The sequence below is a fragment of the Amblyomma americanum genome, chromosome 1 (assembly GCF_052857255.1).
Source record: "Amblyomma americanum isolate KBUSLIRL-KWMA chromosome 1, ASM5285725v1, whole genome shotgun sequence".
In the NCBI taxonomy this organism is placed as follows: Eukaryota; Metazoa; Arthropoda; class Arachnida; order Ixodida; family Ixodidae; genus Amblyomma; species Amblyomma americanum.
Window position 1 is genome coordinate 181,571,707 of NC_135497.1, and position 55,965 is coordinate 181,627,671.

The 55,965-nt window shown below is 45.6% G+C and overlaps 3 protein-coding genes and 2 long non-coding RNA genes across 9 annotated transcripts in view; 3 read left to right on the forward strand and 2 right to left on the reverse strand.

Annotated features, from left to right (window-relative positions):
• Nucleotides 1-17,982, reverse strand: part of LOC144114295 (pyruvate dehydrogenase phosphatase regulatory subunit, mitochondrial) — a 95,655-nt gene extending 77,673 nt beyond the window's left edge. For 2 of the 4 annotated variants that reach the window (XM_077647926.1, XM_077647925.1), the window contains exons 1-4: nt 17,774-17,977; nt 10,784-11,028; nt 2,542-2,672; nt 436-517 (exon numbers count right to left, since the gene is read on the reverse strand). In XM_077647926.1, the coding sequence (XP_077504052.1) occupies nt 436-517; nt 2,542-2,672; nt 10,784-11,028; nt 17,774-17,782 (467 nt within the window). In that variant the 5' untranslated portion in view covers nt 17,783-17,977. Of the gene's footprint in view, nt 1-435; nt 518-2,541; nt 2,673-10,783; nt 11,029-17,773 lie in introns of all 4 variants that reach the window. The other 2 variants (XM_077647927.1, XM_077647928.1) reach the window with 2 other exon arrangements.
• Nucleotides 17,983-18,213: 231 nt separating this feature from the next.
• On the forward strand, nt 18,214-19,635 carry eEF1gamma (elongation factor 1-gamma). The gene has a single exon (XM_077647933.1). It carries the CDS (start codon nt 18,245-18,247, stop codon nt 19,535-19,537), a length of 1,293 nt encoding a protein of 430 aa, XP_077504059.1. The 5' UTR covers nt 18,214-18,244; the 3' UTR covers nt 19,538-19,635.
• A 5,055-nt stretch (nt 19,636-24,690) lies between these two features.
• Nucleotides 24,691-26,463, forward strand: LOC144114299 (uncharacterized). Its single transcript, XR_013310998.1, has 2 exons — nt 24,691-24,979; nt 25,677-26,463. It is a non-coding gene; the product is annotated as an uncharacterized LOC144114299 (long non-coding RNA).
• LOC144114296 (uncharacterized) lies at nt 25,119-34,520 on the reverse strand. 2 transcript variants are annotated; one of them, XM_077647931.1, is made up of 8 exons: nt 34,124-34,502; nt 32,145-32,344; nt 32,042-32,068; nt 31,030-31,092; nt 30,856-30,927; nt 30,585-30,659; nt 30,008-30,070; nt 25,119-29,497 (listed from the first exon to the last, which is right to left on the reverse strand). In XM_077647931.1, the coding sequence occupies exons 1-8, from the start codon at nt 34,363-34,365 to the stop codon at nt 27,234-27,236; spliced, it is 3,006 nt and encodes a 1,001-aa protein (XP_077504057.1). In that variant the 5' UTR covers nt 34,366-34,502; the 3' UTR covers nt 25,119-27,233. The 2 variants fall into 2 exon arrangements, with proteins under 2 accessions (XP_077504057.1, XP_077504058.1); XM_077647932.1 differs by having other exon boundaries at nt 29,412-29,497; nt 30,008-30,090; nt 34,124-34,520.
• Nucleotides 34,521-34,823: 303 nt separating this feature from the next.
• On the forward strand, nt 34,824-52,894 carry LOC144114298 (uncharacterized). Its single transcript, XR_013310997.1, has 2 exons — nt 34,824-35,649; nt 52,637-52,894. It is a non-coding gene; the product is annotated as an uncharacterized LOC144114298 (long non-coding RNA).
• Nucleotides 52,895-55,965: the final 3,071 nt, after the last annotated feature.

Below are 55,965 nucleotides of genomic sequence, written 5' to 3' on the forward strand. Positions count from 1 at the left end.
ACACCAGTACTAAAAAGAGAGCACATGAGGCACGAGGCTGCAACCTGAAACTATAGGGCCTGTTCACCAACGTTACAGCAGCTGCCATTTGGTAGTCTGCAGAGCACTGTGAAAGGCCACCAGAGTGACTAACGGGATCATCGCCTCCTGCTCCAGTGCTGAAGCTACGTGCTGGACAAGAAAATGGCGCCAATGACATCACACAGATATCCTCTATAAAGTGACTACAGATTGATAGATTACCTTTTAATGATGTTAAATGCATAGATTTTACTAAAACCAAGGCCTCACTGAGATAGCTAAAGCAAAAACATTAAAAACCTGCAGCACTTCACCATATGCACTTCACCAATGCATTCCACTGTGAAGTGATAGCTATAACAAGACATAAGTGTACCTTTTGCACTGAAACTGCCAAATCAGGTTTCAACTTACGTTGCCATTGCTGCCAGCCTCTTGAAGTAAAAGAGGCGGTCTTTTGTTCGAGCAAGGAGAAGACTCCCACACTGGTTCCATCCTGAAGAAGATATCATGGCTTTCAGAGAGTCACATAAGCAATTGCTCCTGCACAATTGAACACATTTTTGATCATACATTATTAATGAAGGAAACTAAGTGCTTGAATCCTTGCGCATAATGAAAGCTAGAGAAAAATTTATTACTTGTTGATTGTTTCATCATAGTTTTGCCCTTATAGCCCTGCCTTCCTCACTCAATAGAATTTGTGCACTGCTCCAGCCTGCAAAAGTGCCGCATTAATATTCGTGTCCTCTGATGTTAAATCTACTTTTATTGCAAGCAGTGAAAAAAAGCATCTTTGTGAGTAGCTTCACTTCTCACAACATGCACAGATATGAAGCTAATAAAGAGTAAGCTATCCATAATTAAGAAAAAATTTTGTTCCATAAAAGCTCACAATAAGAGCAACTATACTCCATAGTCGCAGACAGGGACATGGCTAAGCGGGCGTCTCCAGAAACTTTTTATGGTAGTACCCTCTCTTCCCATTCCTTCTTTCTTTGTGGTACTTAACAGTTATCCCACAGGTTCTGCTTTAATAGGTATCATAATCAGAGTACCAAAATGAATGTCATCACATTTTACATCTTTACATTAACTACAAATTCATTAGTGAAATACACCTGATTTGTTTGTTCCACCAGTAAAACACAAGTTTCATTCTGGCTGAAGTTTATTTGTGGTGAAACTAGGTTTATTGGCCCCACACATTCACTGACAGCAGTCATTTCAAAGCCAGCGAGCAGTGCGTGCTCAGCGTTAGCACTGCCTCTGCCATGTAGATACACAAATCGGCCCCTCAGGACAAAGCAGCCATCCTGGCAAATCAAGGTGTGGTGCACATCACGGGGTCACGATAGGGCTTGAAGCGGCCGATGTGAACAGCTTAAAAGCCACAACGGCGGAGGTTGGAAGAGGGTGTTGTGCGGACTGTGGCCCCTGAATGACCTGAGCGCTCTGTTCCACAATCCCCGAGTGCTTCTGGTTTGCATAGCGGCACTCTTCAGCATACTTAGCAATTTTAGAGCCAGGTGCACAGTCTGAGGCATCACGATGGTAGGGAAGAAAGCAGGCTAGTAGGTTCGCTGCCATAAAGGAGAAAGAATGAAGAAAATCCAGTAGGTGACTGGATGGTGGTACTGCAGGCATATGTGATGAATGGAAGTACTAGGCAACAAATTAAAATGGTCGGGACTGATGTAAATGGCACAACGCCAAGCATCGCTCAGCATGCGCTCGGTGATTGCACTGCCGCTGTTGTGTAGACTAATCTTCGTCGTTGCAGTGGAAGTGCTCAAGTAAATTTCCTGCTTTAGGTGAGCACAGCTATTTGCAGAAGGTGCTTCTTCAGAAACTGCACTTGCTTCACAAACACAAGTGCAGTGGGACAGCTAGCAAAAGCTAACCACTTGCATGATTACGTTTGTTTTCTGTAGCTGGCAGAACCCTCCATTCTTTATACTATAGTCAACAGTTTGTTATAACTTTCTATGACGATTAGTCATGCACTATGCAAATGTCTTTTATATGGCAGTTAAATTTAAAAACACCCCGCATATTTTTCAGTGCCAGGAAAACAAGAAAATACATAGTTTGTGTTCCTCTCCATAGCAACACAAAAATAAAAATATATGCACACCAAATCTGTCTCCACCTCCAACCACACCAATAAAGGGAAACACTCTCTGAAAAGAAAACCTGCTTATACGACTAGTTCCTTTATGCTCGCACCAGAACAACTTAAACTCTAAAGCTTAGGTTCATTGCCCAATTTTCACTTCATCGACCTAGAACCTCTGAAGAGGTTCACAGTGGCAAAAAGGCAGACATGCTCATAGTGTTAAACTGGATGCTTACTGCATATTTGCAATAAATTTTTTGACCATACAGAGGCTTTTTCAGAGATGTTAGCATGAAATGCCACATTCCTATGTGTTGAAGCACATATGTGTTTACTATCTGTTGAAATGTTGTTAAAACACCATTTGTATTCATGGAAGAAAACCTGTTCAGAGTATATACCTGTATCAAAGCCTCTGCTTTCAAAGTCTTTGTAGAGTTGGATGCTGTACTTTGAAACTCTGCATTCTATTGTAGTAGCTTTCAGCTGTCCCAAGAGCCCAGCACCATGCTTTGTTGAGCCACCTCCAATCCTGAAACAAGCAAAAACAAGAATAGACACTATTATGATGGTGATGCTGTTCACCTCAGAGAAAGTCCCCAACACAGCTGTTGCTGTAAAATTTGTTTTAAATTATGCAATAAGTTTTTGCTAGAAAAACCTTTACCATTACAGACATGTAAAACGAAGGATATAAAGACAGGGGAAGGTGATCTAAGATGGGGAGAAGGGCCATAACCGCTGAGGTGATTCTTCCCTCCCCAGTCCAGCAAGGTTACATGAGAAAACTCCTTGACTTTTCACCCTCTCAGGCAAAGAAGTGACAAATATCGATTTACTGCACTCCCTACCCTCTCCCATGGCAGCAATGGCTCCAAGACTCACTTGGTTCATGCATACAGACGTGACCATACTGGGCACATTCTCAAGAGTGCTCACTCCCCAGCCGCCCGCTTGAAAACATCCTTATTGATCCGCAGCTGAATGTGGGAGTTTTTGATTATGAAACACTAGAACAGTGGCAATGCCTTAGAGACAGTTGCCTCTGTTAAATGTCACCTTGTATATGCACAAGTGCGTTGTTAAATATAGAAAAATAGTAAAACCAGGCTTCTCAATAGATATTTAAAATGCAAGGCACATTTTCAACATAACTTCAGACCTATGACAACTACAGTGCTATTTTTTGGCTCCTCCTTCACAATGTCAGAAAAGGCAATGTAGTAAGCTTCACTCCTGCAGTAACTTTGGCTTCCCTGTCGATCTCCTATCAAGTAAAACTTATAAGCAATTCTCAGAAGAGCACAGTTGCATTAATCGCCAGTAATGAAGGAAGTGAAGTGCTTTCCTTCTTCTTGTAATGCATTACTGACACAAAAAAACACATGTTCTAAGGTATAAAATTACATGGCATGCCAACCAATCAGACTAAAAGAAATTAACCCTCAACAGTACAATTAAAAATTATTTGCACCACAGCATATGGCACAGCATAAAAACCAACTAACGCATATGAAAATTCCTTACAATATATTGGTGCATTACAAGTTTCCAAGTGTTTTCATTTTGTTCCGCTGACATGCTGGTGTCCCCTCTGCAATTTTGACAGATCAGTGATTAAAGCTACTTCATTACAAAAGAAACAAACAATTATACCGACCATCAGTCATGAAGATATCAGAGAAAAATGATCAGAAAAAACTATCAAAGAAAAACTGCTAAACATCAACAATCCTTAAAATACTCATCAATAACTTGTGCAGTGTAATAGCAATTAGTAAAATGATACAAAACACTGATAAGTGGTGCGCAGAATTCATCCCCAGCCTGTGAAAAAAATTTTTAAAAAGTTTGTTTTGAGTAAGGAAAGGGTGTAAAAATGTCTTGTTTCTCAGTGGAACCTTCAAATGCACAGTGGGGGCAGGGGTGGAACTGACAACTGGCTTCTTGTAGCAGCTTTTGTAGCAGACGAAATTGCAGTTTGTAGCAGCAATTTCAAGTTTTGTAGCAGGAAAAATGGCATTTTGTAGCAGATATTTCAGCTTTTGTAGGAGGAAAAAACTTCCTCAGCAAAATTTCACATCTCGAAGCACTTAAATAAAGAAGGCTTGTTTTATTTCTGGAACAGTCAATTGCTCAGTTGTTTATGATGACCATAGCCATGCAAAAACAAGCTTCAAGCCCAAATTTAGTCTAAAGTCTTCTTTCCTTAAAAAGCTGCAAAAATGTGCGAACAGGAGATTTTGCTAAAAATAAAGCCGTTTTTATTCAGATGGCCGACATAACGAGATATGCAACAAAGCTATAAAAAATTATACCATTCTTAAAACTGCAAATTTAAGGTACTATTTCTTTTCTTTCCTTGATTACTCCAGCTCAGACAGCACTGCTGCGAGCCTTTCCTGTCCATTCTTCAGAAGGGCTTGCAACAACTGCAAAATTTTAAGACTTGACGCCTTTTGCGAAAAGCAGCTCAGCATTGGTGATCATATTCCTGCCTGATCTTTTCCAGTACCTGCTCTTCATTCTGACCTCTTTTCTGGGTGTCCCTGTCTGGTACATCAGCCTTCTTTTGCTTGTTTTGCACGTGTCTCTTCTGTTGCATTAGTAGAACTTTCTGACAGGTTAGTTGGCACATTTCTATTAAATAGCGTGCGCTAACAGGACGAACACAGGAAACTTGGAGACAGAGGAAAGAAGCGCAACTTCCAACTTTAATAACAGGAAAGAAAGCCAGACGCGCTTTTATATCTGCTGGGGTGTGAGGGTCTGCGAATTGAATGACAAAGGCAAACAACTTCAAACAGCGGCAAACAAACAGTTATCACTCTTGGTCACCTGTTGTTTCATTCAGCTTTTCGGACTGCCTGGTGAGCTTTGATACGCAACGTGTTTTTGTTTTTTTGTTTTTTGTTTTCCGCTGTTTCCAGTTGTTTGCCTTTGTCATTCAATTCACACACCCTCACACCCCAGCAGATATAAAAGCGCGTCTGGCTTCCTTTCCTGTTATTAAAGTTGGAAGTTGCGCTTCTTTCCTCTGTCTCCAAGTTTCCTGTGTTCGTCCTGTTAGCGCACGCTATTTAATAGTTCTGCTGCATCTGCCTCCAACCACTGTAGCTTTCACTTCCGCGATACTTTCAGCACTCTGATTAATCGCTGTGTCATAGGAATGGCAGCTGGATTTCGGCCTAAACGCTGGGAATATGTCATTACAGACCTAAGCCCATTTGCAACTTGTATTGAAAAGGACGATCGCCCTCTCCACACTCACCAATTTTCACTGAAGCCCCTCTCCAAATGAGCATTGCTCTGCGAGAGGCACAGAAGTGCTTTTACGAGTGCCGCCAACAAGGGATATTTTCGAGCCCCATCCTCTTGCTTGAGTTCAAAAATTTTTTGCCAGAAGTCATCAAGTCGTTCTGATTGTCTGGCTAATATATTCTGAGACACAAAGACTAAACTCATCCATCAGGGCGGAGACCTCGTGAGCTGCGATGACCTCCAGCAGCGATAACCAGCATGAATGAAGATGGACACATTCTTCGCGCCATTTTCTTCCAATCAGCACAGGTTCTGAACAGTGTTGCCGACAGATGTCGGGTTCTGCGACAGTGAATTTCGGTTTTGCTCTCGGCAGAGTTATTCAGCGGCGTTTTGGCGCAGACGTGGCGCAAAAGTAGGCAAAAAATCGATTTTGTAGCAGCATGTAGCAGGATTTCTGATTTGGCACAGTTTGGCACAATTGGCGCAGCAGTTCCACCACTGTGGGGGGAGAGATGATAGAGGGAGTGAAAGAAGAAAGAGGTCCGTAGTGGAGGGCTCCAGAATGATTTCGACCACCTGGAGATCTTCTAACGTGCACTGACATCTCACAGCACACGGGTGCCTTCAGCATTTCTATTGAATCTTGGCCATGTTTCAATGGAGGCAAAACACAAAAAGCGCACATGTGCTGTGGTTTTGCATTTGTGTTTTTGAAGGTCGCAGTTCATGTGAGAATAATGAGAATGATATGAATCCACCAAACGCTAACATGCTATGAAATCTAAGTTAGGCTGTAACTAAGAGCATTTTATTCTCTGCTTCTATATGTTACATGATGATACGTCTGCTACCCAATCACTAAATGACAAAAAGAACATTGCTCTTTATACATATGAACAATGTTTGGATTGAGCAAAATTGGTTTATGATTTCGGGGGGTTTAACGTCCCAAAGCAACTCAGGCTATGAGAAACGCTGCTGTAGTGAAGGGCTCCGGAAATTTTGACCACCTGGGGTTCTTTAACGTGCACTGACATCACACAGTACATGAGCCTCTAGAATTTCGCCTCCATCGAAATTCGACCAGCATGGACCGGGGTCGAACTCGCGTCTTTCGGGTCTCTAGAATTTTGCCGCCATCGAAATTCGACCGGCAAAGACCGGGGACGAACTCGCGTCTTTCGGGTCAGCCGCCGAGCGCCATAACCACTGAGCCACTGCGGCGGCAAGAAATGGATTGAGCTAAATTGATGTGAAGGTTGCATACTACATAGATTTTATACTGGCTCTGGAGCAAGAAAAAGCAGCCACAATACTGTAGAACCCCGCTATAGTAAACTCGGCTACAGTAAAAACTCTGATATAAGAGAGTTATAGTATAGCGCGATCCACGATCCGCTACCGTGATCCGCTACTGCGGGGCACCGCTGGGTACACGCTGATTGGTCAAGACGCGGCTCGCGCGAACGCAGCTGATGGGCATGTGGCACCATCTGGCGTCCACAGGGCGATCTGCGCATGCGCAGTGACACCTTGCGGAAGCGGATTACGGTAGCGGATAGCGCTATGCTATAACTCTCTATAGTAAAGTGAAACTGCGGTACTATTTTGCCTCCCACAGACTACTGTATATTTTTTTTCTGGTTATAGCAGAATTTTTTTTAAAAGGCTATAGTAAAGAGCGTCTGGCCGTAGCGACGTACCTCCCGTGGAATAATGATAATGCGGCACGCGCGAGGCCGAAATTTGAAGGTAATCGATACCGAAGATGGTAAAACGATGCTCTTTGAGATAGCAGCTGCATTCGATTCAGTGCTGGTTCACGGCACCATTTCTGAGAAAGTGCCGCTGGTTGCAGTGCGGTGCAGAACCAGTTCCGTGGTGTAGGTGCAGCGCGTCAGCAGCGCCACACCTCATATGTGCGACAGTTTTCAATTGAGCTCGTGCAGGCAGGTTTTGTCGTCTGCTCGCCGTGGAGGTGTTGAGTTCTCGCGTGTATTTTTGGTGTGCAGTCGCTTCCATGCCTAACGAGGCTTGAGTCGGCCATGGAGTTGGCCATGGTCGACGACGACGACATCGCATAGTTCTTGTTACGGAGTAGCTCCACTCTTCCCACAGTGAATACGAGAAAACCGACTTCGTGGTGTCTTTTGCTGCAACTCACTTGCTTGGACCGACGCCAGTCAAATTCCGAAGTGCTATAAAAGCGTGGTCGCAAGCTATTTTAATCACAAATTCACAAGGCTCTTCAGACACTCAGAGAGACGCTCCAAGAGCTTTCGGCGCGCTTGAATTCAAGGCCCCAGCATATTTTCCGACGCCTACGGGAGGGCGCCCGGAAATCACCGCCGAGGACCCGCCTCGCTAATTTAGCTCTTTATAAGCAACGATAAAAAAAAAAAAGAACAGTCCTTCGGCAGCACCAGAGGGCTTCACCGCTGCTCAGCGCTAGCCCCAGCGTCCCTGTAGCCGCAGCAGAACGGCCACGCAGCGTCGAATCAGCAGCATCTGCCTGCAGGCACAGGTATCGGCGCCGGTTGTGGCAAAACACGCTCGGATTCGTCCTGCTCGCAGTTTGCTAACAGCCCACACACCGTCGTTGCGTCGTAAGTTTCGTGTGAACTCGCACGCACACGGACGTACGGCCTATCACAAGCTTTGTTTGATTCAGCCGTGGTTCTCTGCACCTGCCGGCACCGGTTCACGGTGCGCTGCACCAAAGTCCTCGATTCAAAGCGCCCCCTGCACCCCTGTCCGCGATTGATTTGGGTGCAGCCGTGGTGTCGCTGTGGTGCAAGAAACCTTGGCACCGTCCGCGAAGGAGGTGCAGGAAAGTTGTGCACATGCAGACAGCTTTGAGCAGACGACACGCAGATGACGCTAACATGCTCGTAAGCATTGAAGGTGAATTGAGGGAGGTCCTCGCTGTTGTCGACGGGTCCTATGTCATTTTGCGAGAAAATGACGCTGAAATATACACGACAGCAGGTAAGTTTCCGTGTTTTTTGTTGTACCTGCTACTTGTAACAGATAGCTAAGCCGTCCGTGTGCGTGCGAGTTCATACAAAACATTTTTTTTTTTTCAGACGGCGCAACAATGGTGTGTGGGCTGTTGGAAAAATACGCGCAGAGCGAATCACGGGTGTGTTTTGCCAGCGCCGGTACCTCTGCCTGCTGCGCTAGCCAGATGCTGCTAGTTCGCCGCTGCTTGGACATTAATTCTGCTGCGGCTACAGGGACGCCGGGGCTCACGCAAAGCAGCGAGGTAGCTATTAAACTGCTTATAAAGAGCTAAATGAGCGAAGCGGGCTCTCGACGGTAATTTGTGGGCGCCCCCTATAGGCGTCGGAAAATATGCAGGGCCTTGAAGCGCGCCAAAAGTTCTTCGAGCGACTCTCTAGATAGTCTGAAGAGCCTTCGAAATTGAAGTAGCAATTGCAACCACGCTTTTACAGTACTTCGGAATTCGGCTGCAATCAGTCCAAACAAGTGAGTTGCGGCAAAGGACAGCACGGAGTCGGTTTCCTGGTATTCACAGTCGCAAGAGTAGAACTACTCCATAACAAGGAACTAGGTGATGTCCCCGTCGTCGACCATGGCCAACTCCATGGACGACGCAAGTCTCGTTATGCACGAAAGCGACCGCACACAAAAAACACACGCGAGAACTGTACCACTGAACACCTCCACGGCGAGCAGACGACAAGAGCTGCCTGCACGCGCTCGATAGAAAATTGTCGCACATAAGGTGAGGCGCTGCTGATGCGCTGCACCTGCACCACAGAACTGGTCCTGCACTGCGCTGGCACCAGCGACACTTTTTCAAGACTGGTGCTGTGAAACAGCTCTGAATCGAATAAAGCTGCAACTAACATGGCAGCTACAGCACAAAACAGAGAAATTTGCCTACTGTGGCGTAGGTTTCACCGCCATTTTCTCGCAGAATGACATCGAACCCATCGACGACAGCGAAAACGTCCCTCAATTCACGTTCAATATTTACGAGCTAACATGCGTCGTCTGCGCATCGTCTGCTGAAAGCCGTCTGCACGTGCATTTCTTTTTTGCACGTGCTTGGAGGCTGGAGACGCGGTTCTTGCACCAAAGCGGCGCCAAGGCTGCACCGAAATCAATCGTGGACAGCGGTGCAGAGGGCGCTGGGAATCGAAGGCTTTAGTGCAGTGCACCATGAACCGGTGCAATCGGTGCAGTGAACCACAGCTGAATCGAATGCAGCTAGCTTCCCCACCAAGCTCAGAAGCTGAGAGGAGACTTCTTGAGGTCCTTGGGACTGTGGGGTGAAGCGCGCGGCACGCACGGAAAAAAAAAGGTAAAGCTGGCTATGAACGCAGAAAGAACGAGGCTCGAGTCTGAGAAAGGAAAGACAGTAAAAATGCACTGAAGAGTAGGGAAGGGAAGAAAAGGCCAAACACTCGCAGCACGGCAGCACGAAGCACAGGGAAGCGGTGGTAAGAAATGGATGCGCGGCGGCACTGCGTCGGTACCGCCGTGCTTCAGCTGAGTCGCACGTTTAACTACTGCCTCCTAAACAACGCTCAGGCTGTGGAAAGTGACGCCGTGTTCGGGCAAAACTTTTGTTTCTCACATGAAATCAAACTATCATTATGTTTGTAGCCACATCGTATTTGAGCAAATGCGATACTTCAAGGCGTAAACAAAGTCGAAAACGTGATAACATGATACATGAAATATGATACCTGAAAATAACTAATTATCACATAAAGGGACAATAAGAGCACGATGGAAGGTATTTGTGAGTGTTTATTCTGTATACCAACACTGTGTTTAGTAAGTAGCCAATTTATTACCAGAGAGCATCTTCAGAGCCATGCTATCAACAATTGATATCGTAAAGACCCTTATATAGTAGACTTTTGCTGGTCCGAGTCACTTTACTCCAGAGGGGTTCAACTACACAATGATGCACTGAGTGACTGATTATAAATCGCACTGCAATGTTGCTCACATCTCTAGCAGTGAAACACCTATACTACCAACATTTCATGCAACTATAGCAGGACACAACTTCAAAAAACAGCAGTTGGTAACACTGTATCACAGTCCGTGGCATTCTGTACTGCTCTCCTGGCCAATCACAACAGTAAACGAAATCAGCTTTTTTAATGTTTGACTACAATAAATAAGCCAGGCACCAAAATTCTAGAGCTTTTAATTTCGGCCAGCTTTTAATTTCGACCCCCTGAGGTTCTTTAACGCGCATGACATCGCACAGTACACGGGCCTCTAGAATTTCGTCTCCATCAAAATTCGACTGCCGCGGCCAGGAAGATAAGTATTGGTTTTCAAGTACAAAACTGTAAGAAATCTTAATTTCCAGTTGACGAAAGAAGTACTTACACTCCTTTTTCAAGGACAACGACATCAGTGAGGCCATGGTCTCGAGCCAAATGGTATGCTACCGAGCAACCTACAACACCACCACCACAGATGACAACACAAGCTTCACTGGGCAGGTCCAAGGGGCCAGGGGGTGTTTTCTCAACAGCTTGCCCGGCATTTGCAAGCCGCAAGTTACTGAGAGTACTATACTGGCCATACCGGTAGAGATCTATGAGCCGCAGGGGCAGCCTTGGTGACCTAACCTGCATAGCAATTAACAGGAGCAATATTCCAAGAGAAACATTAACAAAGACAGAATCATTGTGAAAAAATAGAATTAATATAAAGCAATGCCTTAAAAATTCCTACAGCAGTGCTCTTTCACACCAGCAGCGGCATACTAAAATGTTTTCTTTACGTAAGAACAGTATGCAGCCACAGAACTTGAAAGAAGTGCAGTTTTTTGGAGGGGGCTGTGATCAGCTATGGAAGAGCTTCAATGCTACCTTACAAGTGAATTACAGATAAGTCAGCACTTATACAACTGTCATCAACTTGCTTGTCATGAAACAGTGAATTTTTTTCATTATTTGAAGACAATTCTACCACAGAATAAAAGTGCAAAGACCTAAATACTGTACAACATTCGCCAATGAAAGCTATTTTAGTATTGTATTTCTAAGTAACAAGTACCCACAACTGCCTGCTAATGTCAGCTCTCAACAACAACAAAAAAAACTTTCCAGGCAACAACCTAAAGCACACAAGAAGAGCTTACTACTGAATTATTCTGTTCTTTGGCTTGCCAAACAGCTCCATATAATGAATATGCCTTTTCCCTAATGTTCAGCATGTTCTCTACACAAATGCTAATGATCAATAAACAAGACTACAAATGAAAACTTTCCACATAAAAAAGAGTAAAAATCCAACTCATAATTTACCAGATACCTGATCAGTGCTTAGGAAGGAAATACCAAAATGCAAAGGCATACACAAAACAGTCCTTGAAAGGCATAAAAAAAAACACTAAATTGTCTACAAGTCTAATAAAGTATAATTTCCAAGCTGATTCAACTCTAAAGAAAAAGCAGACATGTAAAAACAGCAGCATGAATGTTTAAAGCAATGCCAACAGAAATTCAAATTAATCATGGGACAAAAAAAAAATTCAGAAAACATCCAAGCTATGGCATTAAAATCGTTTCGCACATAATGGCTTCCAATTTATTGACTTCAAGCCTAGTGCTTGGTAATTAAATGTGTATGCAAAAGTTGGTGACATTTACGGTACATTAACTGCAGGATTAAGGGAGTGGAAACACCAAATTTTTTGGATTGATGCGTCTGCCATTAGCAAACATGAATCGCCATGTTGAATTTGTCAACGCTCAATAAATAATTTGTAACTGAATTTTTCTCTCCTCTGTAGTTTCAGTTTTGGTTTCAGTTGTCAGAAGATTGTTGTGACATCACAAGTGAGCATGTGATCACGTGAGGCACACAAAAACTGAAAATAACCGCTGCTTTGTCATTTTAATTCATTCAAGTTCTAACCCTAAACTGCTCCAGAAGCCGGAATGGCAGCAAGTGAATGAAGAGCTATCATATTGAAGATTTTGTGTGTCTTATGTAATATACACACTTGTGACGTCACAACCATTGCCTGGTAACTGAAACCAATACTCAAAATACAAAGGAAAAAAAAATTCCATTACAATTTATTTACTGAGCACTGACAAATTCCACATGGTGATCCATGTTCACTAAAGGCATATGAATGATTCGAAAACAAAAATAGACTACAAAAATTTTGGTATGTCTACCTCTTTAAAAGAAGCAGTGCCATGTCATTGCAGCTCTCCAAGCCACAGCATCCATGTTCACTAAAGGCATATGAATTATTCGAAAACAAAAATAGACTACAAAAATTTTGGTATGTCTACCTCTTTAAAAGAAGCAGTGCCATGTCATTGCAGCTCTTCAAGCCACAGCATGCACATTTTTTTTTTTTCAGTTGATGTAAAATACCTAGTGTTTTTTTCATAATGCTGAGGTAATAACCACCAAGTCTGACTCCCGTCTAAAGCGGCAGAAATCACAGGCACAGCAGGCAGCTACTGTAGGATGGCAATCTGAGGGATGGCTTTAAGTTGTGCAACTGCGCAAATATTATGCGTGTGCAGTTACTACTCCTTCAGACAACATAGAATTAAGCAATTGAACAATCTGAAACCTGATACCAGAACAAAAGTTTTTCAGAAAATTAATTATGAATCACTGGCACACACCATACTGTGACCTACAACTAGTGGGGGCACATACAGGAAAAAAATACTATCAAACTTAGTAAAAATGCCCAATTTATGGTAACTTTTTTTTTTAGAATAGTGCACAAGACATTAGTATACATCAATCCCCAAGAGGAATCCACCGGCAGTCCGGCACCCACTTAACTTATAATTCAATTTATTTTTGACGTTTTGTTTTGGTTGATTCAATATTAAGGTCATATGAGGCATACAGAAACTGGAATTTAATAGGTGCTTCATTGTTTTAATTCTCTGCTCCAAGAGCAGGCAGTACAACAAATGAACAAGCAGTTCTTAAATTGCTGCTTTTGCTTGTCTAATGTGACTTCAATGTAGCCTCAACTAGTTTGTGATGTCAAAGCACCATTCTTTGTTGAAACCAAAACCGAAACAAAGTGAAAGAAATGAACTGAATTATTAATAATTTACTGGGAATGTGTAAATTCCATGTAGCGATCCATTTTTACCTATGTCTTTGCATCATTTCAAAGAAAAAAAAAACACAACAAAAATGCCCAGATTCCCTAGTGAAGGCCAGAAAGAGAACTTAAGGAAGCATGATGGTCCTCTAGATTCTTTGGTGGCCATATCAATCCTCAATATCTTGACACCTCCACAATGCAGTGAGAGAGGGGGGGGGGGGGGGGGGGGTAAAGAGCATTTTGCAGGCCTACACAAGCTGTTCTGCCATCGACCGACTGAACAGGCTCCGTGTTGTGTTTTATGTGTGGGTTGTAGATTGCTCACAATTAGGGCAAATTTTATGTCAATATCTGGGACTTCATTATTACTTCAAGGTATTACTTCAAGGGTAACTGGACCACCTTCCCGGCACAGCCAGTGTTGAGGCAGCTCATACTATAGGTCAAGTACCAGGATGGACTGACAGTGCTAACATTCTGAAAAGTGCTAGCGATTTCATGCATCACTGGCTATCACAGTTTCGAGCAGAGTACAATACCCCAAGACACTGTTATCACTGTCACTACAAAACCCTCACCACCTTCATCATCAGCCTGACTACACCCACCGCAACACAAAGGCCTCTCCCATATCTCTCCATTAACCCTCTCCCTCCCCCCCTTACCAACACCATAACATGCCACAAATTATACATGCAAAACCATACATCCAAATAAAGTATCATATTATAACACAGAAAAACAAACTCCACAATGTAACTATTGGGACCTGCCTAAGTTCATTTTAATTTTCCAAGTAGCTCAAATAAGGAACACAGATTTACATTTCATCAAATAAACACAAGGTGATTCCACGAAAGATCAACTGCCTAAATATTTCAAAAATTTTAATTTTCTCGATCATTTTGCATATTATGAACACATTATTCAGTAGGCCAACAGTGAATTTCGTTTTGTGAAAACACTAATATTTGAGGAAAAAATATTATAAACGACGTCGTGGCAAAGGCAGAGTTAAGCACAGATGAATTTCGCAAATTTGCAATGACGTAGGAATCTAGATGTGAAAGCTATGATGGATATATTTTTCATGCTAAATGTACAGGTGAGCAGGGGGCGGCAGAAGGTTAGGTGGGCGGATGAGATTAAGAAGTTTGCAGGCAAAGGGTGGATGCAGCTGGCAAAGGATAGGGTTAATTGGAGAGACATGAGAGAGGCTTTTGCCCTGCAGTGGGTGTAGTAAGGCTGATGATGATGATGATAATGATGTACAGGTGAGAAGGAATATGGCACGCTTATTTCCACCATTTTGAGGAAGTTGTTGCTTGCTGGAAAAAATTTCGAAAGCGACACAAGTGTCAAACGAGGCTACCTTCAGGAATTTTTTTCTCCGCAAATATAAAGCATCCCTCGTTCAAATTTGCACAATAGACAAGCATCTAGGTGCTAAAAGAGTGTGCCGACTTTCATTGCTATATAGTATAGGAAAGTACAAGAAATATTGCCCTAAATCTGGTATTTCTGAATATAGTAGTTTTTTTCAAAAATCAAAGGATCAAAATCCAAGGAAAAAAAAGCCCATCTCCAATTTTTCTTATTGATCCCGCGGCCTCTACTGAACTCCGCACAGACGCCTGCGGCTTTGGATCGGAGCAGTGCTGGCACAACGCTCCCGGTTCAGACCGCGCCATTGCGCATGCTAGCCACCTGCTTTCACCTGCCGAGCGAAATTGCTCGATTACCAAACGTGAGTGCCTCGCCCTGGTTTGGGCTGTAGCTAAATTCCGGCCATAGTTGTTCGGGCGTGCTTTTCCTGTTGTCACGGACCACCATGCCCTTTGCTGGCTGTCCTCACCGAAAGATCCTTCTGGGCGTCTTGGCCGCTGGGCGCTACGCCTTCAGGAATATTCGTACTGTTGTGTACAAGTCTGGTCATCTTCATCAAGACGCTGATTGCCTGTCTCGGTACCCTGTCGAGACACCTGATCTCAGAGACACTGACGATATCCCTTCCCTGTTTAGCATTTCTGATCTACACAACACCGCCGAGGAGCAACGCAAGGACCCATATTTGCAAACTATCATCAAGGGCCTCAGCTCTGGAAGCTCGAAGTGCTCCCTGCAGCTCTTCGATACCAAAAATGGCATCCTCTATCACCACAACTTCCGTCTTGACAAGCCCTCCCTCCTTCTAGTCATTCCCCAGCAGGTACGCTCCTCTATAATCGCAGAACTCCATGACCTGCCTGCAGCTAGACACCTTGGTGTGGCAAGAACTTGCAACCGGATACGGCGCCGCTTCTTTTGGCCTGGATTATACCGTACAGTCCGGCGTTACGTCACCACTTGCGACCTCTGTCAATGCAGGAACAAGCCTTCGACACCACCTCCTGGTCTTCTGCACCCTATAAGACGTGCCCGTGGAGCCGTTCCACCGTGTAGGGCTCGACCTCCTTGGACCATTCCCGGCCTCGGAATCCAGAAATAAGTGGGTCGCAGTAGCCACCAGCTATGCCACTCAGTACGCGATCACCTGTGCATTGCCTACGAGCTGCGCGACCGATGTCGCCGACTTCCTTTTGCACAATCTTATTCTACAACATGGCGGCCCTCGTCAATTACTCACGGACCGCGGACGCTATTTCATGTCCCGAGTTGTTGACGACATCCTGCGCTCATGTTCTACCAAGCATAAGATTGCCACAGCATACCACCCGCAGACGAACGGGCTAACCGAGCATTTGAGCCGGACATTAACAGACATGTTATCTTGAGACATGCCGTCCTGCCTTTGGACACACTCGTCCCATCAGCTGACCGTCCCATCACCGCCTACGCCCGTGACGCCATTGCTCAAGGTGAAGACCTTCGCGAAATCGCCCATAGTCGGCTCCAAGCGTCCCAGCAAGCACAGAAGTCTATGTACGACAATCGCCATCGCCACACCACCGAAGAACCGGGGTCGCTCGTTCTTCTGTGGTCCCCTTCCCGCCACGTCGGTCTCTCTGAGAAACTTTTGTCCCCCTACCATGGCCCTTATCGTGTGGTGCGTCAGGCCACCGACGTCACGTATGAAGTTGCTCCTCATACACCTGCATCCTCATCATGTAGACCACCCACCGATATTGTTCACGTTATGTGCCTCAAGCCCTACCACGTTGCTGCTCTATCACCGGCCTAACGCCGGGACGGCGCTCGTGCCGCCGGGGGTCATGTTACGACGAAGTGGCCTCTCACATGAAAGGACGAACGAAGAAGAGGAAGTTAATGTGGCTCCCTGTTCGCGTCGGTGCTCCCTGCTAGGAACTCTTCATTCTAACCCCTAACGCTTTTAAATAAATGTAAATAGTATTTCCCCGTAACAATTTGTGCACTTTGAATGGATTTCTGCCGTGGCAAACCACTTAAACAGCCTGTCTTAGTCAACCTTTTCCAGACACAGAGGCTACTTTTGCAACATTTATTTATTTACAATACCCTTGAAGACCACTAGGGGTATTACATTAACGGCAGTAATATGCAATTACAACATAGTTGATGGATGAAACAGAGATGAAACCCTGCAATCTTCACTTCAAAGTTGCAGCAAATGGCAGCATGTCATTTCAAACAAGTGCAAATGTGCAGACACGGTTTGCAGCTCTCGTTGCACGTATTGGCACAGGCTTTATGCAGACAGCGCTTAACTTGTTCTGCATGAAAACAGCACTGGGCTCAGCTAGTGTCGAGATGAATTGTTGAGACCAGATTTTCACTGGAACAGCAGTAAATGCCATCAAAAGTATCTGGATGCAACAGAATTCCAACTATCTTCAGTACCTCCATGCAAGTGGCAATGTGAATTCCAGCCAATCGATTTCTTATTTTGTTTATTTCCGCCAGTTTTCCTTCGTGCCTGATACAATTTTTCACACAACCCAGTTTCTAAACGATGGCTAGAAAATACTGCGCCTTGGACATGAACCTATCCCAGGAATATAAGTTTGAAGGTTTCAGGTACAAAATTCCATGCATCTCTTGTACGAGTGCAATCTTTAGGACAAATTCTCACCTCCGTTTATGCAGAAAATAATACCTTGATATCGTTCAGAGGGAAAACAGGGATGAGAAGGCAAATAATGCAAAAAAGTTGTGCGAATAATACTTGGTGCCAAATAAAACAGTCGCCACGTTTTCAAACATGTGCAAAACGCAGTACGCCACAAAACTACGAACAGAAAACTGAAACCAAGGAAGGTCAAACGGCATCACCAGATGTAATCGTGATCACTTACTGGTGCCATGTTTGTCAGCCACAGATAGGACACTTCTGCATATATCACAGTTAAATTACGATGTTCTTGCTGTCAAGAACACGCACAGCTACAGCCTCTTTCTTCATGCAGCCAATGCAGCGTAACACTACGACCAAACTTTTGCGACTAAACCACCAGCACCAACACACCGCTGCGCGCCGCTATGCTTGCAAACTGGATTTTATGTCGATGTTGCTGCTGGATGCGGCGCCTAGGACCTTAATACGTCGTACGCAAGCAACTTATTTTAGCATTTTCAATACAACAAATAATATTAAAATGAACAATTATAAATTAATTTATTTTCATGGCGTTAAGTTATTTTTCGTTCTATGCTGCCGTTTTCAATTATTTTTACCTAAGTAGTACACATATCGATCGCTAGGGGTGAAAACAAACTTTTCTTTGAACGCATTGTCCTGTTTCGCCTCCTTTTCGGCGCTGGTCAAGATGGCAACCGGTACCCTGTACACGTGGAAGGACAATTTCCGTGCCCACAAAATCCTTATCGCTGCCAAATACAGCCAGTTCAAGCTCAAAGTATGCTGCGAGGCTCCAGACTTCGTATTCGGCGACACCAACTGCTCTCAATCTTTCCTCGAAAAGTTCCCGCTTGGCAAGGTACCGGCTTTTGAGACTTCCGACGGTCAAGCGATCACCGAGAGCAATGCCATCGCCTTTTACGTCTCGAACGACCAGCTTCGGGGCAAGAACCTGCTCGAACAAGCGCAAGTTATCCAGTTTCTCACTTTTGCTGACTGCGAGATCCTGCCACCAGCTTGCACGTGGGTGTTTCCCTGCCTCGGGGCCATCCAGTACAACAAGCAGGCCACGGAGCGGGCGAAGGAAGACGTGAAGAAAATCTTGTCATACCTCAATGCTCACCTGCTGTTGAAGACCTACTTGGTCGGTGAGCGCATCACTCTCGCTGATATTGCAGTTTTTACTGCCCTCTTGCCCCTCTACAAGCTTGTCCTGGAACCTGCTTTCCGAGGTCCGTACTCAAATGTCAACCGATGGTTTGACACCCTTGCCCACCAGCCTGAGTTCCAGGCTGTGCTTGGGGAGGTTGAACTGTGTCAAAAAATGGCCCAGTTTGATGCAGCTCTCTACGCTGAGGTCCAAGGCAAGGCTGGAAAGAGCGCTGGCGCGTCCAAGAAGGCAGAAAAGAAAGACGCCAAGCCGAAAGACGAGCCCAAGTCCAAGGCGGCTTCTGCCCCAGAACCCGACGACGACTTGGAACCGGCGCTAGCTGAGCCCCCCAAGAAGGATCCTTTTGAAGCTTTCCCCAAGGGAACGTTCAACATGGACGACTTCAAGCGCTGCTACTCGAATGAGAGCGAGACGGTTTCAGTCCCATACTTCTGGGAGAAATTCGATAAGGAGCACTACAGCATCTGGTTCTGCGAGTACAAGTACCCAGAGGAATTGACCCAGGTATTCATGAGCTGCAACCTGATCTCTGGAATGTTCCAGCGCTTGGACAAGATGCGCAAGCACGCTTTTGCTAGTGTCATTCTTTTTGGCGAGGATAATAACAGCAGCATCTCTGGCATCTGGGTTTGGAGGGGACATGAGCTGGCTTTCAAGCTCTCTGAAGATTGGCAGGTTGACTACGAGTCGTATGACTGGAAGAAGCTGGATGCTGACACACCTGAGACAAAGAAGCTGGTCGACGAGTACTTCAAGTGGGAAGGCGACTTCAGCGGCAAGAAGTTCAATCAGGGCAAAATATTCAAATAAGCCCATATGTTATGCGCACAAGTTAGTGCCAGCCTACCAATTAATTTGAGGCATTTTGGCTTGACATGGTTGAATGAAATAAACCATGCTTATATGCATTCTTGTGGTGTCATTTTTGCAGTTGCCTTCTGCTTAGGGCAACTTTTCGAATTGTGCCATGCTCTGCAATAGCTTGATATGGGTGCACATGCATGCTGCTGCAGTGCATGGTTGCAGTTGTTGCCATGATTGGAACCTTGTTTTGGCTGGCTGAAACATGTTTGTGCTAGCTTTGTATGTAGACTTTAGCCCTAATTGCAGAGTTGTGTTAGCAGTTGGCAGCATGTGGTCAGTGCTTGTGCAACAGGAATAGCCACATGCTGGCAAAGAAAAGTTTGCCTACAAATGCTGCATTATGGGCAATTGAGAAACATTTGCCCATCTAAAAATTCCACATGTAGACGGGTATACGAGACATACTGGGGTGTTCTCCCAATGGTGGCATGTTACTTGGGGGAAACTGCGATTATATGTGTTCATTTCAATGTCGACAGATCAGTGCAGATTCCTGCACACTGCTTTGCTATTCGTTTAGGTAGCAACCTGCTGTCGAGACATTTTTGCCTTCTACGTGAATGTTTTGCATGAAAATGTATACTTTCATACTTTGTTAATCCCTAGGCATGTAGACTGACAATGATTATTTATGTTCACATATTTTAGGTTGTGTGAAGAGAGTGGTGCTGCCTGAGGGGTAATGGATTTGCTTACAGTAAGAATACATGCCAGGGCTATGCAACTGTCTCTACATAACTGGCAGTCTAGAAGCATAAACAAGCAGTGCAAGCCTGGCTCTGCAAGTGACAGAGGAACAAGAGCTTCCTTATTATGATCGCTTGTACAAAATTAATACTCTAATAAAGGTCTAAAGTCATTTTGTTTAGTTCATAGTTTATTACACTAGAAAGTGGGAGAAGGCATCATTTTGTTCCCATCACTAAGTATAACTGTGAGAGGTATAGATTTTATTGCAAAGGCATTACTAGTCCCATTATGAGAAAAGCCAGCGGGGCGGTACTCGCAGATGGTACTGAAAATCCCAGCGATGGCAAGAAAAATGCGTGACATCATGAAGCAGCCGTATGACACACAGCAAACCGAGCACCACTATTTCAGACAATCGTATACATGTCGTTCCTCTATATGTACTCCCCACTGGCCGACCAATGTGGCACCAGTTTTCTCGACAATATTTGTACCAAAATTGTGACGCAACAGTTATCATAGAGCGTTCAGGTTGGCATCATACAAATTCTTGTTGATGCTAGAAAAGTTGGAGGCTAACTTGCGACAGGGATTCGAACCGACTACATATGCACCTTGAATCGTATGCCTTCGGAGATTTTATCTCTTCTCTTAAGCCACCAAGATGTGAAACAGTTACTGTGCCATCTCCTTTCCTCAAAAACCAATATTCACAAAAAATTGTGATGCAACCATTTGCCGTACAGTGTTCTGGGTGGTGTCACACACGTGTGTGGGTGGGTTTTAATGCATCCAGGGACAGTAATGCTCTTGTATTCCCACACGTAAGAAATATTTAGTGTCTCTGCCAAATTTTTCTTACTGAGTATATGTGGGACCCTATGTTGTTGGGTAAAACGTGGATTTACGTGATTCCTGCACCCTGAATAGGTGTCTTAAATATTGAATTAAACCCAATTTCTACCCAAAAATGTACCTTCTAGAATATATTTTTCAGTGCACAAAGCTGAAGGCTCTGCACATAACTTAGTGGATATGTTGTGCTTATTCCAGAGGTGTGCTTATATTCAACTGGTGACCTTAAGCCTCTTTTTACTTGGGTTGCGGCCTAATTTGTGGATAAGTTCAAAAGGTATGTTTCAGAAGTGAGGGGCAAAAACACGTATTAAGCAGATGCCTTGTCGGCATCAACACGTGGAGTGCTAAACACACTAACATCCTGCTGCAAGTTCTTGCTAGTTTCAAGTGGCTGCTGCATGTGATGTTGAGTGAATGTTTTCGCAATGAACAAATAAATGTAGGTACATCTTGCATAGACACAGAAGTGCTAAGTAGGAGATAGTGTATGTGCCGAAATACTAGTAATATATGAGAAAAAAATCTTCGCAGTTTTTCAATGCAAACTGCCATTTCTGTGTTGTTTTGGAATAAATGAGCAAACAATAGGGCATTTCGTGTCCTGCACAAGAATAAGCACTAGTAGTGAATCGTCCTATGCTGCAAGAAATGATCCGAAAAAAACTGAATTGTGGAAGTTTGTGTTGAATAACCCAATTGGTACACTAATTCCAGCTAAAATATTATTGCCCAAATTTTACCCCCTGAATTCTGGAAAAAATAAACCCTGAAAACAGAGGGCCCTAATTATACGCTGTGGAATTTATGACAACTGTTGCAAAAAGATTGGCTTGACCAACAAGCTTGCTTTGCTGCCACTGCAATATACCTCTAGGTAACATTTTTTTTTTTGTCTTGTGTACACTATTTAGATTGGAGACATACTAGTGGTAGACGTATGCTGGACCACCAGTGGGTGCCTGCTGCATATGTAGGATGACAAGCACGCATTCCCAGGGTATGTATGTGTGTGTGTATGTACCACCAATATCGTTCCAAAACAAAAACGGAAACTTTACCACATATACAAGAAAACAAAAATATCTGCTGGAGAAGAAATGCACTCAGGACCCATTAACACTTCCACACAGCTGTGTTCACGTCATAAAAGTGAAAATGAAACGTACTAATAGTCAGCCTGCCTGAAGTAAAATCTTGTCCCAAGTAACGCATGATGTTGTTGTTTCAACGCCGAGTGATTGTTACAAAGTGTGCACAATGTTAAAGAACAAAAGTTATATGTTGCTGTAACGTTAAACACAAACGATGAAGAAGTGTTCATAAAACGTTTTATGATGTTGCTAGCCACTTAATAGAAATGTTAGGCAACATTTTCGTTCTGTGACAAATGCAACGTAACAAGGTAAACAGTTAGAAACAGTTAGAGATTTATACACAGACAACGGTTAGACAACATTTCCAATTGAAATTGAACAGCAGCTGAAAATACATTGCAAACATGAAGAAAGTGCACAGGTTGAATGCCAAACTTCCGGCTGTTGTTTGGTAAGGAAACGAACCATCGAGAAAACCAAAAGCATTGGCAAAGAAATCTGTGAACACAGTGCAATGCAGCAGTTACATCTTTGCTACACAACCATCAATCAAAAATGCAAACTCATTCATGGATAAGAAAAGCAAAGGCACAATAAAATATTGCTCACTGCAATGTTTAATTCAGTAGGTACCTATTACCACCCAGCCATGCCTGCTCTTCCTGCAGATAAATGAAACGCTGTCAAAAGGCAGCAAGCAGCCATAATTGCTGCAATGACAAGGATGATGTGCACCGTCAATGCCAGAATGCAGTGTTCCCTCAGGATCCTGAATAGGAAATAATAGCAGTTTTTTTTGGAAAGTACTCTGAAAACATGAATTTTCTGTCCCTCTTTTACTTAGCTTGCATTAATTGACACGACTCTTTCTGGACTCAGCAGCTTTGACAAACATGTGGGTCAGCTGACAGCCTCAGAAGACTGTAGCGCCTTGTCAACTTGCAAAAGATCAAGGCTCAGAAAGAAAAAGCAAACAAAAAATGAGGCATTTCCTTATTCACACTGTACTTTATATGGCACTAAGAATGCGGCTAAGACATGGCATGAAGATTGTTTTTTCTGCTCAGTTACAAACTTTCTAGCCTGTGCTAACGTATCACTGCAATGTAAATAATTAAAAATACCTGCATTGTACAACATGCTGCAAGACTTACGAAATACTCCACCTACAAGTCTACCACATGCCTCTTACATGCAGTAGAGTTTATATCGACCAAACTAGCTAGCCTGTAAGGTGAGGAGACACCAAGCCTCTGACATCTGGAGATGTGTACCTCCCATGTAATAAGAGTGATTGGAGATGCTCCTTTTTGATGACATTTCAGTTGCTGGGTATGGAAGGACCAGATATGAAGGGGAACAACTAGACATTTAGTTTTTAAGCAGCATCACAGTGAGCAATGTGCCTTGGCTTTTCTTCTGTCCTTAAAGGAGTTTCATTTTCCATGTTATGTGTTCACATAACTGCTTGCGTGTGCTTATTTTTGCTTGCTTGGAGGTGCTTTTCTGTGTTAAACTATAGTTTTAACTCTGGCCTCAGTCCTCTGCACCTTCTTAGCTTTTTGCTAGTGTTCAGCTTAAGTCGTGTACCAACTCGCGCAGATCTCTATTTTTCTACATTTCCAACTGTCTCCACCTCCGTCATGTTCACCTCTGCACCTAACGCCTTCAAGTCTGCTGTGTATAATGATCTTAATCAATCTGCCGTGCATTTTGTTCAATCACGTGCATTTTTGTTTGTCACCCACTCCTCTATGTAATGCCAATTGGCCCTGAGAGTAAAAAAATGAAATGAAATGTAGTCTAGCCTGAGCAAGCACGCATTATGTTCAGTTTATTTTACCATTTGACCAGTAGAGAGCTGTTCAAGCTCCAAAGTTGAGCTTGCCATGCCTATCACCCCTACACTGGAAAACAGCAGGCGCCAAGGCATACGTAAGCACTAACGGCAACAGAACGTGCCAAGTATGAAGTAATTCAGTAACGTTCCTCGCATTTATCACACTGCATGCTCACTGTTCAGTAATTTATTACCCCATTAGACATCCTGCAAGGAGAGTGCACAATGATGTTTTATTTGAACATGGCATCACGTACAGTACAATGACAATCATTAACCCTGTGCCAACACAACAGCAAATTAATTTCTGCTTAATGAATGTATAGTTTACAGTGCAATCAACAGGCGAGTATGGTCAACCCTTAAGATCAAAATAATAATGAAATCTGAGCAGCCGCTCATTCCCCCCACCCCCTCCCTAAAAAAATGAAAAAGGGTGTTCTTCAGACGGCACGTTAGTACAATGCGGTTACAATATTTGCGACAGGTCAACTACGTGTGAAATTCAGATATAAATAATTAACGCCCATGCATGCGGCGGGATACGAGGCGCCAGGGCGCGGGCAAACAGTAATCGTCTTCAAGGTATCGACTGGTGCCACCTCCTGCTCAACGAGTACCACTTATGGCCAAGTGACATTCCCGTAGAGCCAAAGGGGACGATTTTGAAATGCGACGGTGGCGGTGCCTGGGAGTTGGCGGTAAAGGCATAAATTGCTCAAAACTTTTTGAAACAAGCTCAGCCAAGCCAATCCAGAAAAATCCAATATGGCGGCGTTTGTTTACTTGGCTGGTTGCGGGCGGTTGCTCGCGCGTTCGTGGTGCTGGCGGCCGCTAGCTCGATGCAAGCTTCGTAAATACTGGTGACTTGCTGCTCCCGCGCTGCATTCCCGCTTGATTTCCTAAGTACTTACGACATCTGCTTACCCGCTTTTGCATTTCGATGTGTCTGTTGAGGCAGCACGGTGCATGGTGGCGAGCGGCGCGGCCAGCGCGGCTGATTAGCAGCTGCTTAGGGCGCTCGCTCGAGTACCAAAAACGTAAATAGTTTTCTCCAAAGAACAGTTTATTAAAGGAAACATCAGTAGTGACAATCGATGTACAAAAGTGATTTTAGGCATCTTGGGCATTGCAATATCAGTGACAATCGTTCTAAAAATCAAAATTAATAAATTCCATTATGGAAACCTAGAACACATGAGCGAGTGCACAGAGAATATATACAGGGTACAAAGAGGTAAGGTACTATCAAGGTAGGTCCGGTACATATAAGCATGTGCTACATTCATGTAGCATATGCTTTTGTGCAGGTTCAGATGAACAGCAGTGAAGTACAACATCCGAGATGTATTGAAATGTATCTGTCTGTGGCTATGCATACACACATACAGAGAAGGGCAGCGAAAAGTTTCAGCCTTTCACTCGTTGCATCAGACTAAGGACAACATAATATGCTGCAGTGCTATAACTTAGTAAACAGATGCCATGAAAAGAACTTAGGTAACCTTGGGCACGTTTAGCTCTTGGCAGATAAGTTACAGGCTTGCATGCTTTAGGACACAGCTCGTCTGCCATGCCCTATTTTGGTTTCTTTGTTTTGTAGATACCAAGGGGAGGAAGATGCAACCAGGGCAGGCCGAGAATTGTGTGGAGAAGCGACTTTATGAAAATTCTCTGAACAGTTGTGGCCGTGGCTGGTGACGAACAGTAATTGGAGGTCATTAATTCAGCTTGCGATGACACATTGGGGTGTAACAAAATATGCGTGCGTATAAATAACTCATCTGAGAAATGAAAACGCACAGGGTTCGTAACAGGCCAGTAATGTTTCTCTATGTGGCGTTATACTGCATCTACCACAATGTCCAGTTATTATATTACTGAATGGTAAATTGCAAGTGGTCCGTGTACTGTACAGTATCTGCAAACGCTTATGGACGCCACACAGTTCAGCGTAATGCGCCGGCCGCTGCTATTGTGCCCCTCATGACCCATGTGTTGCTCCAAAAGGTGAAACCCCAAACGCTACAACTTCCAGAAGGAAAAAAAAAGCAACTACAAATAGCACTGCAGCATATTTCGAGCACGCTTGTATTGGACACCAGCAAACATGTCAAACATTTTTCATCTTATGCGTACACCCCTCTTAAATGTTACAGAGCCGAGCACCTGAGCCAGTCCGCGTTTGCTGCCTGTGGGTTCTGCTCTCTGTTTCATACATCAGGTGCAATGCTGTCAAAGCTAGCGCTCTTGTTTGCGCTGCCTGCATCCATGACCAAAAAGTAGTGCGTTCCTTGTGGTGAGCGAAACATGGTGAATGCTTTGCCTACAGGCTTACTACATGACGCATTTGTCATGAGCTTGATTAAATGCACTGTTATTGCTGACGACACGCTGTTGCTTTGTCAATCCTCAGACCACTCGGCCACAAAACAAGCACGGAATAACATACCTCCCTTCATTTTTCCTTGCTGATTACTTTCGTACATTTCACTGTGTTGTACCTTATGTATGAAATGAACTGTAGCTATCACCAATTTTCCCAGCAGCATAACAGAGGGCAAGCCATGACCAGAGGTTGCCAAGTTATATACCACAAGAACTCCTGGGTTCCGCAGAGCACTTTTTGGTTTTTGCAAGCACCTGAATCGATGTATGCTTCAACATTATGGTGTGCTTCACAAATTTACTTTTTGCACAAATGGCACTGTTACTGATCATAAGAACTATGGTTAGCATACAGCCAGTCATTAACTGAATTCTGGCATTCCTTGAAGGGCACTGAGCCTGTATACTTGTCACGCAGGAAGAAAGAGAAGCCAAAACAAAACGGTTTCCCTAGCACCTCTTGTAAGTTGTTAGCATTCAGCAATATTAATTTGAGAACCAATGGTCATAGCAATGCTCATACTAACAAGGCACACAAGGCTTCTAGAAGGCAAACTTGTACTTTGTAAAAGAAGTAACGCAGCAGGAGCAAAAGCAGTCAGTACAGTATATGTGCAATCGGAGCAGAATTACGGATAAACAGGTACATAAATACTTATATACATAAAAAATAAATAGTACAACAAAAAGTTAAAGAGAGAGCACATGTGTAGTAAGTAGGCAGCATTAAAAATCCAAATACAATAATATCCTAACACAGTGCCTCATGAATTTAGCCGGCTAATTTGCGCCTCTTTCTGGCGGGAGCACTCTGTTTTGTTTTTGACGTCATGCTCCTGTTTAAAAAGGAAAGGTGCCAATGCAGCCTTGTGCGGCAGAATAATTTAAGGAATTTAATTTTGCAGCCTAATGAACAGAAAACAGCTTGCTGGTTAGGCATCCTCTCAACAAGATTCCTGGACACATTGGACAAATGAGCACAGCAAGAGATTTCTTTTCTGAAGGCCGAATCCAATTTCTTTATATAATTTAGACATGCCTCAGAAGTTGCGGCAATTGACTGGAAAAGGTGCTCGGGAACACCATTCTCCTTGAGTAGTGCAAAGAATTGGTGTCGTCCATGGAGAGAGCCACCGTCTGCTGCAAGGAGTGTTCCCTCACATGTGCATTCTGTGGTTCTCTGGTCAAGAAAGCTCTTCACAAGAGTGCCAGCGACATGGTACACAACATTTTCGTATACTATGTCAGGGGCATCTTGTGAAGACGCCTGCAAGTCAGATGAACCTGAGCCTTGCTGCCTGCTGTGGCTTGTGCTTGGAGTGCTGCTTGGTGACAATACTGCAGAAACACTCTCCAAGTTGGTGAGGAACGCATGTGTTGTCACTTCGCAGTTTCCTTGCGAAAGTTTGAAAAGTTGGCCAATCCAAATATGTTTTACAGCAGCCACGAATTGGTACACATTAGGTGTCTCATTGCAGCCATGTTTTTGACGAACTATTGCAAAAAAATTTTCCAACGGATCCTGCTGCAACCGACGAGTGAAAAGATGAGTGTAATCGAAATCTGCCTTTAGATCTGTCCACAGCAGAAGTAAGGCTTTGATTGTAATCTGCCAACCTTTGATGGTGTGTGGTTGCTTGTCCAGAGGACCACCAAAATGCCATTGGGCGATCCAATCTATGCACGACTCAAGGAAGACATGATGTTCCGAGCCTTCTGTCATTGCGTACCGCAACTTGTCGTCCTGCTTTTTCAGGGCCGAACTGTTCAGGCAGTCAAAAAGCTTATCCATCCTTTCCGTGACCTCTGCTGTAAATTTTGCATCAACAGGAAGCTCTTGAATGGCAATGAGAGTGAGGAGTGCCACAGATACGGATTCGCTGAACACTTGTGTGGCGTACTTCACTCTCATGTCAGCAAAGGGCATCCTGTAGATGTGTTGCTCTTTTAGTTTTTTTGCCAATCTGCTTTTGAGATGCTCAACTGGTGTTTTGGAGGCCCGATCAATGTGACGAGTTTTTTTGTAAAGGGTTTCGATGTGTGTCCAGTCAACAACCTCAGAGCCAATGGTGAGCTTATGTCGTCGCAAATTATTTCTTGTGCATTTGATTAGGTGTGGGGTGTCAAACATGAAGTATATTTTGCGGTTGTTGACAACAAAATATGGTTCATGGATAGAATGGATGAGCATTCTTGACAGACTCACATTGTTCGACCCTTGATCACAAATGACCGCTTTCACCAGAAGACCTTTGGTTTGAAGCTGCTGAATTAAATCTAATAGCAGCTTGCGCATTGCAAGAACTGAAGTTGCATTGTGGGACGCTGCAAAGGCTACTGGCTGCATCCAACTTCTTGATATGCCAGACACCGCCATAACAAGGGCTATGTTTGCCACACGAGAAGTCCTAGTATTCCCATCATCTGTGAAGCCAATTACAATATCTTTTGATTGATCATACATCAAATTTTTTTTCAAGGATATTTCATCGAATAAAAGACAGCATGCTTTGTCTTGTAGTGGCCAATCTTTTGTAATTGATTCTATTGCATCCATGGCACCTGGAATGATACCAGGTGTCATTGGGATGTCTGCCAGCCAGCGCCTTAGCGTCCTCACATGTGGCAAATGGAGCATTTCTCTGAGGAAGCGATAAGCTTTTGGAGAGTGAAAGAACAAATTGAGAGCGAATTGTTTCATTTGTTTTGACCAGTGCTTTTTGGATTTCGGAAATGAGCAGAGCCTGATTTGAGCTTTAACCAATTCAAAAAGGTCTTGTGGCAAATGCGGTTCAAGCTTGTTGAGAGCCTCCTGCTGCGTTACTCGCCTTGTGTCGTGCCTTTTCCTAATCCGACTCAGTGCCTTTCGGTACCTGTCGCTTCGAGAATGCAACTTCTCGAAGCGCTTTTTGGTGCGAGGGGTGTACACAACTGCGCCCTTCCTCCGCCGACTCTTGGGCGTTCCTGATGCTGGTGTCATCACTGGCTGTCTGACACTCTCTTTGGCACCGCTGAGGCCACTAGGACCAGCTTCAGCTGCAAAAAATATATAAAAAAAGCATATTTATGTTTGCCTCAGAGCGAGACCTACATCTACATCCCTCACAAAATCAAGATTAGGGTGCAGTCACAGGGCTACAGGTTGCCAAACTTGCAGGGCAATGTTTTTGTGTGAAATGATGAATACAGTCGTGCCCCGTTAATATGATCCTCGCTGATAGGGACAGTTTTTTCTGGCGACCAACTTTACGCCTCGCTTAAATGGAAACTAGTTGCTCGTAATACAGACAGGGTAATAGTTAATGGATCTCATTGTTATCCATGTGTTTTGCCTGCTTAATATTCAGAGCAATTTTTCATGACAAGCTTGAGTTAAGCAAATGGAAAAAAACCAGAAATATTTATGTGCAGTAAAGCGATACCTACACGCTGTTACGGGCCTGCCGATACCCATCATGAATATATCAAGGTTACCGATGCATACTTTTTCATTGAAGTGGAAGGTTGTAGTTTGCAATAAATTCTAATGTTTTCTTGAGTACTTACCATAATCAGGTGAGTCCCATGATGCTGATGCAATCACTCTGATGGGTGTGCTTTGGGCAGCACCTGTCAAATAAATAAACACACTGTGGGAGGCTTCAACCAAGTATTTTAATTCTCAGGTGCACATTTTTAGCCTGGCTACGCAGCGTGTATGTGAATGGTAAGCAACAGGCTAGTGAAGCAATTTCCACAACAAGTACCTGAGAAGGCTATCCAATGTTTTCATTGAGCTGAATGAAAAATTACCTGTAAATATAATTCTGTACAGATAACACAGGGGTCCACCACGTAAACAATGCATTCATACATATGCACACAGAAAAATATATGAAATACTAGTTGGTGAGCATAAAGTTAACACTTGTTTCTTCTCTTCTGAAACAAATGTCTGGCATCCGAAGTAGTGGTACAGTAAGATGTGCCGACGTGCACCTAATTATTGCACACCACGACATAATTGCACACTGCTGCTATTGCAGAGGGTTAATTTATTACGTGCAAATCTGCAGCAATAGTGCTGCAGTCCATTGTTGAATTTTCATAGATTATCACTGCACTATTAGTGCACTGCACCTACCTTCTTCGTCAGCTGGGGGAGGGGGCGTAGTCTGCACATCAGTGAGCTGCGGGGCACGTGAAGAGTGTGGGTCGTCTGCAATTAAACGACCACTTAGACACTCCCAATCTAAAGAAATCAGCCAGCAAAGTAATTACATATGTTTATTTTTTTGTGCTATGACAGAGCCCTCAGCATAAGTAATACTGCATTACAGGGTTAGCCTGAACCAAATGAAAAGTTCTTCATTTCAAGCTGTAATGTAAAACAGATCCTGACTTAGTGCACCTACCTGTGTCATGGACAGCAGAATCTGCACCAGCAATTGTGCCTAGCCCAAGTGTTGATGGCAACGGCAAGTAGTCTGAAATATAGGTACCACTTAGTTACTCCCAAGGAAAACAAACCAACTGGTGTAGTGAGACATTAGGAATGTTTTCCTATGCAAGATTGCAGGAAGACTTACCGTGACCAAGCATGACTTCCACTGGTGCAGCAGTGGACTGTAGTGGTGAAGCGGATTCAATGCCTATGCGAACAAGGAAAAAAAGATAGCCAATCAAGCTCTGCATAGCAGCACCTTCTGCTCAGTGCACAGTATGGCCTTGATGTTCTATTTGGAACGGTTTCTCTTGCTGGGAGTTAGTGTGATCTTAAATTGGGCTTAAATCGTTTTTGTGAGTTTGTAGGCAGTTACGATTAAAAAGGAATAATTTGTGCGATCAATATACCGCGACATACAAAATAGCGCAGCAGCACACAGGAAGAAGAATGAAAACACACAAACGAACACTTTACTGTGAACCACGAGGCCATAAATTCACTTGATGTGCATTGTAGGAAATACAAATCAAACTGCAAACCTATCTATGAAGCGTGCAATGTCACCACTATTAATGCTTGCAAACTTATTCCCGAAATCATTCAGGAAGAAATCAGATAGCCTAAGTGACATGTGCATCGCTAAATATCCTGGCGGGTTGCTCCTCAAAGAACCATTTTTACCTTAGAAACCGGTAAAATGTTTACCCTCCATGCTTGCACAATATGCGGCCACTTCATGTATAATTACCGCCTCGTGTGTCACAATAAGCTGCTGGCAGTTTGTGCGTGTGTGTGTTCTTTCTTGACCCTGTGTGCTATTTTGGAGTGAATTCGCGCAGTCTGCCCTCTATTCACCGCAGCGAACAGTAAGTAATAATGACAAGAATACTAAACATAGAGTTGTAAAAATTATTTTCCTCACTGCTGCTGGAGTGCACTATCCAGCATCTGATTGTTAATATGGTTAAGAGAAATTTAAGCTACAACATGGTACACAACTGCAGTCTGATGCAACTGAAACAATGGCCACATGACATTGAAGCAGGAAAGTTTTGTGCCCGGGAAGTGATGTTTGCAGTTAGCCTCTATGAATGCAATTGTTCCCTTTGGTCTTACATTTACAGGATGGGTTTTTCTGAAAATAGTGCCCTCACCTTGTGCCGCACCTTCTTCATAGAAATCTGCAACAAAAAAGCCACAGGATATACTGAGGGATCAAGCTTGGGAAGAATTTACTGGGAGAGGAATTTTGCTTACCCGGGTGCACCAAGGCTCTCAGACGAGGCTCATGCACCTTCACGGAAGGGACTGCTTCATGCGTGAGCCTTGTGCAGGCATCACTAGTGAAGCAATCCCTCGTGAAGTGCTTTGAGCAGAGCCTGTATGTTTTGTAGACCTTTTCCCTTGGTGTCTCCAGGAGTTCAAGCCTATTGGCATATTTCAGCCAAATGGAGAATCTGAAAAACAGCCAAATAACATGATTTCATACATTTTAAAGGTTTGCATACCTCACTTCAGGAATGCTTATTAGCATCTCCTTACACAGCAAAGGGGTACGAACATTATATAACATATATGCGTGAAAACAACTGTGGCAGGATGCAAGCAAAATAAGACAGCAGTTTGTAACAATGTGCCACAGCCTGCTAGTCTATTGCTATGCTGGCCAATCGAAACGATGAATGAAATCACCTTTTTAATGTCTGGCTATGATCGACAAGCCAGAACCTTTAAAATTCTTGAGCTTATGTTTTCTTTTGTGATCTGCTTTTGGTTTAGGTAACAATAACTAGTTCTTTGTTCCAACTGCTTTTTGGGTGCGGCATAATTTTGTGCAGCAGATAGAAATGGGGACAGAGCTTCACTGCAGACTTAAGCTCTATCTGATCATAGCAATTATTCCACTCACACTTTTCTCTAGGTAACTGCATACTAACCACCACCCATGATTCGTTCTTTTCTAATTCCTCCATTAAACACAAGTGCCAATGTAGCTATGCTATGGCAGACAGCTGCTTGCCCACAAATTTGAAGTCTGGATTAAGAACAGCAGGTAAATGAACCAGTAGGCACAGTTTTTCATCTTTTGCTTTCACTGTGATCAAATGGGAAGTGTGAAAGGGATGTGAGCAGAACATCAACAGGAAACACTGCTCTTTCAAGAAACTGAAGGTGCAGGCAAATAGCATGGGTCCAGAAGAAGGGGAAAAAAGTGCTTAAGCAAGGGAAATGTCCCAAAAAAGACACAGACAAGAAGAAAGCGACCTTCGCCTTCCCCTCACCCACCCGCCGGAAACGAGCGTTTCCGGCGTACTAGGCGAAACTATTTGCGAGCTTCCCAAAAGCTGTCAAGGACAAGGCGCGAGATAAGAGACATATGTGAGGAGATGGGAATAATGCGGAGAGTTCAGAGCCCTCCAAGGTCAGTCGTGCGCCCCGCGAGCGAGCAGCGTAGAGGACAGCCGGGGTGGAGTGTGGAGCGAAATTTACAATGCTGGAGCGGCAGCACTACGGTAGGCAATAGTTTCGAGAAACGCTTCCACGGAGTACATGGGTGGTTAATCGGATATCGCGAGGAAAAGCTCCGGTAAAAGTAAGAAAAACAAGACCGGCGGACTTTCTATATGCGGCTCACGGCGTGCAATGGACTTTCAGCGCGGTGTCCAACACTAGTGGTGTTAGTCTGAACAGCTCGATAATTTATGTGACGTGCATCACTGCTGCAGAAACCATGCACGAACACGCAAGAAATAATATTCAAGCGCGCTGAACTCCGTAAAGAAACAGCCAAACTGAGCATTACAATTACTCCGCTGACGACGCTATAGGCACAGAAGTTAGAATATTCATATTTAAAATACACTGTGAGGGCACCGGAATCTGCGGGGAATAAGCTTTTAAAGGCAGCGAGAAAAGTCAGTGAGTCAGACACACACACACACACATGCGAACAAGCAAGCAAGGTAACTAACGGTCCCACGCTTATGAGAGGCAACGGCTGTTGGGCCATCTCAAACTGCAGCACCTTCCCTTAATTTTGCTTTAATGTCCTTAAACGTACTTATCAAACTCATCTCGCAAAACCAAAGCCACTGCAGTAAACAGCGCCAGGTAAAACTAGTTCTATTCCGTCGGCAATTTCAAATGGTAACGACCAAGGGCGGTCAAAACAAAGGCACAACGGTCGCCAACGGCTATGCAAAGAGGGATACGATAGTCAGTGAATTCATAAATACCTGTGGTCAGAAGGAAATCTGAAGAGATGTTCTCCACTCTTGCCGGATGTGCTGCACCACTTCGCGCAACAATACATATGCGACATGACGCTGAGGACGGTAATCACGCTGGTCCAGTGCGCACGTCGCGTCGGCAGTCGCTCGCGTAGTTTCGGTATGCTTGCGCCGGTCGCTGTCGTCTGCTGCCACTGCGCTGCAGCGTTGCCCGCGGCGGCGCTGGCGGCGCAGACGCGTTGTGTCATTTTCGCAATTTATTTCTTTGATATACTATTTTTAATGCTTACGACTGGTTATATTTTCATTCATAAGCATGTTTGTGTTGTCTACTATGGTCGAGAAATTTTACTTTTTATTAGGCTTGACTCCAGCCGCGTTTGCCGCCAGATACCAGGATCGCTGCAATCGTTCCGACCGTGGCGACACTTACGGCGCGGACGCGCAACTTGCAACATGCCACAAGCATCCAACAAGCATGTATCAAACATTAGACAGGTGTTTATATCATAATGCAGCAGCAGTTCATCAGTGCTGTTAGCCAGCGCTTTTTTTTGGCGTGATAAATGGAACCATCCTACAAAACGCGCATCAACTGTTCCTCGCGAGATTCTTGCAGTCTCACGAGGGAGAGCTTCTCCGGCCGGCGTTACTTCCATAGTCGTAATAACGGAAAGCCAAGCCAAATCGTTGAAATAACGCAAGCGTTATTTCAACCCATGACGTTGGTTTCAGTAGCACTATGGCCGGTCGGGTCGTCGACGGGAAGAGCGCGCGATCGTGTTGCACGTGAATAATTTGTTCTTGCTATCTTTTGGTATGCACATACTGAGTGATTGCCCGTTATCTGACACTCGGCATTCAGTTGTCAACTACCTTACTCCCGAATATTTGGTGTTAGCAGATAACCCAGGACTAGCGCTGAGCCCGCCTGCCCGGCAGTGGACCCAAAGGCCCGGAGGGAAAGACTCATCTGTTTTTTCGTAAGTTCTGCTCAAAATCTTTGTGCAGTTCAACAGAAAAGAGCTTGCGCTCAGCGTGTTTTATATCTTTTGTCAACCCAGCCCAACGTAACTCATGGTCATGTAAAACACGCATAATTACCAGCTTTTGCGTCCTCCCGAAAAAAGGCTGGAAACTTTTGACAACAGTCCAGTTGAACTAACCATTTGTGCGATGAGTTTTGTACGCGGTCCGATTTTTTGTGGCCCCGCGGCTGGTAAAGTCTGTAGAGTGTTGACTTAATGCTGCACTTTACAAATGTGTGCTGCTTTTACAATTCGCTTTCTAAAGCAGTTGCAAAAATTGCGGCGAGATAAGTGATTACGCTTTGGTGTCTGCAGCGCGAAACATGTTCTTTTAAATTCATATTTATTTCAGAAAACAGGACTTTAAAAACTGACTGGCAGTTTTGTGGTATGCACGGACCTTCCCGATTCCTGCTTCGAGTCCGGAGTTGGCTTGCTGGCGCAGAGGCTGAACAAATGGGACGTTAAAATGCTGAGGCAGCAACGGCTCTAAGGCGCCACAAGGTGAGCCCTCAACCCTCTGTGAGAATTTTAAAATGAGTGCTGTGCCACCTGCGCCGAGCATCGGTTTTACGTGGGAAAGGTGCTTGGGCCCAGGTAGCCAACTAGAATGGAGCGCATGAGGCAACTAGAGAAGCAAGCTTAATTTTAAGGCCTCTAAGCTTAAGACCTTTTTGCAGCCGATAGTGTAAAGAGCCCTTAAAGAGATGAACATTGTGGGCAATGTGCTTGATGTCCTTTGACTGTTTGGAAACTTGTGAGGTGGATAAAGCTCACAAGGCACTGTTGCAATGTGTGACAGGTCATTGTGGTGATATTAGAAGACATAGTGCAGCACAATGGGACAGAGAAAAGGAGCACAAAGGATAAGTGCTCGTCCTGTGTGCTCCTTTTCTCTGTCCCATTGTGCTGCGCTATGTCTTCTAATATGCTATACGTACAAGCCCAAACTACAACTTTGTTAAGATTGGTCATGATAGGTTTCTTTGATTTGGCTGCACTCTCTGCACTAGTGCTGTGAAGTTCCGCGGTGGTGCCAGCAGCGTGCAACGTCAGAAACACTTGGAAGAATTTTCAAGCAGAAAATCGCAATGAAGTTTTACCATGAACCTGCTCTAGGAAATGGTCGTTTCACAGAAAGAAAAAAAATCGTTGCATGTATACACACAGGCGACTTACGAATTACCGCTGAAATGCTGCCCATGCGACTCGACTTGACCACTTAGGTTTTCATTATGACTCTTCAAACAGTCACTCACCTCCTCTATGTGTAGGTCGAAGGTGCAGAGAAGGTATGGCACGAGTTATTTAATGAAATGGTGACAGTTATTTGCTGAAAGGTTATGGCTTATGGGGGTTTAACGTCCCAGATCGACTCAGGCTATGAGAGACACCGTAGTAAAGGGCTCCGGAAATTTTGACCACATGGTGTTATTTAAGGGAGCATAAACACCTAACTTTTGAGTGCGTGGTTTCTTCTTTTTAATGTAATGACGCCACTGCGGTGGCTCTTTGGTTATGGGGCTCGGCTGCTGACCCAAAAGACGTGGGTTTGATCCCGGCCGCAGGGGTCGAATTTTGATGGAGGCGAAATTCTAGAGGTCCATGTACTGTGCGATGTCAGTGCATGTTAAAGAACCCCAGGTGGGCAAAATTTCCGGAGCCCTTCACTACAGTGTTCCTCATAGCCTGAGTCGCTTTGGGACATTAAACCCCCATAAACCAAACCAATCTTTTTGTAATTAGGTGTAAGACATTATTACACACGGATTACCACGTGGTATGCTCCTACGGCTGCTAAATAATTTATAACTGAATTTCTTTCTCGTCATGTTTCAGTTTCAACAGCTGAACGATGACTGTGACATCAAAGAGAGGTTTTAGGTCATGTGAGGCGTGAAAAACTGCAATATAATTGGTGCTTCTACATTTGTGGTCATTCCTGCTCTTGAGGAAGGCTGGCTTCAGCACTACAGTAAATTAAAACGATAAAGCAGCTATTATATCGCAGTTTTTCTATGCCTCATATGACCTAAAACCTCTCTTGGACGTCACAGCTCTCGTTCGGGCCGTTGAAGCCGAAACAGCATGACAGAGAAATTCGATTATAAATTATTTAGCGGTCGTAGGCGAATACCACATGGTGATTCATGCATAGTAGTGTCTTCCGCATCATTATAGAGAAGAAAATATGCCACCAAAATTAGGTCTCTATGCTTTCTTAACGTGCACTGACATCGCACAGTACACGGGCCCCTAGAATTTCGCCTCCATCGAAATTCGACCGCCGCGGCCAGGGTGAAACCCGTGACCCGAAAGACGCGGGTTCGATCCTGGCCGCGGCGGTCGAATTTCGATGGAGGCGAAATTCTAGAGGTCCGTGTACTGTGATGTCAGTGCATAGTAAAGAACCCCAGGTGGCCGAAATTTCCAGAGCCCTTCACTATGGCATCCCTCATAGCCTGAGTCACTTTGGGACGTTAAACCCCCATAAGCCATAAGCCTTTCAAAAAAGAACTGTCATCATTTCATTAAATAACTAGTGCCATACCTTCTCCGCTTCTTCGACCTACACATGGGCACCGCCATATTGCTGCACCGCAGCTGCGCTTCCATTTCGGCGAGTGCAAGCCAGCCAAGAACTCATGCTGCACTTCTTGAACTAGTGCAGAAAGTGCAGCGAAATGGAAGAGAACTTATGATTATGTGGCTATTTCCTTTGCATTGGGCGGGCGACTGTTTTTTGTCCTAGCCATTGCATAGAAAGAAGAAACAAAGGAAACGTGGAAACATTCACTATTAAGACAACAGCTTTCACCTGCAGACCCCAAATGAACAAAGCCTGCCTGTATACTGAACAAAGCAACTAGGCTGTCACGTATCTAGCAAGTTATAATTTTGAAGGTGGGCCTCCTGCTGTGAAACTGGCAACGTTTGTGCCCCTAGAGACAAGCAGTGGCGAGAGGCGAGAAGTCGCAGACGAATGTAGGTAGGACAGGTAGCTGAACGAGGAAGTAGTTCCCGTAATTGAAGAATACAAAGAAACACAAGGACGAGACATGTTTATGTTCTTCCTTCTATGTTTGTCATTTTGCTTTCACAAGTTAACAGTAGATGTTCGTTGTAGTTTCACTTTTTGAGGAAATGGGGAGGGGGTTGTTCATCTTGAGACTTGCAGCCCAAAAGACAGAGCACAGGAGTGACTCACACAACATTAATCTTTGCGTTTTATTCCTACTGTTCTGTGTGCTTGCACCCCTTGTCCCCAAATGAGGCATTGACATGATCTTACGTGGTGCTATGCTGGTAAAAGGATGTGTGCTGCATGCATATGGGTGTGTGTGGCATTCAGATTCAAGCACCAACACACGGCTTCTAGTGCAGTAGGAATTACGGGAGGAAAAAAAGCCTCAAGGATGTAGATGAACAGTTTAGTTCTTCAGTTTGCCTTTCTTGAAAAATTCTGTGGCAGGAGGTTTTAATACATGTCAGCCCACCCCTCATGTAATACTCCCTTGTGGGCCTTTGAGGTACAAAGAAATAAAAAAAAGTAATGCCCTTTCAAACAGTATAATTTGCAGCTTTGGAGTAAGATTTTCGGTGGCCACTTCAGGGAGTGTTTGCCCAGAGCTTGTAGTGATTGCTTAATGGCGCTTGGTCCCAAGAACCATACAGTTAACCAATTGCCCTTGTGCCTCTTGGTGAGAAAATCTGAGAGGTCAAAATGACAATTTACCATAGCTGGGAAGAGTAATGAGCTGGATGTATTGCCGAAGAGAACCGAGATCATCTGCTTGACAGTGGTAAGAATTTTGAGTTGGTTAGAGCATAGATGGCTTAACACCATCTTCCATATCTTAATAGATGTGGCATTGTTGGCATGTGTAATTAAAAATTTGTTTCGATGTGTGTGGCTGGTGAGCTGTCAGCTTGGGCATGACAAAGTTGTAAGCTCAACCAGAAGTACCTGTGCTGTTTGAGCTCAGGGCAAGAGCTTTGAGCGAGGCCACTGAACTACGTCTTTGTTGTACATTTGTCTTTCGTGGCGCTCCTCCTTCCCCCACTTCTGTTAGGAATGTCGCCATGGGGCCGAGCGAAAGTGGTGGGGTGTAATTAGAGCAGTGGCATGGCCATAAGGTTCATCCGAAGAGCACTGCATAAGACTTGTTTGCTGGATTGGCCCCGCAGTCAGAACTGAGGTGAGTTATGAGTGGGCCACTGTGGAAAAAGACAGAGCAGCAGAAAACATGCCACGAATGGTGGAGAGCTATAGTTTGGACGCAACCTTTGATGCCTTTGTTGCCATTGTGGTCAAAGTTATCTGTGAGACCATCAAGGGCAGCACCTGTTCTGAATGCATCGCATAGCAATAGATCAGAGCTTCAATTTTATAGTTGGATCATGGGCCTTAATGCAGGAGGTTTATGAATCTGTTCAGATTTCACATTGAGACGCATCAAATTCAGCAACGTTAGTACTCACAGGTACAGTAAAACCTCGTTAAGGCATACCTCGCGGCACTGTGGAAAAACTGTGTGCAAAGCGGCAATATTGTCACGAAGACGACGACGCTGGCAGTGGTGCGGGAACGGAAAAGTCACGTTATAGGCGAGCAGCCTTTAAAATCATCTCACTGCCATCATTCATCGCCGCTTATTATTCGGCTGGTCGCCACTTAACATTTGGTGTGAGATGCGGGGTATCATCCCCATTCTGGCGGAGTCCTCCGCCTGCCGTAATCGTCGGCCGTGTGCACCTGGTTCGCCCTGCTGTGCCCCAGCCCGCCGAACCTGAACCGACCTCTCCGCTCACCTCAGTCCCGTCCCCCGCCCTGACCACAAGACACATTGACATGACAACGCTACCCCCACACGTGAGGACACCGCCCCCCTGCCCATGCCATTCGGTGCATTCAAGGGCTTCGTCGACCAGGATTCATTCACACATATCTTTCATTGTGGCAGCCAGCACTTCCCCCCATGCCATTTCTGTTGTACCGTCCTCCTCTGAACCCATATCCACTCTGCCAGCTCTCCGTCGGTGTCTTCTTCTATTCACTATCAGGACGATCGCTCGGCAGCCTTGGGTAGTGTCACTAAAACGACAAAGCTGGCAGTGTCGTGGGAACAGAAAGGTCGCGCTATAGGCGAGCGGCCATTAGAATGATCTCACTGCCATCGTTCATCGCCGCTTATTATTCGGCTGGTCGCCACGTAACAATATGCCCGAACTGAAAGCAGCCTGAGTATATCCGTTGACCTGGTAAAAGATGATACCTGAGGCATTTCAAAGAATGCGCAGGTGAAACCTTTTAATCGCATAGCTACGAGTGCAGCCTCGAAGGTATGTAAGCCAGTTCCCGTATCCCAGCTGCTCTATTAGGCCGTATTTGAGTGAACAAGCAAGTGTCTAGCATGCATGCAGTTTTTTCCAACAGTACAAGTTTAGCTGTCTTCAGCTTCCATGTAGGTGTTACTTTCATTGGATGGCGTTTTGCCAATGATGGAAGCAACAGTGTCAATACCAAACTGCAACAAAATACCTCCTGTAAACAGGAGGTATTTAGGAATACCTGCTCTATTCCGAGGCCTGGATTGGGAGCAGTTGGGGATAAGAGTTAATGGAGAATATTTTAGTAATCTGCAATTCTCAGGTGATATCGCTAAGTCACTCAGCAGATGAACTGCAAAGCAAGATCAGTAAGCAGATTGGTGTGTCTAAAGAATTAAAGCAGTATAAACACCTAACTTTTGGGTGCGTGTTTTTTGTTTGTAATGATGCGTAAGGCGTTGTTATACATGAATTACCACCTGGTATTCTCCTATAACCACTAAATAATTTATAATAGCTTTTCTTTCTTGTGCTGTTTCGGTCTCAGTTTCAACAGCCGAATGAGGACTGTGACGCCAACGTGTGCTTACAGGTCATGTGAGGCATGAAAAAACTGCAATATAATCGCTGCTTCCACATTAGTTCCACATTCCGGCTCTTGAGGAAGGCTGGCTTCAGCAGTGCAGTAAACCATAACGATGAAGCAGCGATTATATGGTCGTTTTTTTATGCCTCACATGACACAAAAGCACTCTTTGACGTCACAGCAATTGTTCGGCTGTTGAAACTGAAACAGCGTGACAGAAAAAATTAATTCAATTATAAATTATTTAGCGGCCATGGGCAAATATCACATGGTGATTCATGCGTAGTAGTATTTTCTGCATCGTTGTAGAGAAGAAAACATGCCACCAAAATTATGTGTGTATATTCCTTTAGCACGCAGGAAACCAAATGGAAAATGCTCTTGGCCATTCCCTCCAATGCAAATGCTGTGTGGTGTATAATATTGTTACGTGGTGGCTGTCCAAAGAGTGAGTTGCGATGAACGATGGCAGAGATATAATTTAATGGCCGTTGGCCTAGCGCGAGTGCTCTGTAACGCACCACAGCCAGCATCGTCGTCTTTGTCACAATATTCCATTTTCTCATGAACATTGTCAATAATAGGAAACTGGGTGGTGTGTCATTGTTTGCGTAAGAACTTAGGACACTGAGAAGTTCCCTAGGCAGCCGCTGACCACACACCATACGTGGCAAAATTACTTTTGAAAAGTAATTAAATTCCATTACTAATTACTTTCCTAGAAATCATGGAAGTAATTAACTTACATTACAAATTACTGGTCTCAAAATGTAATGACATTACATTACAATTACCTGCCTTAAGTAATGAAAATTGCTTAGTTTTGATGCTAAAATGTTGCGCATTGGTCATAGTTTGTGCAAAATTTCTAATTTTTTTTTCGTTTGCACCACCACTGAGCTTGAAAATGGGCGTCAGAAATTTTGCCCCTCTTTAGTCAATTTGAACAGCCGCTTTGCTGATGTAGATGAGGTCTTTGTCATATCACTCTTCAATCAGAAGTACATCGTTCAATGTGTAATATGGTTCCACCATCCTGATTTTGAAGAATTTGTCATCCAAGTAAACAGCAGGAGTGTATTCACTGCTTATCCACGCATCATCCCAGAAGTGCACAGGTGCGCGAGGAGCTGCCAATTCTGCTGTTCAATTGATTTGTTTTGGAGGCAAGTTGGTGGAAATACATTTCATCTTGCTGGGACTTTGTTGCCTATCTTGCCCTTGAGTTAGAAATACGGCCTCAGATGAGGCCTCAAAAACCCGACAAATCATGGCCAACTTTCTTATACATGTCAGTTGAGACTTGTGAATGTGGCGACGTCAAGGTACTTGCTCAAGCACTCGCAGTGCGTCTGCGCAAAGGTGCCAAATGGCATTCCTTGGTCATCGAGCTCTTCTGGTGGCCATGCAGTGCGTTTGTGTGTGAGACCTTATGCAGTGCAGGGAGATGCGTAGCAGTGCTGACGCGTGTGTGCACATCACCTCTCGTCCGCGTGCGCCGCTTTCCTGGGGTGCTGGTTATTACTGCTTGCGCGTTTTTAAGGCACAAGCCTTAAATGGCACATTAACATCAATACCCGGCGTTGTTGTCGATGTCCAGGAAAAGTGGTCCATAACCCCCAATGACATCATCAGCAAAGAGAAAAATTTCTTCCAAGTGTGCAGAGAATTGAACCAAGGGCCTTCAGATTGCGAGGTGATCACACAACCCATGGACCACAATACCGCGTTGCTTCTTGGCAAGTAATGATTCATTTAATGTATGTGTTGCCCTATGACTATAGCTAATGAGTAGGTGTGTCACTAGAAAGGAAGGAAACAATATAAATTAAAAAGTGAATGTTTTTCGCCTTCAAAGCATGGAAGTAGTCTCTAGTGCCCTCCGTAGTTTATTCTTGCTTTGGATGTCGCCGCGTTGGCTCATTGGTTATATGGTGCTCGGCTGCTGACCCGAAAGACTTTGGTTTGATCCCGTCTACGGCAGTCTCATTATCGGTGGAGGCGAAATGCTATAGGCCCGTGTACTGTGCGATGTCAGTGCACGTTAAAGAACCCCAAGTGGTCAAAATTCCCGGAGCCCTTCACTATGGCGTCCCTCGATTGCTAGTCGAGGGACGCCATAGTGAATTAGTTGAGGGACGCCATAGTCGATTGCTTTGGGACGTTAAACCCCCATAAACTGCATATTTGCTTTGTATATGCTCATCTCCACAAACGCAAGGCCAAAACATTGCAGATACGAGGAGAAGCATGGACTCGGTATGCAGCAAAAGTGATATTGCTAGTAATTAATTACTTTTCCGTGAAATTACTGCTTGAAAGTAGTTCATTACATTACTAAATTACCAGGCCACAAAAGTAATGAATTACATTAGAAATTAGCGAGAAAATTAATTTAATTACTGTAATTATATTAGTAATTTAATTGCTGGCTAGTCTGCCACACACTGATTTCAAGGTGATTGCACACTGCTTTTCAATGAATGCGAAATGCTGACATGATAGCTTCTGCAAATGGTATGAAATAGGGCCTTTTACATTTTTAAGGCAAAGGTTTATGCCACCTTCCCTTTTATTTTTTCTCGCCCCCCCCCCCCCCCTTTTCCCTCTTCATATTTTTTTTTTTTTTTTGATGTTATGAATGCAATGTTTTAGCAAGAAACTTGAATTAGCCCCTATGAAAAATTTTTTTGCTGGTCTGCACGTGACTGTCTCTATGCCCAGGTTTTGTGCCATTTCCTACTCCCTGGCATTTATTGGCACTTTTACTTCATTAAAACTTTTGTGAATGTGCTGGCACAAATTTTGAGCAGTTCCTTTTCTAGCGCTTGCAAGTTGTTTCCATATTTTTGTTTTCCATGGGGGTGAAGTTTCATGGCATGTCCAGTCCGTCAACTATTTCTTAGCGTTTTCAGATACTTTGTCCCATTACACTTGTGCATTGTGGAAGAGCCGCAGCTGCTCTTAAGATGCTTTGTGTCCTTGCCATTGTGCAGGGGCAGCAGCAGCGTCTTCTCCGCAGTGCTCAGGTGCAGGTGGGCAAAGCATCCAAAAATGATGGCTAGCTTGGCTGGCATTTTCTCTTGGTCTCTGAATGCATCATATGGTCAGAATTTGGCAAAATTATGGACATGTATACCAGGGAATCGTTTCGAAAAGTTATCCAGGATTTATATTGTGAATAAAAATAGCACAACATGCATAATTTTTGGTTTTGTGATACTGCAGATTACACGAACCAAGAACAGAATAGCAAGGTTCTACTGTATTTCTTTGAAGGGCTGTGACGGTTTTAAAGGGTGTCTAGCAACCTAGAATTGTCAAGAGGAATTTCATTTACCTGGAAAAATCGGGGAATTGTGAGGGATACCATATAGAAAGTGGTCAAGTCTGGGAAAAGAACGGACTGAAATTAATGCAGGGGTCTGCTACGAGTTTTAACGATACTGTGAGTGTGCACCAAACTGTCCATTCTTATTGGCATGACATATTTTTGCTTCTAATGAGTATTAGGCATGGCAGCCTGTCTGTTTTAGCTGTCTTTTTCTTGTCTTCAATTAAGTGAGCATTGTATATTGTAACGGAAAACAGGGAGACAGGTCGCTAACCAGCAGAATACAGCAAGCAGCCAGCCAGCCAGCGAGAGACACTTCAACGTCTTCGAAGACACTTCAGCGCCACCTGAGAACACCAGGTGGCATTACTCCCCCTCCAAAAAAAAGAAAAACAAAAGCGGGGTTGCAGTATGGGCAGTGGAAAGAGAAAAAAAAACAGCACAAGCACACAAAAATGTACAAGGGAGGTGGGCGAAGGTGTCCCACGCGAAAACTAGCAGAACACTGAGCGTACTATCCATTACCGCGTGAAGTAGGGTTTCATGCGGACAACGTGCACAACCTCAGAGCGGGGTGGACGACGCTGAGGCTGCACAGTCCCGTCAGGAAGAACTTCGTAGGTCACTTCGGTGACGCGGCGCAAAACTCGGTACGGTCCAAAGTAACGGCACATCAGTTTTTCAGACAAGCCTGGGCGGCGTACCGGGGTCCACACCCAAACTTGGTCTCCCGGATGGTATTCGACGTGCCGATGACGGAGGTTGTAGCGGCGTGCATCCGTGCCCTGCTGCCGCTGAATGTGAAGACGGGCAAGTTGACGTGCTTCCTCGGCGCGCTGAGCGAACTGCTCGGCGTCTGGCGTGAGTGGGTGGTCATCAGTGCTGCATGGAAGCATTGCATCCAGCATCGTCTGAACGTCACGTCCGTAGACCAGACGAAATGGTGTAAATCGGGTCGTCTCCTGGGTGGCCGTGTTGTAAGCGTATGTGACGTACGGGAGAATCTCGTCCCAGGTTTTGTGCTGCGAGTCTATGTACATTGCGATCATGTCGGCGATCGTTCTGTTGAGTCTCTCTGTGAGCCCGTTCGTCTGTGGGTGATAGGCAGTAGTTTTGCGATGGTTCGTGTGACTGAGCTCGAACACGTCGCGCATGAGCTGTGCCGTAAACGCCGTACCTCGATCAGTGATTACGTGGGACGGTGCGCCATGACGCAGCACGATTTGTTGCATAAAAAACTGGGCGATCTCAGATGACGTACCGCGCTGCACCGCTTTAGTTTCCGCATACCTTGTTAAATAGTCGGTCGCGACTATGATCCATTTATGACCGGCCGATGACACAGGGAATGGGCCCAGAAGATCGATGCCGACTTGATCAAAAGGCGTCCGAGGGGGTTCAATAGGTTGCAGCAAGCCCGCTGGCTTGAGAGGAGGCGCCTTACGACGTTGGCAATCGCGGCAGCCTCTGACGTAACGCTGGACGGCGTGAGAAAGTTTGGGCCAATAATACGCCTGGCGCACGCGTGCAAGTGTGCGGGCAAAGCCCAAGTGGCCGGAGGTCGGCTCATCGTGACAAGCAAGAAGGATATCGGCGCGGAGATCTGCCGGAACGACGAGGAGGTGCGCTCGGTCAACAGTGCTGGAGTTTTTCTTAAACAAAATGCCGTTCCGGAGACAGAAGGCCGGCAGGTTTCTAGAAAATTGTCAGGGTACGACAGAAGCTCGGCCCTCCAGATAATCAATGATAGGTCGCAGGTCTGGGTCAGCTCGCTGGCGGGTCATTAGGTCTAAGGCGCTGACAACTCCAATAAAACCACTCTCGTCCTCTATGCTATCATCCGCTAACCCGACGGGCGCGCGAGAGAGTGCGTCAGCGTCTTCGTGCGTCTGGCCAGATTTGTGCACAATGGTGTAATCGAATTCTTGGAGGCGGAGGCTCCATCGGGCTAGGCGCCCCGATGGGTCGCGAAGATTTGCAAGCCAGCACAACGAATGGTGGTCGGTAACTACTTTGAACGGGCGGCCGTAGAGGTACGGACGAAATTTCATGGTTGCCCACATAACCGCAAGGCATTCTTTTTCTGTGGTCGAATAGTTTGTTTCAGCGCGAGAAAGCGTGCGGCTTGCATACGCGATGACCCTTTCCACGCCACCTTGGTGTTGGACGAGTACGGCGCCGAGGCCGACGTTGCTCGCGTCGGTGTGGACTTCGGTTTCAGCCTCTTCATCAAAGTGCGCAAGAACAGGGGATGTTAGCAGTCGTCTGCGCAGCTCGGCAAAAGCCTCCTGCTGCTCGGCAGCCCACACGAACTGTGTATCATTGCGCGTGAGGTGGTACAGGGGTGCGGCAATCTTTGAAAAGTCGGCGATGAAGCGGCGGTAATATGCGCACAGACCCAAAAAACGTTGCACACTTTTCTTTGTTGCAGGAACAGGAAAGTTGGCGACGGCAGCAGTTTTCTCGGGGTCGGGCTTAACGCCATCGGCACTCACGAGGTGACCGAGAAACTTCAACTCTTTGTACCCAAAGTGGCACTTCTCGGGCTTTAGCGTTAAGTCGGCCGATCGGAGGGCATCTAATACTGTCCTCAGGCGTTCAAGGTGTTCGGCAAAGGTTTCGGAAAATACGACGACATCATCGAGATAAACCAAACAAGTTTGCCATTTTAGTCCAGCGAGAACGGTATCCATCATCCGCTGGAAAGTTGCCGGCGCTGAACATAGCCCAAAAGGTAGCACTTTAAATTCGTACAGTCCGTCGGGTGTCACGAACGCCGTTTTTTCGCGGTCCCGCTCGTCGACCTCTATCTGCCAGTACCCACTCTTTAAATCAATGGAGGAGAAGTACTGGGCGCGACGAAGTCTGTCGAGCGAGTCGTCGATACGAGGCAGCGGGTAGACGTCTTTTTTGGTGATGTTGTTCAGTTTCCGATAATCCACGCAGAAGCGGAGTGTCCCATCCTTTTTCTTCACCAGCACGACAGGTGAAGACCAGGGGCTGCTGGAAGGTTGAATGATTCCATCTGAAAGCATCTCCTTCACCTGCGTTTGGATCGCCTCACGCTCCTTCGGTGAGATACGGTACGGCTGCTGATGGATGGGGCGGGCATCGTCGGGCGTAATGATGCGGTGCTTGAGAAGAGCCGTTTGCCGGACTTTCGACGAAGAAGCGAAACAGGAGGAGTATTCAAGTAGGAGGGCACGTAGTTCTCGCTGTTGAGTCACCGAAAGGTCCGGGCTGATGTCAAGGGATGGGCGCACAGGTCTAACAGCTTCGAACGCGAAACATTCAGAAACCTCCGCTAAGGGGTCGGCGAATGCGATGGCAGTAGCACGAAAAAGGTGCCGGGGCTCGTTAGAGAAGTTAGTCACCAGGAGCTCAGAGCAGCCGTCGCGGAGATGGATGAGACCTCGCGCTGAGCAGATGCCGTGGGTGAGCAAAAGGGACAGGTTGCCCTCTGCGACCGCTGTCCCTTCACGTAGACCGTCGCAGTGAACACTCACAAAAACGCTGGCGCGTGGCGGAATCCAAACGCTCTCGGCGGATATTCTAAGGGCGGCGCGGCGTGGACAGTCCTCGGAGTAAACATCAGCTTTCTCGGTAGAAAATGTGACAGTGCGCTTTCGGAGGTCAATAATAGCTCCATACTCTCGGAGAAAATCAACGCCAAGGATACAGTCACGGGAGCAGTTCGGTAGAACTAGGCAGCTGACAACAAATGTGGAGCTGCGAATTTGGACTCTTGCTGTGCATAGGCCAAGCGGAGTTACGACATGTCCGCCAGCCGTGCGAATCTGCGTGCCGGACCATGGTGTCATTACTTTTTTAAGAAGCGCCGCTAGCTTTCCGCTTAAAATCGAGAAATCAGCGCCAGTGTCCACCAAAGCACTAACCTTATAGCCATCGAGAAGCACGGGTATATCCAACGAGAATCGATCTCCGAGTTCAGGTACTGCAGTCGTTGCCTTTAAATCGCGGTCGGTCGCTGTTCGCGTTGTCGGGGGGTCTTGTTCAGATCGATTGCCAGCGGCCTCGCCCCCTGAGGTCGCTCTCTTTAGTTTTCCCGGCGGGGACTTGGCGACCGTCTCTGCGCCATCCAGGAGGAGCTTTGGGGCTGTGGCGAAGGTCGGCGTGGTGATGGAGACCGAGACTGCCGCTGGGGAATTGTCGCCATGCGCTGCTGGGCTACGTAGTCCTCGATCTCCCGGGGTCGTTGACCTCTTGGTGGACGGGGCATGTCGATAGGAAACCCCTGCAGCCCAAGCTGTCGATACGGGCACTGGCGATACAGATGACCGGGTTCCCCGCAGTGAAAGCAGAGACGCCGCCGATCCGGAGCACGCCACAGGTCCGTCTTCCGCTGGGGTGATCGTCGATTGTCGATGTAGTACGTGTCGGGGTGTGCGGAAAACAGCGAGCCTTGATTGGACGGAGGAAACTGCGCCGAAGAGGGCGCAGGACGTTGCAAGGCTTCAGCGTACGTTGGACGACGGCACTCCGTTGGTAAAGGCGGCGGGTCAACGGACGGGAACGAAGGTCTCAAGGCTTGAACCTCTTCGCGGACAAGGCTAGCGAGAGAGCCGGCCGTCGGCAGGGGAGCACCGAAAAGCGCCTGGAGCTCTTCGCGCACAACGGAGCGGATCAGGTCGCGGAGAAGACCAAAGTTAGCCCCGAAGGCAGGAAGCGGCTCTGTAAGTGAAGCGGCGAGTACCGGCCGGTCGTAGGTGGTAGACCGCCGCAAGAGCATCTTCTCCATCGTGACCGCCTCCGAGAGAAACTCAGCAACAGTCCCAGGTGGACTGCGCACGAGGCCAGCGAAAAGTTGCTCTTTAACGCCGCGCATGAGATGGCGCACCTTTTTATCTTCGGGCATGGCCGGGTCAGCTCGCCGGAAGAGCCGAGTCATATCCTCCACGTACATGCTTACAGTCTCATTCGGCATCTGAATGCGAGACTGCAAAGCCCGTTCTCGACGATCCGTGCTGGTGTAGGTCTCCAGCAGGCGTCGGCGGAACTCGTGCCATGAGATTAGGGCGTCTTCTCGGTTTTCGTACCAGGTACGTGCACCATCTTCGAGACTAAAGAAGACGCTTCGAAGTTTAGCGGCGTCGTCCCACTGGTTGAATGAGGCCACGCGTTCAAACTCGAGAAGCCAGTCCTCTACGTCTTCGAGCTGACTGCCGTGGAATGGTTTGGGCAGTCGCGGATTCTGCAAGGTGTAGTAGGCAGCAGCTGGCATGACAGGTCGATGGGTGGGTGCTCTGGCAGACTCCAAAAGCCCGTGTTCGGGAGGTAGGCCTTGACTTCTCCGGCTAGCACGGTGCACGGGGGTGTCCACTAGCGAAGGACTGGAGCCCAGGGTATCCGGAGGAGTATGAGACATATACAGGGATCTTTACCCAGCGCCTACACCAAAATATGTAACGGAAAACAGGGAGACAGGTCGCTAACCAGCAGAATACAGCAAGCAGCCAGCCAGCCAGCGAGAGACACTTCAACGTCTTCGAAGACACTTCAGCGCCACCTGAGAACACCAGGTGGCAATATACTGGTTGGTTCTGTACAGGTTGCCACATTCCTCATTAAATTTGGTCTGGTGTATATGAATAGACACAGCTACGTTCAAAAGTATTTTCTGTGGAATAAGCCGTAGTCATAGTAATGTGCAGAATTCATGCACTTTCAGTATACTGATGCGAGGTGCCACGCGACCCCAGTGGGGCATCAAAATCGATCTGTAAATCTTGCTCTCAGGCCTCGTCAATCTTGTAGGCTATTGTGGAAACAAACAAATAGAGGCTAGTTTCTCTGCGGTTCGAGCTGTGATGACGAGGTCGTAAAAAGCTGTTACTTTTTGTGGAAATCGCTTGGTGCTTGTCCTGTGGCATTGCTGCTATCGAAAGGGATGCCAGTGTGTGCCTTCATAGGAAAGGCAGTGAAAGGCAGTGCTTCTCAGTGATGAACAAACCAACCTTTGTCAGCCCTCTTGTTCAAGGGTTCCTTCTTGAATGAATGAAATATTCTTTTGCAGTACAATGAGCAGTGTATGGAGCCCCTGAATGCATGCAGAGTGTTCCGTTTAGAAATTCTCCAGAATTTTCTCAAAGTAGAGTTTGTTTCTTTTGTGAAATCACATGTCAGCACATATGGCCACCACTCTTATCAACCATTAGAAGAAAGCAAAAGCTTGTGAGCATAGTTTTAACAAACTACCAAATCTAAGACTCCGGATCACCAAGGCCCTTTTCATCTAATGAGAAGGGAAACAGCTGCTGAAATTCCTGCACAGATTCCTAGTTGAAATGTGCCAGCATCTGTGGGTCCGTTATGGCCAGGGATTCCAGTGTGGTGAAACCCATACACAAGAGTTAGGTGGGCCATGTCCAGTCAAGAATGCTGCATCTGGGGCAGCATTCCACACCCGGAGGTGTCACAAGGGAGTGTGGAAGAGGTCGTCTTGTTAATGCTCTCACTCTTGTTGTAGCTTAAGCTGCTGTTCATCGATTTTTTGTGTCATTAATGTTTCTCAACAATGCCACATCACGTCATACGCCTTTTCAGTGTCTGAACTGTGACAAGAGCATCTCCACCGCAGCCATGGCCTCGTGCTTGAGTGCTCGCCTCAGCTACGGGAGGTCGTGGGTACGATTCCCGCGGCCTCCAGTCCACCAGCCAATTAATACAATGGGAACAGGCGGTCCCCTGGCCTAGTGCTCAGCTCTCCAGGGGTGCACTGCGTGGGAAGGATAGCCTATGCCTCAAAATTCCCGTCAAATACGGGCACAAAAACGTCTCCACGTGGTTAAAACCTGCAGTTCCAAAACTCCCGCCTTGTGCCAGTTACAAAACTTACAACGTTCACTTCTCTAGCCTCAAGAGAGATGTGCCATAGCTCTCTCCGCTCACAAACCCCCTTCGAGCAAAGTGCAGCGGTATTTGCTTGCTACCATTGTGGCTGGCTCACACGCATCTGCAGGTGTGCATGACGGGTTAAAAAAAAAGATGGGCTTCTACCGCACGAGGTGGATTTAGGGTTGCTTGACGGCGGAACTTATCTCTGATTCGTCAAGGCAGCAGTTTGGTCGAAGACCCTTGTCCCAAGCATCTCACCCTAGATGAGCCGAGCACCATGGCGGGGAAATCTTAAAACCGGTGGGTACCCGCCGGCACTGGGAATCTAACACAGCACCTCCCGAATGTGAGGCGGATGCTCTACCACAAGGCCGCGCTTCGGTGCTATGATCTTCGCCAAAAGGCCAAGAAATGAAAAGCCGAAGGATTGTCGTTCGGCAGCTTACAAAGTCAAGCTGTCATGTTTTTTCCTGAAGACAGTTATGGCTCAGACTAATTGTACCATTCTACATGATTTTCCCTCATTCATTGAGATGCTCATTAAGCTTTAGGATGCGATAAATTATGAAGAGGAATGAAATGCTTCTTTTCATCACTGCATTTTGTGGAAACGTTTGTATTGTAATTTCAAATATCTGTTTTATAATTTGAACTACTCGAAAATAAAGCATGTCGCAGTGATGGCCGGCATTTCGAAAGGCCCTGGTATGCGCAGCATGTGTACGAGAGCAGACGATGCAGCGGTCCCTGTGTCACTACTTTTGGAGCCCACATGACCAGGGTTGTTGCTCTTCCTCGGGAGTGACGTCATAATGCACCCTGGCACTCAGAAACCGGAATCGCTCAGTATAAATAATGTGATAATATTTAATCGGCATATTTGAATCGCGGAGCACGTATCACGCCTGGTGGGAGTATGCAATATTTGAAACTAAGAGCACTCCAACCAAAAATTTGGTGCCTCCGTCCCTTTAAGGTTTTGGGTTTAGCATATGGAGGTTGTGACCTCCTGTGTGCCAGCGTCAGAAGTCTTTCAGAAACCCTTTCGTTGTTTGTCTTGACTATTTTTATTCATTCTTGGTCTCTGCCTTGTACACACTTATTTTTGTGTGTGATTTTTCTGGAACATCTTGAACAATGTTCCTTTTATCCTTTTTTTTTTAAGGGTCTTTCTAATGTCCATACGAAAAGCCACTACAGGAGTGTGTGGGCTGCTGCTGTAGCCTGTTGGGAGATGTGCTTATCTTTTTTTCCTTATAAGCATTCCATTTTTTGTGTATTTGTTTGTGGGTTTCTCGTAGTGGTTCAGTTGCATTTTATTGTTCTGAGCTTGCATACTTTTTTCTCTTTTCATGGCATCCAACCCTGTGTATGACTGACACTAGTGGAGGGACTGCAGCAGCCGACCTTGCATGGCGCGGCATTCTCTGGTCCAAGGCACCTATTCCCCGTTCCAGGCTACTGGCTCAAGAGAGAGGGTTTATTGATAGGAAAAGGCAGAGAGGTTGGCCTGAAAAATAAATATCTGGCTCAATAAATACTGGCTCAAGATTGTGCCCACAAGTCTGCACCTTGGCCTACAGGCAGTCGCATTAGGCCCATGTCGGCCAGGACTTCCTTGCCAAATAAAGCATTCCTACCGACATGCCTTGTCAGTAATTAATGAAGCGTATGAATAAATTAATAGCAACTTCGTTGGCCGTATAGGAAAACGTGTTACAAAGCAGTTTGTTTTTTTTAAGACCATACCCAACCACCACATTGTTTCCTCTGAGTAACCTACTCATCTTTGAGGTAAGTGCTTGCCGTGTGTCGCATCACAGTCTGAAGTGTTGCTGCAGGACCGCATAGTGCCTTCCTATTTATGCCATTGCAGCAGAAAATGCTCCAGAAAGCTAATGAAAAAAAAAATTCACCAACATACTGCTTTGAGACAACTGCTGAAAGGGTGCTGAAGCCCACTGAAAATGTAAATCGGGGAATGAACAGGATGATTGTGGGCACTGCACGTTCCTACATTTAATGCATAGGAGGGGCCAGTTTCAACTTTCTTACAGGGGGGTAGTGCCTTTTCTAACTGCATCATCACTGAGTGGGATGCTTGTACCCATACCACCACCTCATTTCGCACTTGAGCATTGACAGTGCTAGGGAAGCTCTTGCTGAACATTGCAATTCAGGCCCTTTGAATTGAATGTTATTTGTAGGTATTTTAAAAAGGCAAGATAACAGTCCCAGCAGTGCTACTGGGATTGCAACTCGCTGCAAACGAGGCAGATTCTAGCACTGGGCTCTTGCTGGCAGTTTGTGAAATTAGCATTACCCAAAACTGCACTGTAAAAGAGCATAAAGAAAACGAGGTCTTCCTCAATTCATGCCATGCAACATGATGGAAGCCATCACATGGCCAGTTTATCAATTGCCTCGAGGTGCCAGAACACGTCGCAAATCTAAAAATTTTATTATAGCGACAAATTTATATATAATACTGCTCAAAGGGAGCACGGCTACAAAACTACCGCCGCGCGCACACACGCGTCCACTATCTTGGCGCTCTTAATTCAGTTCCAATAGATTGACCGAAAGTTTGAGCTATAAAAGCGAGCACGAAACAACGATAGTTCACTGTGTGAGCGTGTGTTTGAGGAAGGATCGCGCATAAAAGGTTTTACCACAAAATGCACTGATCATGGTGCTTGCATGCGGCACAGCGAAACGGCGATATCGATACGAGATAAAATTCCGCAGCTGGGCGCTTCTAGCCTCGCAATGAAAAGAGGCAGGATTGATTTTTCCCTTTGCAAAACAAACATCCAGTAGAACCCCGCTGTTACGTCCGCGGTTGCTGCATTTTTCCCGGTGCTACGTTTTTTTTTTTCACATGAGCCAGGTAGTCCAGCTGCCACAGGAACCCCTGCAACTGAAACTCGATCGCCTATATCTGTTACATAATGCAATTGTTGCATAATTACCTTGTCGTACGTAGCGAAAGTCATCTCACGATGGTAGTTTACATCGTCCCGGAATTCGTTCAATGCGCGCGTAATGGCGACACCGGCCAGAAAAAGCGAGACTATACACGTACTCTATATAGGCACCTGTTCGCCGCTGCGTTCAGCGACTTCTGGAAGCACCCAGGCCAACACACTTACAATCCATGTGATTTTTTGTGCGTCTGTTGGCACAGTTACATCGATGCTGCGATGCTAGCACGAACAGCACAAAAACGAAACTATGCCGCGGCAGACGGCACAAACAACGCTGTACGAAATGCGCTTGCGGGGGTTCGCTCCGACAATTTTGTTTTTGCCATCCGCTTTATTCTTGTCGCCTGCACCTTGAAATACACAATTTCTAGATTCCATTATAGCGACCACCCGCGGTGGCTCGGTGGTTAGGGCGCTCGACTACTGATCCGGAGTTCCCGGGTCCGAACCCGACCGCGGCGGCTGCGTTTTTATGGAGGAAAAACGCTAAGGCGCCCGTGTGCTGTGCGATGTCAGTGCACGTTAAAGATCCCCAGGTGGTCGAAATTATTCCGGAGCCCTCCACTACGGCACCTCTTCTTCCTTTCTTCTTTCACTCCCTCCTTTATCCCTTCCCTTACGGCGCGGTTCAGGTGTCCAACGATATATGAGACAGATACTGCGCCATTTCCTTTCCCCCAAAACCAATTATTATTATTATTATATAGCGATGATTATATAGTGCTACTGAAAGCAATGCTCGGCTCGGCTCAAACATGGCTCAAACAGCAAAAAAATTGCCGGACGTGACGTCTTTTCTTCAAACCGGATTGAACTAGAAGATAGTCACTGCCGATGGTAACGTGCGTTTATGCAACGAAAATAAAAATTTTAAAGTATCAAATCATTGGGGTTGTAGCTAAAAACGTTACCGTAAAATTAAATACATAACTTTGCTTAATAACATATCGTTGCGCGCCTTTGCGACGTCAACGACGCGATAAATAAAAATAAAAACTTAAAAAAGAGGACGCCGACCAAAAGTAAAAACAACAAAATGACGTTTCGGCTCCCGTACGGGAGCCTTGTTCACAATGAGAAGGATTAGGAAGTGCATCGGGATTAAATACGTTTGAAAAGAGGGCGCAGGGAGCGAGCGTATACAGGAGTTAGATTTCCAGTGTTGCGATTGAGGGTGCAATTAGTCGTTTGAATGAATAATGATTCGAGGTGAAGGCGACTGTACAGATTCTTTTCAGTTGCCAGCACGTGTGCCCTACCCCAGTCAATATCGTGGCCAGTTGATACGGAGTGTTCGGCGATAGCATTAGAGTTCACTTTTTTTGTTTTTAACATCATTGCAATGTTCTTTTGGGTGTCTTTTAAAATCGCCAGTCTCGCCGATGTAGACGCTGTCACAATCGGGACACGGGACGCTGTAAACAACGCCAGGGTACTTTTCTTTGGGGAGAACGTCTTTGACGTTAACCAGCGCATGCCGTAGTTTCCTTCTGGGGACATGAGCAACGTGAACTTGGAATGTGCGCAGAATGCGCGCCAAGGTTTCGCTTATTCCGGGTGTGTAGGGAACAGCGGCACGTTTCAGAGGGGACAACACGGGAGTTTCACGTGTCGGGCAAGATAACTGCTTTTCAACGGATGCCACAAAAGCAGCTGGGTACTCGTTGCGCGCGAGTTCTTGCCGTACAATACCAAAGTCGGCTGCACGATCTTCAGGAAAACTGCAT

Bases quoted from the DNA above. Each gene is read 5' to 3' on its own strand.
- eEF1gamma (XM_077647933.1), top strand. From the start codon at position 18,245: ATGGCAACCGGTACCCTGTACACGTGGAAGGACAATTTCCGTGCCCAC.
- LOC144114296 (XM_077647931.1), bottom strand. From the start codon at position 34,365: ATGACACAACGCGTCTGCGCCGCCAGCGCCGCCGCGGGCAACGCTGCA. The intron at 32,345-34,123 runs GTATTTATGAAT...GCTGTTTTTCAG, and splicing joins AGATTTCCTTCTGACCACAG to ATTCTCCATTTGGCTGAAAT. The intron at 29,498-30,007 runs GTAAGTACTCAA...TATTTTTTGCAG, and splicing joins ATGGGACTCACCTGATTATG to CTGAAGCTGGTCCTAGTGGC.